Source organism: Typopeltis vanoorti, chromosome 17 (assembly GCF_054136105.1).
Source record: "Typopeltis vanoorti isolate ZY-2024b chromosome 17, IOZ_Tvanoo_1.0, whole genome shotgun sequence".
Classification (NCBI taxonomy): Eukaryota; Metazoa; Arthropoda; class Arachnida; order Uropygi; family Thelyphonidae; genus Typopeltis; species Typopeltis vanoorti.
Genome location: NC_143565.1, coordinates 45,853,323 through 45,925,411, shown reverse-complemented (window position 1 = coordinate 45,925,411; position 72,089 = coordinate 45,853,323). Strand labels below are relative to the sequence as shown.

Sequence of the window (72,089 nt, the reverse complement as noted above, 5' to 3'; positions counted from 1 at the left end):
CAACCATCGAATATTATTGTACATTAATAGACCATTGTGCACTGATTCAACTTCGCTTAAAAGTGAATTAAATTCTCGTTTGTTTAAAGTCCTGGCAGCAATAAAATTATTTACCTTTGTCACAATTCTCATCACATCATCCAAATCCTGTAAGCCTGATTTCGCACACAGTGTCTCCTGATGTATAATGAAATGGAAACAAACCAGGGGATGACCAACATATTCTGTAAATTCGGTTTGATAAAACCGACATTACGGCCAACCATATTAGGCGCGCCATCAATTGTAATCGAAAATATTTTCGATAAATCGATCTGTTTCTCACAGAACACAGTCGCATATGTTTATTTTGATGTAAATTTTCTAACTTTATCAATTCCTCGTGCATAAAATAACCGTGAACATACCTTGTAATAATAGCCAATCGAGCTGATGACGTAATATCTGTAGTTTCGTCGAGACAAATGGAAAAACAATGGATGAGTTCAAGTCTTGTTGTATTTGATTTTCTATACTAGTATTCATTGATATAACTCTGTCTTTAATAGTATTCCTACTTAATGGTAACTCTTTGCGCTTTACAATAGTTTCCTTATTATGAAAGTCCTCAAATAAAAATGGTTGACACTTTACGAAAGCTTCTTTAATATAATCGCCATCACTAAGTGGATTTCTATGTTCAGCAATAGTATGTGAAATACTGTAACTTGCGGCTACTAAATTTGAAGGTCGTGAAACAATTTTAATTAAAGTCCCTGATTGTGATTCTGCCAGTTTTAGATGTTGCGATATGTATTCTTCCATATTGTTCAGTCCAGCCATCTTGGAAATTTCTTCCACTTCCTTTCTGTGATAATTTTAGTTTTTTATTAGTGCTAGCTGCCATTGTAAAAGGACTCACAAATTAAAAAAAGAGCACACTTCTATACAGCGGTAATTAAGCAGTAATAATTAATAAGAACTAACGATTACTGGAAATGAATTGTACACCAGCGACTCAAATTACTTAAGTGGCAGACCATGCAAGACTACCACTACTTCTTTCAGCAGGGTTGCCAGATTTATTACTGGTACGTTCGTAGCAACCTTGTTACGTTTTACTCTCTATCATGCTACTAAAGAGCAGCTATTTAGTAGGTTTTGTTGCGACGTCATTTGCATTATTGAACAAAATTTACTGAATTTATTGCAACTATAAAAATGTTTTCATTATTCACTCAGATAAATTCAATATTTAATGCTGTGAATTATATTTTCTGTTTAAATATGTTTTGAACTTGTATTACTCGGTCGAGAGACTTATTTTTATAAGTCTCTCGACAGAGTAATACAAGTTTTATAAGATTTGCAAATTTATAATCTGCTTTCATATTTTCAAAATATTTGCTACAGCGTGCTTGGGGTGTCCGGTAAATTTTGCTCCAAGGTATCCCATAGAAATTTCGAAGCAGATATGAGATTTTTTTTTTTTTTTTTTTTATCACGGAGGTCACAAGACTTAGAAAGCCAGTGACAAACGTAGTCGGACAATTGTGGGATCGTTTAAGATACAAAAGATAGTTACGGCACACCACCATGAGTTATAATAAATCATTACCGGGAACAATGAATAGCGAAGCAGAGGTGGTTAAAAACTCATCTCCGTTATTAACATTAAAATATTCCAAACAAGTTTCATTAACTTTACAATGGATGTCACAAAGTGCTGGATTCGGAAAATCTAATTACTCTGCTCTCTCTCTCTCTCTATCGATGCCACCCCTGGGATTTCCAAGGACAGTTTGCTTGGCTCTTATCATGCATAAGTGGCCGCTAGCAAGAAGAGCCTTTTCTATATTTAAAAAAAAAAAAAAAAAAGGATTCTAACATTTACATTTCATTCTGCGCATGCTCGGAGCTATAGCGTGAAGCTATTAGCGATTGTCATATATCAAAGAGAGAAAGTAATTTTCCCGGTTGAAACTAAATCCAGTAGACAACCTTCGGTGAAAATAAGCGAGAAGTTAAAAAAAAAAAATAAAATAAAAAAATCGAGGTCAGGAATGCGTTGCTATCTCCATCTAGCGGAAAATCCCAAACCAACCTGGGCATCCTATTATAATGTCAGATCGTGGGAATCGTCCGTAGCTAGTGTGCCGATAAAGATCGCTAACGTAAGGAGTCAAAGGTCGTGGTGGATGTGGGTGTTCCTAACAGCCTGTCCGGCATCGTGAAAACCGAAACTTGAAATGATGATTAATCGCGAAAGAGATGTTGTCAATGGCTCCCCCTGGTGGATAAGAGTTAAGTGAACCAATTTGCTATCTGATGACCCAAACGAAAAGTCGCTGCGGAAAAGGGGAAGAATTGTGGTTACAAGGTCAAACGAAAAAGCTACTCTAAGCTAACAGGAGCTTAAATATGTACTGGACGTTGCGAATTTTGCATTCGGTTGCAGTTTGTGAGTACAATAAGTGCCGTATTATGAGGATCATCGAAAGGGATCGCATGGGCCAATTCCATCACTTTCGCCATTGACAGTTGGAGCGGCTCAACCCCGATAAATGACCCAAAGATGCAGATGAGACGCATTCCGCACTACTATTAAGGATTCCTTGTGGAGGGCCAGTCTTTGACAGTCCTTTGTGTCGCGAGGAATGGTGTCAAGGAGGAGGCCCTGCCCTAATGAACAGTGGCCAAGATTTATGACTCGCATGTGGCACACACACACACACGCCTGGATGATTTCTGTGCAGGGATGTGCTCTAGAAGAGGGTGGTCGTCGTCACGACGGCTGTGCACTTATTATTTTGTTACGTATCTGAAATTCGGTCATTCATGCAGCGCCGTCAAGAACTTTGATTAAGTGCGGAGCCCTCCCAGTTTCTCCAAGGATTAACACTTGGCGTAGGGAGGTTACTTGAAATTATTCCCTTCAACTCTCTCTCTCTCTCTCTCTCTCTCTCTCACACTCATTCACTTTATATATTAAGTTGTTCCAGTGTCCCTATTCTCCTCTTAGATATGCACACCCTCTGTCCAAAAAGAAACCGAACTTTTCGAAAATAGAAGAAACTGGTGGCGACACCTTTTTTATCTTTTTGTTGTCGAAAGCGGCAACCTTCATTAGTGTTGTATCAGCTGTTTATGACATTTGTTTCATTAGAAACCAAGTTATAGTGCCAAGAGTGACAGTGTGTTTTGACGAGCGGTCGATTTTCACGATATTCATGCCGTACGAGACGAATTATCGCTATCAATCGCTTCAAACCTTCGAGGTAAAACTCACCATTGACCGTTTGGCCAGCGGAACGAATTCTTTGTGGATAATGCCCTTGGAATCGTAGAAAAAAATCAGCATTGTCTTTACTTTTGACTTCTCCAAGCGACTTTTTTTTTTCGGATGCCCCTCTTCTGGTGGTCTCCACTCAGCACTCTGACGCTTTGTTTCGGGCTCGTACTCAAAACACCACGTTACGAGCAGTTTTAATGAGGTCCTTGCAGTGTTCAATTCGATACATTTTTTGGTCGTCGGTCAACTTGTGGGGAACAAATCGCGAATTCAATTTACGAAGGCCCAAACTCTCGATCCAAATGTTGTGCACAGTTGATTTTGGAATCCCCAATTCATCTTCAATCAATCTCACTGACTATTTCGGATTTTCTTTGATGAAATCACGCACTTTTTGGATGTTAACTCCGCTCAGTCCAGTTTTTGGACGGCTCGGCTTTTCGCCGTCCTCAAGCGTCTCACGACCACTTTGAAATCGCTTAAACCACTCGTAAACTTGAGTACGGGATGAGCATTCATCACCGTATGCTTTTTGAAGCATTTGATGCGTTTCGGTAAAACGTTTACCAAGTTTAACACAAAAGTCAATCGCAGCTCTCTGTTTGAAACTCATTTTCCGACCGTTCGTCAAAACACACTGTCACTCTTGGCGCTATAACTCGGCTTCTAATGAAACAAATGTCATAAACAGTCGACACAACACTAATGAAGGTTGCCGCCTTCGACAACAAAAAGATACAACAGGTGACGCTACTAGTTTCTTCTATTTTCGAAAAGTTCGGTTTATTTTTGGACAGCGGGTTTGTCTGAGCACGCACACACACAAAAGAGAGCGAATTTTTTTATATTTTTGTTGACGTCCTAGCCACAGAAATATCAACGTCCAAGGATTTGCCCTTTCATGAAATACCATGAGTGAAGAAGAGGAAGAAATCTCAGCATACTGTGGTTGAACCTGTAGAGGCAAAACAGTTCAGAAGGACCTCTAGCAAGAATTGGGAAACTAAGGTTGATGGATCGAGGCTTATAACAATTTAGGAAATTTATGCTGAGAATTGTATTTTTTGTTTAAATATTTACATTATTCTTATTATTTAATAGTCTATGTCAGTAACATATCCTCTTAGGGTTAGGTACCAAGAGATGGCAGCACTTGTTTGCCCATCTCTTCATCGGTGGCCGCCTATAATTAGTGATTTTCATTGGCCAGCTAGCTCTAATTGGCTACCAGTGGAAATTGAACTGCCCACTCAGTCTCCAAAAGCTAGTTTGAGTTTAAAAGGGCTCGCTTACTCCCTATAGGAGAATAAAAAGGCGTTAGCTTATTATTAATAGTCTAAATAATGCTAAATTTACTTAATCTTTTCATTTTTTCTTAGATTGTCCAAATTTTCTTCCTTTATGAGAATTGAAAGCAAAGTAAGATGTCCTACAAATTGGTTGCTGACCAAAGTGTAGTGAGTCCAGTGGTAGGCTGCTACATTTTAACCTCTTTACTGGCTTGTTGGAACCGCATTTCTTCAGTTCCTGATGTTATGGTTATTCCGCCAAAACTCGGACGTCAGACCCCCGTTTGTTAGAATCAAGACTGCACTACGCGGAGGTGGGGTTGACCTTTGATTAGGAGAGGCTATATCTTGCGCTATTACTAACCCATTAGCTAGTCCATTAGTTTAATACAATTATTGAACAAGTCAACTCTTTCAAATAAATACCTGGGCTATCACCTAACCTACAGAGGAAAAAAAAGAAATGAAAATTACAAAAATTTCATAAATCAGGTTTTTAAACGTTCGAAGGTACAAAAACATTCTCGGATTAGAGCTTATTAAACATTGGCAAGACTTATGGAAGTGAGACGTCAAGAAAGGGGATGAGAGAAGAATAACTGCAGCAGAAATGAGATTTGTGAGGAGAACCGCAGGGTACATCATAAAAGAAATGAATGAATACAACCAATAATAGAATATATCCACAACTATAAAAGAAAAGGAAACAGCACATTGGAAGAATGGATAATAGTATAGAATCACCGAACAAATTATCGAATACAAACCCGTGGGAAAGAGATCAGTTGGAAGAGAATAGAAAAGATGGAATGAGACTGTAACACACCCCGAGGCCTAATACAAGATAAGAAGATGATGATTGTTTCTTAGACATAAATAATGGATTGAATTGCAGAACACAATTCTGCATCCAGTTTTATCCTTCTCTACTCAACCTCAAGAATCAGTTGCCCATCTTTGCCACTAGAGTTCAGACATCGTAAATGAAAAGTTTCTAAGAGCGAATCACTTGGAAACAGATGAGAAGCAGTAAAGGATGCCCATCATTCAGCTCTAAGTTCACTGTGTGACACTGAGTGTTTCAGAGAAATTATCTTCACCAGATGTTGTGGTGTTACCATCTGTTGTATTGTAGTATGTTCAATCCCCAACCAAAAAATTTCTGTTTGGAGTTGTATTAAATCTATCCCGGTTTTTCATTTCCGTAAAATGAGCGAAAGACAAGAAAGAAGGGGGGGGGGGTTGTTGAGGTTTTGTGGCACAGTTGACCAGTCATAGGGGTGGATGGTATAGGGCAGTGGTGGCAAACCTATGGCACGCGTGCCAGAGGTGGCACGCCCGAGAATTTTGCTGGCACGTCAACGATTTACATATGATATCCTTTTATATGCTTATAAATTATTGCACCTTTTTTTTTTTAATTGTTACAATACGTACAAGTTAAATTTTGTTTTACAGGAGAGAGCAGCTATGAAGACATGAATTTGATTGGTGCAGTATTAACAAAAGATCACGCGACCCAAAGATAAATGGAACCGACAATTTTTGAGCTGAAATGCTAATTCTCTTCAACCGAATTCCATAACATCTGAAACTGTCATAACATCATTCGCTATATATTTCTTAGTTTTAAGACTTTCATGACGGGGGTGTCGTTTATCGTTCTGACAAAACCTTCTCATTACCGGCGGGCTCTACTCACACATTTCAACCCTTGCTTGATGTTTATTGCTGCTTGTTTGCGTTTGAGCTGGAAGGGGAACTCACACAAGCATTATATGGCATGTTTCAATTCGTGGTAGAATTTTATTTGAAGTTAGCCTTTGTGAACTGTCATAAGGACATCGAGAATTTCAAATGCAATCAAACAAACACTTATTTCATGTAATTGTAAAATTGGGCAATAGTTTTAGTTAGATACTGTGTTTCCGGTGCAACACATGGTTTTGCTTGCCTATACAGCGTAGTTTCTGTGAGAGGGGACAAGTGATTCATTAGTTAGCGCCGTTTTTATTTGTTGAGAAATATATTACACAGACTGCAAAAGCCTCTGTACCTTATTCAGGGATACAATAAAACTATTTTATTTTTCTTGCATCTACCGTATATAATGGCTGTTGGGGAGGGCGTGTTGTTTTTTGTGTGGGAAGTGTATATATGCAAAACCTTTTAATGTAAGTGTTTTTATGGTGAGTTACAATGCATAAATATTTTTTTCACTACCGTTTTTTTCTTCTTCAAACCAACATCATTAAAATCAATTTAATAATATAATAATCAATTTTATACTGAATAATATTATAAATTTTTGGTGATCAGAATGGGATATGTCAATAAAACTAACCAGAAGTTAATTTAATGATGTTGGCCTGAGGAAACTACAATATTTAGCATTAGGCCTGTGATTGATAACTAATTTAAATGCGTACTTTTATATTTGTCAACATGCTACACCGTATACATTAAATGTATTAATACTCTTTATGATTATGCCATTAATTATTAATACTTATTTACTAAAATAAATAGCCAAAAGACTTTTTATTTTAGTAAATATCGGCGATACAAAATTATATAAATTAAGTGGATATTAAATCCAACATTATTTCAAAGCCGACTACAGAAACTATAGACATTTCGTGCGAAATTTGACCAGAGATCTTACGGGAATACACTCGCCGCCATACTACGAGTTACCCTAGCCGCTAGAGCGGTGTTTCTCAACCTTCATACCCCACCTCAACGTCTCAAAGATTTTGATGCCCCCCTCTAGCATAATAGTCAGCCAAGTTCTGATAAAGTATAATATAAATAAGTACATGTACATCATTTTCTAATTGCCCGCCCCCCTGTGTGACGTACGCCCCACGTTGAGAAACACTGCGCTAGAGCAACTGGTAGTATGGCGGCGAGTGTATTCCCGTAAGTTCTCTGGTCAAATTTCCTACGAAAATTCTATAGTTACTGTAGTCGGCTTTGAAATCATGTTGGATTTAATATCCACTTGATTTACATAATATTAATACTTATGTTAGTTTAATGTATGAACTTTAAAAAAAATGGGAACGGTATTTACGAGTAAATTTGTTGGGACTGAGCCCTCTAATACAGTAAGAATAAATAAAAATACGGTCTTATAGAAAAAGAATTGAGAACGACTGATCCTTAGGATTCCCTGACTTTTCCCTTTTCTAATCGCACGTGCGTTCATTATGCATTTCGCATCGCGGATCCGCCAGTAGGCCGAAATAAGCAGCGGCAAGTGCATTATTGTTGCGTATGTGCACTGTTTTGTTTTTGCTATTGTAAATGGGAATTAAAGATAATTTAATTTAGGCATATAATAAAATGTTGATTTTTTTTGAAACTATAAAAAATGCATTTGATTTATGTTATGAATTGTTTTGTTACGGTTCTACCGAACATGGTTGGCGAAAATAAAAAACGAAAATTATCACAGTCAAGCAGCAGAGAGTTCCAAAGCTGGTGGACTGAAGAGTATGGCATGATTAGCAATGACAATAAAGCAATATGCGTTTTATGTTCCGGGACAGTTGTGTGCAGAACGTCGTCAGTTAAACGGGATTATGAGACAAATCATAAATCGCTCCTTGAGAAAAGCAAGGACGAACAGAAAGAATTTGTTGCTCGGGCAATTAAAAATAGGAATATCCAGTCAACAACCCTAATGAAATTTATCGGCAGTCGTTCAAATATAACTGCTGCTAGTTTTTTTGCCAGAAACGTAATTGCCAAACACGGGAATCCTTTCAGTGATGGGGAATATATAAAAGAAGCATGGTTAAAATGCGTACCAGTTTTCTTTGAAGATTTTGAAAACAAGGAAAAAATTATTCAAAGAATAAAAGATATGCCTTTGGTTAGAAACACGGTGAAAGATAGAATCATAGAAATGGCTAAAAATATAATTCATCAGCAAAAAACAGATATAAAATCTGGTTTAATTTCTCTTTGTCTTGATGAGAGTACCGACATAACTGGATCAGCTTGTTTAGCAATTTTTATTCGTTATTCTGTTGGGAATAACATCAAAGAAGAATTGATAAGTTTAACATCATTAGCAACAACAACAAAAGGAATAGATATTTGTAACGTTGTAAATGCACTTGCTGAAAGAGATATAGTTCCCTCCAAAATTGTATCAGTAACTTCTGATGGTGCTCGCAGTATGACTGGAGAGGAAAATGGGTTCTTCGGTTTATTTACCAAACGTATTGGACATTCAGTTCTGGGTTTTCATTGTATTATAGATCAGCAGGTTTTATGCGCAAAGCTAGTTTCAAGCCACTGGAAAATATTATGAGCATTGTAACAAAAGTGGTCAATTTTATATCGGCACGCGCTTTAAATAAACGAAAATTTGTAGAATTATTAAGTGAGGTAAACTCGGTGTACAATGGTTTACTTATGTACAACAACGTCCGATGTTTAAGTCGTGGGAAAGTTCTTCAAAGATTTGTTGAGTGTTTAGATGAAGTCAGACGTTTTTTTACATAATGAGAAAAATCATTGAAAAATACAATCAGTTAATGAACGTCGAATGGCTTTCGAAATTAATGTTTTTTACTGATTTGTGTTTACATTTAAATGAATTAAATGGTAAACTGCAAGGTTAAATCAAACAAGACAATTATTGTCACGTTTGATTTAATCCAAGCATTCGAAGCTAAATTACCAATTTTTAATCGTGACGTTATTTCCAATATTTTCCAAATACAAAAAAGTCTTTGTAGATCTAGAATCCCATGAAAAAACAGATCAAGTTAAATTGGCAAAAGAGTTTTCTACAGTTATTCAGTCGATAATGAACGAATTTTCTTCAAGATTTACGCAGTTCAGGCAATTTTAGAGACATCAAGATTTATTTTGTATCCAGACACAACATCAGCAGATAAACTCAATTTGGAGATTTTCGAGTGGCTGAATTTGGAAGCTATAGAAATGCAATCAATCGATTTTCGATCTAGTTCTATATGGAAACAAAAGTTTGTCGATTTGAGAAATGACTCGGAAATAATGGAAAATGATCGATTATTGGGCGCAATTAAAAAGAATGCAGAAGAGGAAATAATGAGAACTTGGAATGCCATTCCTGAAAACTTTTGTTGTTTAAAAAAAACTAGCGATGGCTATATGATCAATTTTCTCCTCTACGTATGCTTGTGAGTCATTATTTTCCGAAATGAATTTTATAAAACACAGTTTAAGAAATAGAATGAATGACTGATGAATCTAGTTCCGCTAAAAGTGACAAAATATGAACCTGATATAAAGCATTTGGCATCTAATGGACAACAGCAAAAATCTCATTAATAAATTGATATTGATAAATTAACAAATTGATAATAGGTTGATATTGATTTGTATACGACAATGTGTATGTCGAATTATGAGTTCATTTTTATGACATTCTATGTTAATTTTTAAACTTGTCTCAATAAGATTCTGCAATTAATTTTGTACTATTAATTAATGTTAATTAATTAATTAGTGTTGTATTAATTAGTTACTGACGTGCCGTGCACGTCAGCAACTTGATTTGTCAATTTTTGGCACGCGCCGGCATGTAAGCAACTCGATTTGTAAACTTTTGGCACGCGGACATAAAAAGGTTCGCCACCACTGGTATAGGGTAAAACATAGCGAACGGATACCCCTTTTTAGGTGAAGAAAGAGATTTGATAAGACGGGTTGCTTCAGCAACATCCTCTTCAGGGACAGGGAATCTTTTCTCACAAAGTGGTTCTTTCAACTCAGGGAACAGATAGAAGTCTCATATTACGAACTGTATCTTATGGGGGGGGGGATTGAGAAAGTACTTGCCATTCATAATTATCCAATACCACACATGAAACATAATATGGCCTCGCATTGACGCGTAAAAAGTGAGAGAGCCGACTTGAGAGTAAAATACTTCGTCCATTTTGAAGTCTTATTTGAGGAACAGAAAACAAGCACGGGACGGATTTACTCAGAGGCTGCCGTACAACTGACGTAATGCTGGAAACTGCTACGTCATTGCAATGATGCGCATGCGTGGTGCACAAAACTTTTGAAATGACATGTAAATAATGTACCCAATATTTTTTAAACACAAAGTTGAATTTCGAAGTTATAAAGCACTTTAACATACATATTATAAGACATTACTTTGTTTTTATGTTAATTTGCAATATGGAATTAATTAATAATTGAATGATACTGATAATGAAACAATAGAAATAAATGAACTGACTGACTAATTAAATTAATAATAAATCAAATAATTAAATATATATCGTTTTAATCATTAAAATTAATTAGTAGCTTGATAAAGTAGACCAAATAAATTTGATTCCCTCTAGGGAGAATCATCAGGAAATCTATTATGCAATCCTCCTTATAGTCCTTATAAGGACTGGCTTAAAGGGGCGAAGCAAGAATGCTTTTCATATTCCCCGTTATCTGTAGAGGACAGTGTAGGGATAAGGTGTTATTGAGCTATTAACGCTCTGATCATGGCAGGAGGGTAAAAGCAATATCCGAGCCTCAGTTAGAACTTCATTAGCTACAGCATTGCCATCCATTACCCTCCAAGGGTATTGGTTGAATGAATCAATCACCGACTATGTAAGTAAAGGTGAAATCTCAAAAATACGGACGATCTCTAGGCCACTCCATAGTGGGCGAAAGACCGTCCTAATCTCAGCGTTGGTTCCACTCAGTGACGGGCTCCCCGACCACTGAGCAGAACCGCTCAAATTCCGAGGAAAATAATTCACCGACAAAGCCCCTCAGCGGGCCGTGCCGGAGAACACTTTCCCCGGAGACTCAAAGTGCTCCCTTAAGGCAAAAACCTTAAGAGAGCGAACTCAAAAACTCGTTTCCCAAGGGGGTAACAGCAACAGCTGAACCTCAGTTAAACTTCACTGGTACAGCATCGCATTGCCATCCGTTACCCCCAAGGGCATTAATGAATCAATCACCGACTATGTAAGTAAAGGTGAAATCTCAAAAATACGGACGATCTCTAGGCCACTCCATAGTGGGCGAAAGACCGTCCTAATCTCAGCGTTGGTTCCACTCAGTGACGGGCTCCCCGACCACTGAGTAGAACCGCTCATATTCCGAGGAAAATAATTCACCGGCAAGTACCCCTCAGCGGGCCGTGCCGGAGAACACTTTCCCCGGAGACTCAAAGTGCTCCCTTAGGGCAAAACCTAAGAGAGCGAACTCATTAACCCAGGATAACAGTAACAGCCGAACCTCAGTTAAACTTCATTGGTTCAGCATTGCCATCCGTTACCCTATATATGGGCATCTCATATAAAATCAATCACCGTATGTGTAAGTAAAGGTGATATCTCAAAAATATATCTCAAAAATATCGGACGATCTCTAGGCCACTCATTCGTGGGCGAAAGACCGTCCAAATCTCAGCGTTGGTTCTACTCAGTGAAACTCGAGTACCGAGCCGAACCGCTCATTCCGAGGAAAATAATTCACCGGCAAGTACCCCTCAGCGGGCCGTGCCGGAGAACACTTTCCCCGGTAACTCAATTGCTCCCTTAGGGCAAAACCTAAGAGAGCGAACTCATTAACCCAGGATAACAGCAACAGCCGAACCTCAGTTAAACTTCATTGGTTCAGCATTGCCATCCGTTACCCTATATATGGGCATCTCATATATATGGGCATCTCATATAAAATCAATCACCGCATCGCACGGTCGATTGATTCGAGATCCGTACCTTCCTATGCAGTCCTCGGAGGGAAAAAGAAAGATAAAGCTAGACCGTCCTAAAACTACAAATAGGTGTGAATAGAAGATCGCACTTTATAGTAAAAATTTATTAAAATAAGCTATGATTAGAAAATAAAGTTTAGAATATTATAGATCCATTCATATTTTATAGTCAAATAAAGAAACACTTCTGTAAAATTCTTCAGAATTTACTAGAGAGGTTGTTAGATTATAATCTTAGGTAGTCGGCTTAGTTTGAATTACTTAGCACACACGCAATCTTCGTCTACGAAGCGGTATACTGGCCTTTTAAATTTTATTTTGTTATGAAATATGGATGAATCTATAATATCCTGTATTTTCTTTCAATTTTAAATGCATAATTCCAAAAATGCAATATCAAGAATGCATTTCGCTACAATGTCTTATTGACACCATAAAAAAACGAAACACTACTTAATAATTCCTCGAATAATCTAATGTCAAATCTTCAAGATTTTTTTTTCTCCCTAATGTAGAGAAGGAAAACTTTGCAGACAAGTCATGGTAACTGCAGGCAACGATATCATTTCTTGATTTCGTATTTCTTATCCGGAAGACTACCTACCTGACCTTGATACGGGAAACTCCACGCCCGCTATTACAACACGCGGCTTCCTAAATTTTTCGCGTGTGTCTGATACCATCCGAATCTGATCATTGTAGAAGTAGGTCAAGGCGAGTGGAGAAAGTGGACGCTTATACCGATGCGATGGGAGGGCGCGGTTATAACGGTTTGACTGACCGTGAAATGACACACGGTCTGGTCAGTGAAACGACTTCAGTTTATTAACGAGCGCCCGCAAGGATGCAACAATGGGCGGTGATCACCAGGATCTCTTCGCAAAGGGTCTTAAAAAAAAAAAAAAAAAAAAAAAAAAAAAAAAACATCTGATTACATCGCGAGCAACCGGTTGCTCGCGATCAACATATTGGAAATCAACAAGAGGAAGAAAGGATAATTTATGTTTAACTATTAATTAAATTTAATATTTTTATTATTTTAATATATTAGATTAAATTCAAAAAAAAATCTAAAAATTAAATTATTTCATTATTAATTTAAACTATTTGATAATAAATATTTTATCCTAAGAACTATTTAAGAACTTCTAAAAATGAAAAATTTACAACTTTGGGACTAAACTGAAGAAATACACAAGTCTCCACCTCAAAACGTATCTGCAATAAGATGCGTCCATCTATTGAAGATGACACTAAATTAGCAGTCCAAACAGGTCTGGAAACATTGAAAAGAATGAATCGCACAATTCACACTCCGAATAATTTACAGTCTAGTCGTAGGCGGAAAATGCCTTCAGCGGACGTCACCTCTGTCCTCTCGGAGCGGTGAAGCACCACATGGCCCTTTGTTTAGCGATGAGAACGCTCCTACAACTCTCTGATGTCAAGGTTTCTGCAACGAACATAGCTGGTAGTTTTCTTTTTCACCGCCAGGTGGTGTGAGTACCGTGAGAGTTTCGTTTTTCAGGTTTCTAAGGTGCAAGGACTTTTGCCACAAGCAAAAGAAAGAAAATGGTCATCACAGTAGGATTAATTCCTACTCGAGGTCACTTGCTTGAGGGGAGAGACAGATTAATTTACAGTATTCAGGTAAAATGAACACCACCAATTGAAATACTGTTTCCCCCCCCAAAAAAAAAAGAAAAAAAAGGGGGGGGGGGTAGAAAATGCAACCTTCAGATCCTACTGCGCTCTAAGTAAACATCTCAAGAATGGGATAGTAATAGTTTGGGGAAGATTATTTGATAGTCAACGTAACTAATTAGATGCTGTTTCCTTTTTATCTAAACTTTTTTTTTTTTGTTTAAAATCCCATTCCGTGTAATTTTTCCATAATAAGTCTGACAAATCAATAATCGAGCTGATGTGTTCGCCTTCAAATACCTTTTTCATGAATATTGCTACCGGTATATGAAATTCTATTTTTACCAACGTTTTACTCTGAATGGCTTCAACGGATTCAAAAGGAGATAATTTCGATGAGCTTTTCGGTAATGCGGCATTAAAAAATAAAATAATAAAAATAATAAAATAATAAAAACACATCAGAAAAATCTGGAATAGAAATGGCTCTTCTAACATCTTTCTTCAAGACAAATTTGTCACCAGAGGGCGCATTATTATGTTAAAAATTCTCCTTTTATGCAAACTATTTTATTATTAAATTATCATTAAACTATTTTTTTTTTTAAAAAACGGATGTTTGCATACAATGTGTGTGTGTGTGTGTGTGTGTGTGTGTGAATAAAATTACCCCTAGTACTTACGAATGAAGACAACAATATACATTGTTAGGTTAGAAAGAACAAGATGGCGCTAGTGGTCTACCTCACAACCCTTCCCAGATTATCTTGTATCATCTTGGTTGCCCATTGACAGATTTTCAAAAAGTTAATTGAAACGATCTCATCTACTCCCTCTGGTGAATAGAAGACGTAAGAGAATTTGTTTGCTTATATATTTATATTCATTTAGTTTGCATTTTAAAATAAATTAATAAATTTAAATAAATTGCGTACTCCTGTCCATTTTGTCTATTATGTGAGATTAAAAACCTTGCTACCTCCGTATGAAATCTGCTAACTCACCTTCAGTTGAAAAGTCCTTATAAAAGTTACTTACATTCTAGACGATATTCAAATCCAGTTCTTTACAACGAAGGAAACCGTCTAAACAGTGTGCCCCTGAACGTTAAGCCCCTGTCCACCAAATCAAAATACAACACCGTACACGTGGCATCATTAAACTGTGTCCAGTGTCCACTCTACCAATCTACTGACGTCATCCTAATGGGACACCACTGACTACTTTTTATTGCTCGTCCTAAATTTGCAACATTACCAAGTAACTCTGATCCTTCCCTTTAATCTAGTCATGATATTGTTGATATAAATGAAACAGGGGGGGGTGACCTAAGCAGTGAACACCGTCACACCTTTCTTGTCCCCCTTCATTCTTTACCCTGTTATTCACGCCACCAGCTTATCACCACTCCCAACTACACTAACTGACGTAATAAAATGCAATACTCCCTTTTACTGTTCTTTTTCTTTCCTTCTTTCTATGGAGATGACAATTCTGATGCCATCTCGTTAGAGTACACGAGATTACATTCTTTAAGTCCTTAATAATGGTTATTTAAATTCCACATTTTTCCAGGGGGTGTTTGCATCTGCTGTTTGTCTCCATTGTTTATAGCAGTCACCACACTGCGATGCCGACAGAATGCAGCAGCCTAGTGGCGCACCAAAGAATGGAATCTTACATTCAAATAATTATTTGCGTTTCTCTCTCTCTGTTTATTATGTTTTATTATTTTTATTTTTAAGAGAAGGCTTCTAAGCGACAGCTTTGGTGTGTGTGTGCTGCAATAGAATCATACTTTTTTTTAGCATATGATTCCCCCCCCCCACGAAAGGTTGTAAATCCATTGTATATTTAGTATGGGCTAAAAAGGCAAGTAAACCTACAGATTTCTATGTCGATCAGCATTTTTTTTTTTTTAATAAAAGCGATTAAAATCTGAGCTGTGGCTAAATCATAAAATTGGATTTCATTCACGCAAATTAATTTAGTATCAATTAATTTTATTTGTCAAGATTTTGTAATGGTTTAAAATAATTTTGCTTCTGTCGGTTTTTTCCTATTCAATGTAAGTAGTTTTAACAACAACGACATGAGTGACATCTGTAGGTGATTAATCACATTTTCGAATAGCAACTTGACTACAATATTAAATCACCAGTTCTTATATAAATCTTCTTTAGAAAATATAAAAATAAAATAGGCAAATTTATTGCGTCTACAAGTATATATTAAACCAAACCTTTTTTTAACATTTTAGAACTAATTTTTCCTAAAAGTTCAACATATATATAGAATGAAATAAAACACCATTTTGATTTTCATACAAGAATATTCATATATTTCATTTGAGTGCGCCAGACGTTGATCGGTATGATTAGATGTCAGGAAGAAGTTAATTGACCTTGAGATGCGGTGATTAAAACCCTTGGAGGGTAATGGATGGCAATACTGTAGCCAATGAAGTTCTAACCGAGGCTCGGCTATTGCTGTTACCCTCCTGCCATGATCAGAGCTTTAATAGCTCAATAACACCTTATCCATACACTGTCCTCTACAGATAACGGGGAAGATGAAAAGCATTCTTGCTTCGCCCCTTTAAGCCAGCCTTTATAAGGACAGACGTTGATCAAGTTATAAGCTATAGTTCGTTTACTGTGGGATAGCTGTTTTTGGTATTAAGAAAAATGTCAATGTATCAGAAAAATGTTTATTTATATTTATTTATAGGAAAAATGACGTTGTGATTTGAATTTCTGACAGATATGAAAAGATGTTTTATTATACTGTACAACCCTAGGGATTCAATAAACACCAATAGTAGACTGCATCGGTTGCCCTATGTATAACGTTTCTAAACAGTTGTCTACATTATCGGAAAATTTTGCTTATCATATCAAAATTTCTTTGGATTTTAAACCAAAAATTTGTAAGAGTCATGTAGAACCGTCAGATGCTATGATCAGTCTTGATGTATTTCTTTTCACGAACATTCCTTTAACAGATACTGCTAATTTACTTAAACATGATTTTCCTACGGACATTATCAAACTTTTTGACTTTATAATCCACTCTATTTATTTCAGTGTACAAGACAAACTATATCAACAGAAGGAAGGTATAACCATAAATAGTTCTCTGTCCTGCTCATTACTACATCGAATGTTACGTTTCGAAGATCGTCTTCTTCGAGATATTTCTCCTAAACCTGTAGTGCGGCGCAGGTACTTGTGGGGAATCTTTTTGCAATACAGAATGGTTTTCCATTAGTTCTAAAACTATTTGCTTCAGAAATAAAAATCAACTAGCCTTTTGACATTTATTAAATCTTCCTCAGCCGGATGGTGGTTTACAATTTTCAGTTTTTATAAATAAAAAAACAACACGTACGGATCGTTATTCGATGCTACTTCTCATCGTCCCAGTCAAAAAGTTGGAACCTTTAGGACCTTCTAATCTAGAGGTTCGTAAGGTATGTTTCACAGAAGAATTTCTATGGCAAGAGATAAATTAGATCACTTCTGCCTTTATGAAAAATAGTGTTCATGAGTGCTTTATCACGAAAGTTATAGCAGCATGAAAATCAGCAGTAAAAAAAAAAAAAAAAACATGAAACTAGGCAAGACATGAAAAACATTAATTGTTTCATGAAGAACTTGTAGAATAACTAAATATTTCAGCTATTTGGTCTTTTTTTTTAGTGAAGATGACAAATATCGTAACAGACTATCGAATAAGCAAACTTGGTATGCTGAGAAGCCAGAGGAATAATTTTTTTTATATAGAATTAAAGAGAGAGAGAGAGAGAGAGAGAGAGAGAATTTAGGCAAAACACTAAACTAGCTGAACAAAATAGTGTCCAAACCAGTTTTAACTTTGACTTTTTAATTTTCACCAATTTTAAGCATCTGAGAGGTGTGTTAGAAATAAAACACTTAGTCAAAGACTACCGAATAAGAATTCTGAGAAAAATTATATCAGTGATCATATGGCAGCATAATGTTAAAAATGAGGATATCAGAGAAAAAATTATACGGTTTAATTAAAAAAAAAAAAAAAACGGATTCTGTTTAAGTTGTATAGGAAATGAACTATTTCTTCTTAAATGTACTTCTTAGAATTGTATTTATAAAACAAATTCACATTTCAACCACTGTTATTGTACATACGGTAGCGAACAAGTTTCATTGAGTGCTACGTGTTTTAACTGTTTCTACGATGTTTATTGATATTGTTGAGCGTTTTTAATAGTGTAAACAAGTTGACATTCGTAGTGTTTTATTCATTTTGTAGAGCTATAAAATAGATACATCTCCAAGAAAGCGTTCGAAAATTTGTACTCTTTCTCAGCACACATCCATGACTCAAAGGTAAATGACAAATAAGTGTGGTATTGGTTTGGGTAATATTAATGCGATTTTAAATAGATTTGGGGAGACACGAATCTTCTCTCCTGACAGAAAAGGAAAATGTGGGCGAAAAAAAGAAACCCAAACTAACTCAGGATTTACCAGCTAGGAAAAGCAAAATGAATCCAAGATTGTCTGCTGTAGACTTAAATGGAGATTTGGCATCCAGGGAATTAATGTTTCTGACATGGCAGTCCGTCGAAAACTGTTAGAAGCAGGGAGGACAGCCCACAGACCAAAAAAAAAAAAAAGAAAGAAATGTTCACGAAGACTATGCAAAAATTGAGGCTCCAGTGGGCAAGAGTGTACAAAGATTGGACTGTTGAGAAGTGGAAGAAGGTCATATGAGAGTCATTTCTTTGTCCAAGGAGAGTGAGTACCCTATGTTCGCAAATCAGCGGCTGAGAAGACTTCTCCCACCTACCTTCAACAAGTTCCTAAACAACCAACTAAAAAGATGTTGGGAGTTGTTTTACACATGACGGTCCAGGGTCACTTGTTGATGGTATGATGAAAAGCGACCAATACATAAAAATATTGGGGGAAAAAGTGGTCCCACAGATCCAGAAAGACAAAGAACTCATCACAAAGACAAAGAAAATAGAAACTAGCTCCATGCTACATAAATTAAAAAAAAAAAGTGAAAGCATTCCTTCAAAATCACAACATCCAATTGCTTCAGTGGCCAGGTAACTTTCCTGACATTAACCCAATAGAAAATTTGCGGGCCATGGTGAAAAAGAGACTCGGAAAATTAAATCGTGATACAAAGAATAACTTAATACAATCCATTATAAAAGTATGGTTTCGAGATGCAAAAATAAGAAAAACGTGTTCTATGTTGGTGGAGTCCATGCCCAAGTGAATTACTGAACTTAGGTACAAATTACGAGCAGAGGAGCGCGTATAAATTATTAGGTAAAGTTGGAGTTTAATTTTTGTACTTATTTTCTTGCAAAATTATTATTTTTAAATGTGAGTGTTCGGTTTAATTTGTTCGCTACTGTAAATGGATATCGTATTTTTGCTATTAGCAATTCATTGTTTTTTATCCTTATCCATAAAGCATTAGAGTTAACTGTAAATTTTATTACCGTACAAGAGAGAGCGCGCTCTATATGTAATTTACCGTGTGCACGTGATGACAAGTGTCATTATTAAGTGAAATGTCAGTGAACAATGCTCGATGCTCTCGATGTGACATTTTCTTTATGACGTCAAAGCTCATCAGTGCGTGATAACTCAAAGCGCTTGCACGAGCAAGACTATTGTTACGTAGTCATATCAGCGCCTGATGTCCATTTTCTTAATCTCGTGACAAACATTTCCTTCAACCAATCTCTCTTTATATTTCTTTTTTTGCATTCTAACCCAATTACTCTACCGAATTGCTAATGGCAACTATGTTGGCACTCCTGGGGGATGTGCACAGCTTACGTAATTGAGTTTGAATGCCGTGAAAAGGGGAGAAAAGAAAAAAGAAAAGTCTTTTGCTTCTTTTTCGTATGCAGTCTTACAGAAGCGGATGTTCTCTCATTGACATCAGGATTAACATAAGGCAAAAATAGCTAACTATTTTGCTTTTTGTGAAAAGTACCTTTATAAAAAAAACTACTTTTTAAATTCTCTTTCTAATATTTAGCTATAAAACATGGATGGATCTATAATATTCTTCATTCTATTAACTTGATGCATCAAATTTCTTAATAAAAATAAAGAAAATGAACATTTTATTTAATAAGTTATTCAATAAAATCAAATGCAAATATGGATTATCAGCGAAATGCATTATTGCATAAAAAATTAATACTCATGGGTTTATTATTATTATTTTCAATAAAACTTGTGGACATTACTTATTATCGACACGTAGTTTGCGAGGGGGTGATATGTCAAGTATAGAGGAATCTAAAAATTCGGAATATTATCATTTCATCGTTTATTGATCAGTCCTCATGCACGACTAGTGTCACCAGCGACATCTGGTAGCTGAACTGAGTACAAGTCATTTCTAGCAATGTGGACAGTCTGGGAATCACTTTCGTGGTTTATATTATGGGAAACTCATTTAATAATAAATAAATAAATAAATTTTGAGATTCTCCAGCTCTGGATATCCGTACTAAATAGTTCTGCTTCCTCCTCCTCTTAGATTGCGTTCACGCTTCACATTATAAGTACTGGAAAGTCGTATTCTATAGCAGAAAATAATTTTTTTTTATTAGCGTGTTGAAACAATTGGAATTGTTTGCAATGGTTTCCACTAGAATAGCTACTTTTTTCAACAATGGAATTAGTTAACCAATAGAACGAACGATATTTAGGTGACGTCATCTGTTTGAAACAATGTATTGTACTTAGGAACAATTGCAATTTGCATTATAATCACACGGCTGGAAGTGATCTAGAAATTAAAGGATAAAATATATATATATTTATTTCTGCAGTATCTTGTTTATCTTTTTGTTGTTAACGAAGGGATAAAGAAAAGAAAGACCGAGAAAAAAAATGCCGTGACCAGGATTCGAACCTGGGTTATTGCGGCCACAACGCAATGTCCTAACCACTAGACGATCACGGCCAGCTGCCCATAGTTTGTTAACTGTGTCTGAAATTATGAGCTCACGTGACCTCTCCCGTTAAATGTAAGAATGGAATTTAGCATTGTGTGGATTAAAAACTTTAAAAAAAAATTGTTGTTTTCTTTGTTTATTTCAACACAGAACACTGTAAATAAACAGATTAAATTTCAAGCTATTTTAAAACAAAAAGAATACTTTTATATCTAAATAACTAACACGTGCAATTCTCTGAATTGCACGTGTTAGTCATTGATTAATTAGCTACTTAATTGATATTTTATTTCTCGAAATACGAAAAATATAAGAACAGCAACCATTATAATCAGTCAATTATATTAATTAAATCAATTATATTAATTAAATAAAAATAATTAAAACAAATCAGATGAAATAAGTGATTTAAAAAATAAATTAAGTAAAACATCTTTTGGCCCACTCAGTACTTTAGGTTGACAACCTTTCAGTTTGTCAATGGCTTTGTAAAGTTAACTTTGAACTCTTTTTGTTTCCTCAGTTTCTGACTTACTTCAGACGCGCTTCGGATAATTTTTAGCACTGATCAGGCGCATTTTGTCTCTCTGTTTGCAGAAATAAATAAATAATACTGATTTGGGTGGATAATGATTAATGAAACTGGAAATTAGGACGACTATTAAAAGTCGACGAGTTTTTTCATTTGGATCATTTTAATAGCAAAATTACATAACAGAGGTATGTGTACAGTCCACGATGCCAATAATGGTTCTTGGTTGTGATTGTTACGATAATGAATGACGTCATTACACAAGAATGCAATTACGAAATGAATTTTTTTATGATTGTCCACAATAATTTCTTGACTCGTATTTGACATATTTTTAGAGAAAAATTTCCAATGTCTACAGTTTGCATTGTTAATGAAATAAAAGAAATTAAAAAAAAAAAAATTGCCGTGACCAGGAATATTGCAGTCATAACACAATGTCCTAACCACCAGACGATTTTTTTTACTGACGAGTAGATGATACGCACACATACGAAGATATAATAGTGTGTTTTCCTTGGATCTAAGAAATGCCGATATTGTCATAAATTCTTATAACAAGAGCCCATCGAAATGTTTGAGGGAAGCCTCCGAATATATCAAAGACAATTATGGAAGTATGTCACGAATGAAATAAAAAATGAATTCACTGGACAAAAATTTTACTTCATTGAAGATTCGAAATTTAAACGTAGGTCCCTCAACGACTGCAAGACGTCAGTTTTATATTTGGCGAACAACTTTTAATTTTTACGAAAATTTGATGGCAGTTCTTTCCTTTGGATTTAAAACTTTTTTTTTTTTTTGAGTAATGAGAAAAAAAATTCGAAAAATGCTACTAAAAAAAAGATAAATATTTTGCAAATCAGCCACGCGAGTCCATGAACACACCCGTGAAATATTCGCTGTAGCACAGCAGAGGCAGCTGGTTTCCCAACCCTCTGCTATATCCAATATGCAAAAAGACAGATCCTCAAGGCGCCGTTTACAAACTAAAAATAGAATTTTTGTGAAGGTGCAGTTTTACAAGGTTGGCAGTCTTTGATGGTCATGTTTGTTTGTTTTATTTTATATATAGCATTAATTTATTTTTTACGACCTGCTAATGAGAGGTTCATCGTAAGCGAGTTCAATGGTCAAAAGCCGAAAGGTCATCGATGTGTCAAAGGCGGTCTTTGTCGACCTTACTTCAATTTAGCTTTATGGTGACCTTCCTTCAATGCATCGGATATGTGTACGTCTTATGGGAAAATATGGCCTTCGCGACTTCATTTAACATTCAACTTCTACAAGGTGATTGGAGGGAGCGGGGTTTTCTAGGAAACCACGCACGCCGTTAGCTACCCCAACACGATATTAATATTGGTGAGTAGTTGCTATTTCGTGAGTAGCAATTATTCACTAGCGTCGTAATTACTGTTGTCTAATTATTATCTTGCACGGTGTTTATCGTTAACAACAAAAGAAGTCTTTATTACATTGATGCTTCTAAAATAATCAATCAATACACAGCACAGTTGCATGCTTCCGCACTTAAATCAGTATTGTGTATTCAGTTTAAGTAGGAGTGATAAGTGCTTCCATCTACCGGCAATAATATACACTTTACTTTCTTGAGGAAAATAGTTAATTATAATTATAAGAATTATTAATAATATATAAGATAATATAAGAATAATTATTAATTAATACTAAGGAATTATAGTTATAGGATAAAATCTTTTAGTAATATATATAGATTTGTAATAATTAGTAGCAAAATTGTTTTGAAATTTTTAATTTCATTTTAATGTGCGCTACAGATTTGTAACTTTTCACAAAAGGGGGGTAGGGAGTCATTGATGTTCAAGTGTATTTGCAATAAAATATATCCCGATTGCAAATACAAAATATATATCCTATTTTGTATTCGTAGAGGATCGTTGGATCTTGTTAGCTACTATATGACGAACATAGTAACGTGGTGCCATCTGCTGTAAAATGGAAGAAACCTGTTTTGCAATTAAAACAAAACTTGTAAATTGAACTAATTTTTCTTTAACCTAAATGAACTATTAAATGTTATATATAAATATAACAACTAACATGTATTTATTTTCAAGCATAAAATGGCTTGATGAAACTGCAAGCATAAAATGGTTTGCAGTTTCATCTAATTGCTGATTTCATCTAATTTCATCTAATGCTGGTTGTGGGAGGACTAGGGGACATCCATGGAAACTGGGCAAAAGTGTGGTTAGTAAAGATGTTAGAGCTGGGTTCTTTACTTTTAGAGTAGTGAATGAGTGGAATGCGCTCCCTGAGTCTGTGGTGGATGCTGTGACAGTGAATGAGTTTAAGGCGAGGTATGATAGATACTGTATGAATGTCAAATAGTTGTGATGAATATGATTTGGGGCCTCCCTCGATGAGTCTAATGACTCCCTGGAGTTGCCCGTAATAATAATAATTAGTTTCAGATCAGGGCCGAATTTAAAGTTAATTTGTGACTTTCGTCCTCGAAAGGGTGTTCTACCTCTGGACAAACATCTTCGGCTGCTGCAATCATACGCGATTCAATGAACTCACCATCGGTAAACGGCTTTTCTTGGGGTCTTATTTCATTCCACTGTGAGTGTGAGCGACATCGCTGGAAACTCATGGCGATGGGAGAGCCACATGTGGTCAGTGACGCAACTACAAATGGAGCGCCAAAGCCGTCTTAGACAAAACAAAAGGACGCAGTTGAGACAAATCTCAACATTAACCTCTGGATACTGAAACGGCCATTTCATGATTGTCACGAAATTAATTTAAATATCCTTAGCGCGCAGGTCGTAAGAGGGTCGTCCATTGGCAGGCAAACTGCTGACAACGTCGTTGGCAGCAGTTTGCCTGATCCTGCTCTACGGCAAAGGTTCGCAAATTACTATTCCATACTTCACTAACGTAAGGTCTCCGTCTTATTCGTGGACGGACTTACCACAAAAATAAATAGTTCTCTTCGTCATATATATATATGACGAAGGTGTTAAGAACTTCCCAGTAATGCAGCGCCATCTATTCATCATAATTATTTATTCATATTTAATTTTACAGCGGGTTCGCAGATTATTATTTACTCTTCAATGTAATGATGTACTTGAAATTCACAAGGTCTACCTGACTGGGATTCTTATACATAAAAAAACTCGTATTAATAATATCATAGTCTAAATTATCGAGAACAATTTCTCAGTGATGTGGCGCCATCTACTGATCACAATAAACACCTAAAACGCTATATATAATTCATGTAATGAACGAATTTATGCTTTAAATGCACTAATATATATATATATACACACACACACACACAGGCATATCCGATCATATGACATGCTAGATTCCCGACAAATGTATGGTGAATGACTGTTTTTTTTTTTTTTCTTTCACTTGAAGACACCTGTAACGGCTTAATAACTTATAACGTTTTTACCACCGTACTAGTGTTTACATGAATACGAAGTGTTCATTGAAGTAAATATACTGTATTTGAATAGTACTGAATTAATTAGGACATGAATCTGATATTTTGATATATTTTATTCGTGTAGCCGTTAGGACAGCATCCATATTATATATATATACACTAAGCGGGCAGTTCAATCTCCACAGGTATAATACCCCAATGAGAGATAGCTAGCCTAAGGCTATCACTAATTAAGCGGCACGCAGTGAAGAGAGACAGCTCAACAAGTTCCGCCATCTCGTGGTTCCTAACACTCGTATTTAATGTTTGAAATCATGTGGGTTCTACGGTCGATTTTCTCGAGTTTACGAGACGAAAAACCCGAATTTCCGGTATAGGGCTAAAAATGGCCTCGCCTACTCCCTATATAAGAGAATAAAAAGGAGTTAGCTGAGATATATATTTATTGGGAAAAAGGATTAAAACCAAGTTTATAAAATTGCTTGGTATCTTTAACACACACATTTTTTTTCGAAATTCATTTTTACTCGGTTGGAATATTATAAAAAAAGGTTTAATGACTATTACCAAGAGAAAAGATGACAAGATATATTTAACAAGATACTACTAGTTTACTAGTTTCGTTAAATGAACATCCTCAGGTATCATAATCAAAGAAGTATATAAAAAATTAAAGAGACTTAAAATTGTACTAACAGAACAAGTATAAAAAACAGTAGCGTGTTCGAAAAAAATGCAAGAATGAGTTCCAAACAAACGAATACTACGCGGCTGTCGCGAGTGCGCCAGTACTGAACAGAAGCAACGTGTGCGTCCGAGAGATTGTAACTCAGTCTGTTGTTGATATGAGAGGAATCTAGAGAAATTTCCCTAGATTCAACAATCTTTCTTTCGAGTTCATCGTAGCACACATGGATGTTAGCAGTTTGAGTCCAGTTTACAATGTGCTGGCAGCCTTCGTCTGAGTTAGCTGAAAAGAGAACGTGGCTAGAGAGAGCGCTAGCTCTAGTCCTGTTATAGGAGATATCTCTACGGTGTTCATCCAAACGTAGAAGGATGGATTTAGCAGTCTGTCCATAGTATGGCTTTCCGCAATCACACAAAATCTTGTACACTCCTGGAAACTGAGTAGGAAGATGTTTCTGTTTATGTTTGCTAAGTAATGAACGAAGTTTTGGAAGCGTAGTGAAGCACGTTTTGAAGTTGAATTTCTTGAGAATCTTTGCCAGTTTTGGTGAAAGAGAGCTGATGTAAGGCAAGGAGATGAAGGCTCTTGGGGAAGAAGGATCTTCAGAAGTAGTTGAGTGCCTGGGGGAAAGAAATTTGTCAATTTTCTTTGGAGAGAAACCATTGTTAATAAACGTTTTTTTAAGAAAACTGAGTTCATTTTCAATTTCTGTTTCTTCTGTAAGTAATGATTTGGCTCGGTGGGCTAAAGTGGAAATAATACCACATTTTTGTGGGGGATAATGATGGGAGGAAGCATGAAGGTATCTGTCAGTATGAGTAGGCTTTCTAAAAATTGAGATTTTAATGCTCTCAGCAAATCTGGTAAGTTTGAGGTCTAAAAAGGGAAGGCAGTCATCCGATTCCAGTTCGAGGGTGAAAGAGATTTTTTCATGGCACTTGTTTAGGTGGTCTAAAAATAAATAGAGGTTATTAACGCCGTCTTCCCAGATGGGGAAAATATCATCAATATATAGCGGTACCAAAAATGTGGTATTATTTCCACTTTAGCCCACCGAGCCAAATCATTACTTACAGAAGAAACAGAAATTGAAAATGAACTCCGTTTTCTTAAAAAAACGTTTATTAACAATGGTTTCTCTCCAAAGAAAATTGACAAATTTCTTCCCCCCAGGCACTCAACTACTTCTGAAGATCCTTCTTCCCCAAGAGCCTTCATCTCCTTGCCTTACATCAGCTCTCTTTCACCAAAACTGGCAAAGATTCTCAAGAAATTCAACTTCAAAACGTGCTTCACTACGCTTCCAAAACTTCATTCATTACTTTGCAAACAGAAACATCTTCCTACTCAGTTTCCAGGAGTCTACAAGATTTTGTGTGATTGCGGAAAGCCATACTATGGACAGACTGCTAAATCCATCCTTCTACGTTTGGATGAACACCGTAGAGATATCTCCTATAACAGGACTAGAGCTAGCGCTCTCTCTAGCCACGTTCTCTTTTCAGCTAACTCAGACGAAGGCTGCCAGCACATTGTAAACTGGACTCAAACTGCTAACATCCATGTGTGCTACGATGAACTCGAAAGAAAGATTGTTGAATCTAGGGAAATTTCTCTAGATTCCTCTCATATCAACAACAGACTGAGTTACAATCTCTCTGACGCACACGTTGCTTCTGCTCAGTACTGGCGCACTCGCGACAGCCGCGTAGTATTCGTTTGTTTGGAACTCATTCTTGCATTTTTTTCGAACACGCTACTGTTTTTTATACTTGTTCTGTTAGTACAATTTTAAGTCTCTTTAATTTTTTATATACTTCTTTGATTATGATACCTGAGGATGTTCATGTAACGAAACTAGTAAAATCTTGTTAAATATATCTTGTCATCTTTTCTCTCGGTAATAGTCATTAAACCTTTTTTATTATATATATATATATATATGTACACACACACATACTATCTACCAATAATTGTCGGGACACCCCATGGTTTGAAGTTGTACAACATTCCAGGTTCATTAATAACATAAAAACCGGTGTACAGATAGTATGAAGCAGTTTCATCGTAGCAGTTGAGTAACAGGTGGTATGGAAACACGACGTGAACTCAATGACTTCGAAAGAGGTGTTGTTGTGGGCTGTCACATTTGTGGTATGTCCATACGTCCCATTGCTGTTCAAGTAGTTTCCAAAATTAATCGTTGGCGATGTGACCAACAAACGGAGAGGTTTTGGCATCACTAGTACGGGATAACACCTAAGGGGGTCGCCGGAAATGACTAAGAGGATGTTAAAAATGGTGTCACCAAAAAAAAAAAAAAAACGGCTACAATCTTCACTAACCGCCCGCTAAGTAACACCATGGTGAGCACTAATAATGTACAAAAAGAATTCCGTTTAGTGGATTTACACGGAAGAGCAGCAGCACACAACAACGAACAAGGCAGTTCGTCTGGCGTGGTGCAAAGAGCGTGCGAACTGGATAATTGATCAGTGGAAAACGGTACTCTGGAGGGATAAATTAAGGTTCAGCTGTTTCCAGGCTGGTGAACGCTTGTCACCACAGTGTGTTGTATCAACTGTAAAGTTTTGTGGTGGAGGAGACATGGTGTGGGACACATTCAGCTGGATTGGAGCAGGACCATTGATCAGTGTCCGTGGTTCCATGAAGGCATCTTAGTACCTTGATAATCAGGTGCTGTCTACACTGTGGGAATTTTATAGAACGCACCCGTGTTAATACCAAGACCACAATGCTCCATGCTACAAAGCTGCAGCTGTTATGGAATAGTATGAGGAGATGGGTGTAAAACTTGACCTACGCACAGTCCTGACCCAAACTCCATCGAACACCTGTGGGATAAATTGGAGCAGCGAATGAGGTCCAGAGTCGCACGTGCTTGATTTGTCGCTGAACTCAGTGGTGCTTTGGAGGAATATTCCACAAATGTCTGCCGCACATTGGTCGAAAGCCTTCTTCAAAGGCTGCAGGTGATCAAAGCCAAAGGAGGACATACTCATTAGGAACGCCTGCTATATGTAATGTAAAGACCAATTTCATGTGGCCTTAATGACAAGAAGAAACTAAAATAATAAACAGTTTATAATTCACAGCAAAACACAGTAATGTAGAAGTAACAACGTCATAAGCAGTTCACGAAAACAGCGTCTAGGTTGATATTCGACAGCGCCACGTCGCTAAACACAGTCGTATGAACGAACACACCTTGTCAATGGGTATTCATCATACCTGAAAAGCACCGTATAATCGGATCGTCATAAAGCTGGGCATTATTATATGTTATTGTGCATCATGCATTCATCAAACATTGATTACGGTGTGATGCAATGAAGATACATATGCTTGAGCTACAGTTTTAATTTTTTTTCTTATATAGTTTTTATCATAAGATGGAGAGTAATTTTTTACTTTTGATAAATTTTAACATAGTTATTGGCTTTTGTCTATTCTTTTTAGAGATTATATTCATGCAATCTCTACCTATCATAACGTGATAGGTTTGGACGATACAACTTCCAAACACGAAATATCTTATATGGGAAGCAAAAATGAATTTAGACTGATAATTAAAAAATTATTTGAATCTTAGCGGGAGATTTGCATTCTTCCTACTAACCCTAACAGCCGCAAAAATTATTACGACCAACGCAACCCTCATTTTAGTATTTGGTTCACTAGTTTTGCAGAGATATCGTTTATTTTATTAGGTAAATCAGTCGAGAAAAAATAGTGCTCCACCCTCCTCTTCCTCCATGTTTTCTCGTCACGTGTGTTGCCACAAAATAAGCGCAGATGCAAGTCTCATGTTATGTGACAACGCGTTTTATTAAGCTTTCTTCGAACAGGGCTCAGTGATCCGAATCCGAGCAGGTCTTTCCATTCCAAAGCAGCTTGAACACTACGCAGCTGATGCCCTTCGACTAATTATAATTTGGTTGTAATTAAAGTTCAGCGAGTCGCAGTCACTTGTAAACAAACGTACATCAGAATGCGTCCTTGATGTTCAAAAAGTTAGTAGGCTAACTCGATTTGGTGTGTTTTGCATTTCCCCGAAGCAATAAAGTGTATGGGGCTAGTGTATTGTGTGTAAATTGGGGAGGGGAGGGGGGGATGTTCTGGCAAGAATGTGAGCAACAAAAAGCCTAGCTAACTCTAAGACAGTTGGGGGTGAAAAAAGTTTAACTGAAATATGTAATTGAAAAAGTAAAAACCATAACTGAGAAAGCTGTCCAACTGAAATACAAATATTTTTGTGCTCGAAATATTTTATTAAATGAGCCTGAGTAAGAAAATTAACGCACGTATGCATGCATTGATTTTGAGGAAGAGATATATATTGAAGCTTTTCAGGAAAAAACTATTTCTGAAATTGTTGTTGCAGCATCTCTAATCTTCTAGGGGAAAAAAGACCCTGAAGGAAAAACACAAACAGTGCGAGAACATTTTCGCCTCACTTACGTGTTCAGTTCGGTTTTTATTCGTGTGTGGTAGGTGCCTGATTGATGAAAGGTTTATAGTACAGAATCTGTTCATCGTTGGGAACAGGTCCTTATGTCACCAGATGCAATGGGCATTGGAAGCAGTGCTTTGAAGAGTAAACCGATTAAGGTTTGTGAATTTAAGCAGGTATGTCACTATTGCTCAATGACCGGTAGCTTCTGGCATGTCACAGCAGCCTGTATGAGTCCATTGCTTCTTTTAGTTGTTCTTTCCTTTGTTTGAAATAACTCGAAAAAATATAGATGGCCATGTTTAACCTAAGCCCAATCATTCAAAGTGTCTTCACCTACATTAAATTAAACATTTTTTTTTTTTTTTTCGGACAGACAGTAATGACCATCTACTATTATATCTGCTGCAGCAGCAGGAGATCGAAAAATCAACTTCAACAGACGTTCTGGAATTCATCAAATGACTGCCTGCAGAGTACGGGATTCTTCTATTGCCCCCACTGTGCATCGTCCTCTGGATTTTTCTTGGCGCTACAAAAAGACGTGCGCCGACAGACTCGAAGGATAAACCTAAGTTCCGTCCCTTGTATTTCAAAAGTTTGATAAATGAAGGCGGCATTCGTACTCCGTACTTAAGACGACACCTAACATACAGCAGCTGTTTTGAGGAATTCTTGTTAGATGGGTTTGTATTTCGAGAGAGAGAATCCTAACTCTCCCCCCTACCATATACTAACTCACTTTCCACTGTTAAAACGTCTTAAAAGGATCCTCTTGTATCAGGCAAGGAAGTCCACACTGATCATCCCTAGGTTCGATTTGCAAACTGCAGAAAATCGAATAAATGTTTTAATTAAATAATTTTGAAAGCCCTCTACAAGTGGCCGTTGTCTCCATAGCGCTAGGCAACCCGAAGAAAGCTATTCTTTGCTCGAATCTAGTTAAGTCGAGAAACTTTTTCTAAGCCTTTCTTCGACTGGTTCCGAATTAGTTGATCGCGGGAATGTTTTTTTTTTTTTTTTATATTTTCTCGGAACGAAATTTTTGTCCGGAAACTTCAGAAAATCGACCATAAAATGCACACCATTTCAGATATATAGTGTGTTAGGGATCGTGAGATGGAGACATTTGTCTCCCACTCTTATAATTAGCAATAGCCTTGGGTGAGCTATTTGATTGGCTACGGTGAATATTGAATTCCCCCCCTCGTTTTCCTCGAGTTAAATAGGGCTAAAACGACCTCACCTACTCCGTAGAGAATCAAAGGCATTTGCAGATTTTTCTTTCATGTTTGCTTCAAATGCATTTTAAGTTTATTGCTTTTGATTTTCAATCTTTTGCTTTTTGAGAAATTTCAGAGGTCTCTGGAAGTGTTCTCTGAAACTTATGAAAGTAATCGTCTGTTCGACCTAAGGGGGAGAAAAGTGACGAGAATATTGTTTTATCGGACTGGTAGATTGCTCATGAAATTACTGATATGAAATTCTCAATTTTTTTTTTTTTTTTGCATGCCGATTCGTTTAGAGATAAAAAAAAAAAAGGTTGAAGTTTAAAAGAAGTCCAAAATGTTTTCTGCCACTTTATCCGGCAATGGAACAAGAATTTTTATTGCTGAGAAGGATCGAACAATTCAGTTAGATTTTTGGCATTAAATTCCACTAAAACTGTAGAATTCAAACATTAATGTAAAATTTGTCTAAAAATAGGAAGGAAATATTCTTTTCATCTGAAAGAAATGCTCCAAAGCGTAGAACTTCAAGAAAAGAGCATTTCTCTTGTAAGTTCTAGAATAAACAAATGAATGTTTTCTACAAAAAGTTTCGATCAGGACACGGTTTTTTTTTATTTAAAATTAAAAAATAAACGATTTTTTTTTTTTTTTTTTTTTTTTTTAGCATCAGACACACAACACAAATGCGTTCAACTGAGTTAAGATCGAGGCGAGTTTGGTTTCATTGGTGTATGGAGAGTAAAGACTTACACATCGCTATTGAAAAGACCACAGCAGTACACAGGATAAGAATAACATCTTACATATACAAGAATTTTGAAAAGTTAAGCGAGTTTCATCTACATAAGTTACATGTATGATCAAATGCCTTTTTGTGTAAGATTAATTCTTTCTTAAAAGTCAAAGTTCTCGAAATTTGTCCGAGTCTAATAAGATATCTCTGTGTGTATATAGTTTAGCTACTGTAGTATTAAAAAAAAAATCCATGCCTTTCTCGAGCGAAGTGCTTGTTCCCCACCAAAATGCGATAACACTATTATTTCCAGGTAGGTGGGCATCAATCCTCAATAGATAAGATTGTAAGGTCAGTGATTTTATATATTCTTATCTACGATAAGAATGTAAGATGACTGACCTATGTGGAGGCTAGCAGGAACAACTTCCTTTGGAGTGTTTGTATATAGATTAAGCCTAAAATGGCAGTCTAATCGCATGCAATTTGTCGGTGCATCGTGCCAGGATGACTCCCACTGATTTACAAACTTGGCTCATTATATATAATTACGGACACACAATCTCTCCATAATTATCCTAACATTTTAGAAATTTACAATTGATACCAGCATGCAAACCCTAATATTGAGTATGTCCACCTTTGTCTTTGATCACCTCCTGCACCCTTTGAAGGAGGCTTTCCACCAATGTGCGAGAGATATCACGTGGAATTTGTCTCCATTCCCCATCAACGTAGCACTGAGTTCAGCTCCAGATTAGGACGTCCTCGATCTGTCGCACCTCCTGGCCTGCGCAGAGAACTCGATCCCTGCTCAGGCCAGTCGATTAACCCCCATCTCTTCATACCATTCCATAACAGCTGCAGCTTTGTGGCATGGAACATTGTCGTCTTGATAGTAACGCGGGTCCGTTCCTAATTCCTAAGGTGCTGCCCACACTGTAATAAAAATACAGTGTAGGCAGCACCTGATTATCCAGAATATCAAATTTCCGAGCTGCCTTCATGGAACCATGGACACTGATCAGTGGTCCCACTCCAAACAAACTGAATGCACCCCACGCCATTACTCCTCCAAACTTTACTGTGGATATAACACGCTGTGTTAACAACCATTCACCAGGCTGCCTCGACATCATGCTATCAGACTGGAAACAGGTGAACCTTGATTTATCGCTGAACAGTAGTTATCTACTGATCATTTGTCTACTTCACATGCTCTTTGCACCAGGCCGGATGAGCGGCGTTGTTCATTGTTGTGATGTCCAGCTTGTATGCCGCTGCTCTTTCGTGGAAACCCAGTAATGGAGTTCTTTTCGTACAGTATTAGTGCTCACCATGGCATTACAGGCACTCAAGGATGGTCTGTGCAGATTGTAGCCGGTTTTTGCGTGCTGCCCGTTATACCACCCTCCTCTCCCTATCAATCATTTTCGGCGTCTGCCTTTGGTGTTTTCCTGCACTAGAGATGCCAGAAAGTCTCCGTTTGCTGATCACATCGCCACCCATTGATTCTGGATGCTCCAGTTAAGCAATGGCGCATATGTACATGCCACCAATGTGACAGCCCACGATGGACTTCTCGACGTCATTGAGTTCACGTCGTGCTACCATACGCCCTGTATATTCAACTTCATCGATGATATACTGCTTCTTACTATCTGTGAACAGGTTTTGATGTTCAACCTGGTAGGTTCCATAACCTCAAATAACAGGGATGTTTTGACAATTGATAGATAATACATACATATACTAGGGACTGAGTGCAAACTGACCGAACCATTGCTTCTCATTTGAGTCGAATGTAGCTGAGAATCCTATACAACCAAACATGAAAATTGTCATTTTATGCAATAATTTTAGAACATTCAAGTATTCTACGGGTTGTACACAGGATACAGCTTGTGAACAACATATATAAACCATACTTTTTTTTGTAGCAGTTTTATAAGTTCATTTGTTGCTGTTTAACCATCCCATCTTCATTAATGAGGTACTCTTATTTGAGTAACTGCATTGGCATTAAGTTATTCTAAATGTGGAAAAACATTCTTAATCAGTTTGATTCCGGTAAGGAATTGCAAAGCACAAGAAAAGGATCGCTTCCATATATTCGAACATCCCACGTGAACAGTTTAAGAATGGCAGTGGAGGAGATTGTAAGATTATTGCAAAATTTTTAGCGAGTAAGTACATGGAAGAACGCATTATGTCTGTAAGAGTTGAGTCTTAGGCATACACTCGACAGTCTAGCCTTGTCCAATCATGTTGGCACTACCCTACAGAATATTGTCCATTAAAGTCCCCGTTGTAAATAGTTTTAAAAAAATAGTAATACATCAGAATTATTTCTTGTTCAAATTATACTCAGTGGTTACACAAATATCCATTTTTCCATAGCGGTATTTTGGTAGTTTAAGCGATGCTCTTACCACGCTTTTCTAGAGGAGTGGATGTGTGAAATAGGATATTTATATTTTCCTGTGCAAACCCAGAAATTATACGTGTCATGATGCACTTTATGCTTGTCCCTTAATTCTTAAGACCTGGACGTCTCATCTGTAACATCAAAGAGATCATGTTCGTTATATCGAAGCGTAGTTTTAGGTGACTTTATGGTTATTTGTATTTCCCAGTTCATACTTGTAGTAGTTTGAGTTATGTTTCAATAAGAACGCAGTTTAGCTGTTTTAGGAGATCTAGCAAATCCTGAACTCTTTGAATAAAGCTAGGCAAAATATTTTCTCTTAGATTTTCACTCGTTGCATGCGTGATGAGACTAGTGTGTATTTGATTCTCATCTGTTATGAGAATGCATCTATTAGTATCTGATAGATACTAATAGATCCATTCTCATAACAGAATGCATCTATTAGTATCTGATGCTTGACTTGGGGGAAGACATTTCAGGGCTCTGAAATGAGGATGGATTCATGTTGAAATAGTTTTTTTGTTTAGCGCTCAAGATCCCCCAACCACTACAAAACCACACCATCTAAAAAGTAATAAATGCACTAGGTAGGGAGAGCAATGCCAAGGTTATCCTAATACGCAAGCCTTCGATCCCGTTCAGATCATGGAGATGAGGAAACACCACTGACCCGTGGAGAAAAGCCCACTAGCATGTTAGTCCTTGCCAGCACTGACTTGCTGAAGTATTGCAAAATTATGATGGTCCAGTTATTAAAAAAAAAAAAAGAGAATACGGGATGAAATTACAGAAAAGAGGAACGAAAAATGCACATCACTAGAAGGTCCCCTCCACTACAGGTGACCCACAGGAAGCAAAGAAATGGTGCATCAAACTACGAATATATTCGAAGAAGGATTCGAATAACCTTCGAGTATCGTCCTACTTACATTGAAGTAATGGTCGGCAGTCCTTGAGACGTTAGTCTGAAGCAGAAACTTGTAGTAAAAGATGTTCTAGTTTTTCTAGCACTCTACAACAAAAGGATTTTTGTACAATAATTACATGAAGTTTTCTTTTTTAATGCAGATGATTGCTTTTTCTATAGCTAAAAAAATAGAACAGGAGTTCATTAATCCCAAGGACGCACCTTCAACTTCCATACTCAGTCGCTTTCGCCCAATCAGAAAATCCCCGAGTTTAATATAAAATTTAGTGATGGACCATCTCACAGCACGACGTCAGAACTAGGCTTAAGGAGCATGGCTCCTTTGTCAATATATTTTAGGTCCACTTGGTCCTATCAATTGACTTCATTAATCGAAATTGCTGATCGAGCATTTGGCTATTTAATTGTTGCTCCGTATCAGTAGCATGCGTACGCGCGCGCGCACACCGAGTGGCCACTTCATTAGGAACACCTAATATTCTTAAACGGAGAGGTGTTCCTAGTAAAGTGATGACTCCGCATATACAATAAGTGCTTTGATCATTTTTCGTTGTCGAATAGATGAGGGATTTGCAAATCTAATCGACTGAAATTATGGGGGAAGGGCAGTATAATAGTGGAACTATGGTCGGGAGGGATTTGCAAAATTTCAGTTGCGTTATAAGAATTTCGTTATAAGAATCAGTTTATATTTCATTTGTTGGATGGCTTTCACATTCAGTTGAAGGACATTCGAGTTAAAAGAATTTACAAGACTAACTATTCGATATCTAAATCGAATAATTTTCAGGTTTCTCAAAAAAAAAAAAGTATCAAAAACATGGCCAAGTCCGAATGTATTTCGTTCTAGTTTTACGTTTTTCTTATTGCATTTTCATTTGGAGGTTACTATAGCAACTTTTCCAGAATCCCATAGATCGATAACCTCGTCCATGTTTTCTTTATTGGTAGGATAAAGCCAAATCGAAGGAACACAAACTAAAAATGGAGTTTGAGTATCAGACGTAAATGTTAGTGTAAGTGAGTAGTAAATAAAATCAAGACAAAAATACACTTTATTAAATCGAGTTTTTGCAGATATTAAAAAATAGAATTAGAACAGTTGCAACATGGAGACTGCCTTTCTTACACAGAGCACAATCGAATAAACACCGCTCATAATCCACATAAGATTTAAAATTCATTTTACTATGGTGTGCCACGTGACTGCTTCATGGCAATCGATTCCTAGCCTTACAGGTGTGGCTGCACGATGTTTACACAGCTCTTCAAATATTCCATAGAAAGGAATCTAAATCACGTGACAATACACACGCTTTACGATGTTAAGTGGCAATGCTATTAAAATCTCACTACTGGCCGGCTGTATTTCTCTCTAGCAAATAAGGTTGAGTACTAAATATTTAAACTAATCTTCCCAAATTTGTGCTCTTTAACTTCAAAAATCGAATTTATTCGACTAAATACAAACCGAGGGAGATTACTCACATTTGAATTCAAAATAACTGATAGCATAATCAAAGTTCGCACTAGTGGCTCCATCTATCGATGAGTATTGTACAAAAATATTTATGGGTAGAAAAATATTTGGCATCTTAGAGCTACGATAATATTAAACTATAAAAATAACGCGAATCGCTTTTTTACACTTCAATATGCAAATTAAGCGAAACGATGGACGGAATACCTTCAGGGCTGATTTGAATTCATTACAAAAGCCATACCCCCTCCCTTACCACATGTTAAAGTTCATTACATACTATTTAAAATATAGGGTTAGAAAAAAAATAATGAACTATATACAAAGACTGGGTTTTCGACAAACTCGGACGCAATTACAAGGACGGACGAACTAGAGAAAAATTAATTACAAGCTTTTAAAAAAATTAGGGGTCAAATTCTCTCTCATACCCCTTAAGTACCTTTCTCATCGCAATTTTTGCCTCACTTTTTTGGCTTTTCTATCCATCTTAATAACTGTAGGGTCCATATTGAGACCCATGAGGGTAGTAGGGACCAGGATAAGCATATCCATACCCGTAGGGCTGCCTTTTGTCAGGATAAACGGGCATCAAGTATTGCATGTTTTTCGCCTGTTCAACTTTCTTCTCGTGGACTACACAGCAAGCTGCAGTGAGGAAGAATATGGCGGTCAGTAAGCACATACCCACACCGATCCAAGCCAGAATGTACGACCATCCATAATAAAATTGAGTAATACCAGCATTCCTTAGAATCTGAAAAATAAAAAAAGATTGAATTATTTAAATATCTTAAAAAGCGAGCAGCAAGTTGTTGATTTCAAGTATCACGCACGTTCAAGAGTGCGCATGATATTTGAAATGAACAATTGATTGTTGAAAAGCAAGTATGAAATTAAGACTGTAGATGGCGCTGGTTTAATGCATGAAGTTTGGATACGAAAGACTGGCTTATTTAGTACTCACCTCGGGCCAATTAGCATAAGATGAATCGTCGGTCAGTTTCTGATAATCATAGTATTGCACCCCATGCCATAATCCCATAGCACCAGCATCCACCAAGGCTGAAAATTAAAAAAAGAAATGCAACTTATTTCTGTTACATATTCGGAAAAGTTTGCAAAATGAAAAGTTTATTATTCAGATAATTTGAATTGATATCGAAGTAAAAGGTAAAATGATTTATAGATAAATCAAAAAAGGACTTGTTAGATTTCGTCCATCTTTTGTTTATTGTAAAGGACAAGACTGCTTATAACGAAGCGGTGCACGGCCTCAAATTCACGTCACATCTAACCTCATTGTTTGGTTCCGCCCACGCAAACTTCAAACGGCGTAAAAAGAGACAAATCCATTTCCGGGACTTAAGTAGCATAATGCTGACGTTAGTTTTTTTTTTTTTTTTATTCGATTCTATTGAAGTGTTTAACTAGGGCAATTTAAAAAAAATAAATTAACAGGAGAAAATGCTGCGCCATTCTTACCCGATAAGAGCTGCAGTAATCCTGTTGCAAGAATATTTCCTCTTGATCGCTTCCAACAACCAGCGACTCCAGTAAAGAACGATAAAAATATGAAAAAGAATCCAACGATGTACATGCCAATAACTGAACGAGCCATGTCTGGAAGAAAAAAAAAAAAAAAAAGGATTAAATCATTAAAAATAAACAGCTTATGCAAAACTGAGCAATGTAAAATAAATTAAGTATATGTAGTTTTCCTTCGAAATTACAAAAAAAAAAAAGCATGAAACGAACTAGATTAAAAAGTCAGCGTTTTAACTTTCATTTCGTTACGTCACAATAGCCGGATATGCCTGCACGTTTTCAGAGGAAATTAATACGTACATTTCGACACGTGAGCATGCGCATTAGATATCCATTACACTAGAATGGTATAACAATTAATGTACTTACAAAATTGTTTTTATTTAAACAGACTCAGCTCTGCTACTGATATCATTTTTTCCCCTCCTTTTCTTTTGTGTTCTTGTTTCCATTATTCTCCAACCATAATCCACCAGAAAATTCCGTTCGTGCCTGGAATTCCCATTACAACTAAAGACAAATTTTGACAGACTAAGTGAGTTCCGCAAGACTGGACAAATATCGCTATCGCTTTAATTACAATTAACTCAATCATCGCAGCCAATTGGATCGAACACGTACGAGAAATCAAGCAGTAGGTTCTCCCCCCCTCCTTATCTGCACGAGCGATTTAGTCGGCAAATTGTCTTAGCAATTCAGTTACAAGATAACACAGCGCGCTACATTTCCTGGTATGGAATGCGAGTGCACCCTCCCACACAACACGCGTGCTTTTTAGGACATGAAGTATTTAGACACGAGTCTGTTTATTTTTCCTCATTCTGTCTATCAGTCTTACCTCGGTAATTGGCTACGTTTCTATACTACAATGAATAAGAAAGTTAATTTAATTTTGTTTAAAAATGGACTGAAAAGCGAGAAAAATATTTAGTCCAAACCCCCACTACCCCATTTCGCAGTTGTGTGCAAACTTGTTTTTGTTTTTCTAAAAATTAGGAAGTCAGTCGACATTCCAAATGCATCAATTTTGTACGTTAACCCCTGTTATTTTCCCTGGCGTTCTTTTCATTCTTCTCCCCCTCTTGCCCAACCCTGTATGTTAGATTACAAGTGTCATCAACCTCTATTGTGCAGTGGCTCCTGTAATGTGTGCGATGCGTTCAGCTCAATCTCTGGGCTTACAGTTCACTCTAGCGAAAAATGGTCCATCTGGTGTTTTACCTCAAGCCGAACCAAAGAAGGCATTTTAAACATCTTTATGTAGTTTGGAATCGTGGAAAAGGAAAGTGATTATATCTAAAAGATAAACTGATTGCAAGAAAAAAAAAAAAGGAAAAATTGCCATTTAAAATTGTAGGAGAAAGTGTGCTCAAGCTTATAAATATCGAGATTGCTCTGGACTTCCAAATTAGTTCTAAAAAATCCAATACTTCCTCATCTTAGAAAAATTCTAAAAAACAGATTTGAATTACAAATATAGGTAGAAGTTATTGGAGTCTTGGTACTGCCGAGTCATTATTTCGTATGAAATGAGATTATAATGACCGCAGGCCGATGGAAGCCCCACTGGCAAGCAACCCGCTGCCTGTTATGAGCGAGGTATTTATGCAAGACCAGGTTCGAAATCAGCACAGATCATAGCAGCCGACAAAGCGCGTCATTCTTAGATGGGTGCAACAACCCTCTGAGGTTATGCAAGACTTTCAACACATCTCACCCCCCCCGCAGTAGTACTGAGGGGGAAAAAATCGGATTGTTGTAGTGATGATCTTTCAATGTTTATGCACTTGAGATGAATGAAGTATTCCTAAGATTCAGAAAAAACGTCGACCTGCTCCACCCCTATTCAAGGTGGTTCTTTCACTTTTGCATTTAAAAAAAAAATTGTTTTTAGGCTTAAAAATGCCAAAATGAAAGCGAGGAACTCGTACGATAATCTCAGATGTCATCAAGAAAGTTATCCTTTTCTAGAGTAACGCTAGCATTGTACTGGAAACTCGTCTATGAAAAAGAGTGCGAAGAAAAAAAAAAAAATGAGGACGTCATTACGACCAACTGTACCGAGGAGGTGATGGAGCGATTGTAATTTACTGTAGTGAGAGCAGTTTGTGTTTTTAAAACTGACACACTTAGCCCTGATTATCAAACCAGCTTAAGATGGTGAGCTAATCTTCAGATTTCTTAAAACATTGGGAGACATCCACTATTCCTGCCTACAAGATCAATTTCTTATCTCCTGAAATCAATGGCGACAAACATCCCGATGCCACGCTATCAATGTTTTCCTCTTTCGCAACTTCATGGTCGACGGAATTTATGGATGGGATATTCGTTCAAGTGCGACAAGGTCGTTGATCTGTCGGGGAGAAAAAAAATCAAACAGAAGTGGAATTATACTTACGTATCCTTTCCCATCTTTGGCTACTGAACGCCTTTGTATCTTCGTTCTCTGAATTCTGAGGAATGTAATAGTCGATGTTCATGCATTCTGTCTGCACTGGAGACATGTACAGTAGTGCTGGAAGAAAAAGGAAAAGATCTTCAGAAATTATATAAATCGTTATGAATCATTTGCTTTACATCCCTGAAAAATGTCATTATACTACGGAGACTTTCGAAAGTACAGTAAAATATTTAATACGGCTAGCAAGGCTACATAGAATGTTTTGTTATGAAAGAATATGAACGGGAGTGGATTAAGTTTTCATGGTGCAATTTTTTTTTTTTTTTTTTCAGATTCTCAAATACAGAAGTTTACGTTATACACAGTAGTTAATAAAATTAACTTCTACCAGCAGTATCACGCCTTCGGAAGATGCACTAAAATAAACACGCCGAAATCAAACAATAACAAATCACTCAGCTAATATAGCGTTGGATCACCTTTCACGCTGATGTCTCCTCTCTGGTCGTCTGAAGGATTCTGTGACCATGATGTCTGCAAAGCAGCCCAGTATCCATGAATAAACGGGAGGTTCAGTTGCACTTCAAGTTACAGAAGATAAGCCAGGAAGGTCAATTTTTAAAGAGATTGATGAATTAGCGAAGTATTTAAAAAAGTGGACGATGTCTGCTCCGTATAATATTCGCACCAGGTCGTTGCAATGTACCGTACATTCCTCGTCTATCCCCAGATAAGCACATTTTCTTCCTAAAATGTGCATTTATCTGGACGCTGGTCAGCATGGCAGGGTACACATGGGCTATCGCGGATAAGTGAAGGCCCATGGTCAGTATACAATATTGGAGTTAAATCTGAACGGAGATTGCCCATCCACCAGGGTGGAAGATGGAAATAACACGGAAAAGGTCGTTTATCCGTAATCTTTTGTGTTTCCGACAACTCATTCGTGGGAAAATGTTTGTCTTATCCACTAGTACGAGACGCCTCGCTCTTCTCATCCCTTTCTATGCTCGTTTAGTTTCTCCGCAGTGGATTCCGTTTTAAGACATTCTTAATGCAACTAAAGAACGCACGTCGTGTCCGAGATGGTCATCTAACGCTCCAGTTACGATTCGACGTTAAGCGAAACTAGTGGAGGCACAACTAAATTCTCATTCCGAGAGAGATCGTGTATTGCATTATGTGCAATGCATATTTCATGCTAGATTAGATTTAAATATTTAAGAAAGATCGAATATTTACGCTACAAAATTAATCTCTGGAATTATGCAAAAGCTACGAGAGAAGTACATTATTTATTAACGATATGGTTTTGCACGATGACAAATCGAATTTCCAGCAAAATCATTGTTGAAATTACGTATAATTGCCACCTGTAAGGGAGAAAAGACCTGAAAGATAGAGTTAAATTTTATGGGTAGCCATAAATGCCTTTAGATTTAACTCAGTCCTGTTTATGAATGCCTTCTAATCTTAGTTACGGTATACTAAACTTAGAAAGATGATCATTTGTATTCCTACAAATTGTAAGAAGTGTGTATTAATGCATAAATTGCGTTTAAAGATAAAGATTAATGTGAAAATTACTCGAAATATGGATTGTATTAAATACATTAATTGGGTCCAGCATATGTCGCTAATTGTGCGTGTTCCCTGGTTGATTTCTCGGTTTTCGGGGCGAAAAACTTAGTCTTGCAACATCAGAGAATTTAACAGGCGAACTATTTTAATGATACGGAGCGAATTTTTTTTTTATTATTATTTATTGTTTTGGAAAAAAAAGTAGAGTAGTCCGTATTGAAATAATTTAACTTAACATTTCAGTTGGTTTTCGCGTAGTCTCTCAAATATACATTCATAAGTTAGCTGCACTCAGCGAATTCCTAAGTACAAAATTATTTTAGTAAAGCTTAAGTTAAAAACTTAAAGAATTTCCATTCCCATTAACAAGCAAAGGAGGTATCAAATTAAACTTAAAGGCTGAAATACGCTTTTGCTATTTCTTGTAGTACAGATATTTAAGACCATCCCACCATCTTCGCCTTGGTCTTCCTCTGCTTTGGTATCCAGTTCTTTACATCATCTGTTACCTACAATTCCTTTTTTTTTTTCTTTCTTTTTTTTTTTTTTTGGATGGGAATCATTTATTAACTATATCTTACAGCTTTCTAATACGTTTCCATGTTTCATTTATTTGTAAAAAAATTCTGAAGTTCCTTCAAGTATATTTACTGCATGTCAACGCTAGTTAACAATCTTTGTCAATTCTTTTGTTTCCATTCTTATACTTCATTTTGTGATGCCACAGTTATTGTTTAATTATCTTCCACTGGATTTCTAATTTAGATGGGTTCTCTAGCAATTGGCTTCCGTTGATATCTTCATACTTTAAATATAGAAATAAATAAGTCTTGTATTCTAACGATTCCATTTGTTTAATGCAGCATTGCCATCTAATGTTTGCTATTTTTCTCAGCCCTTGTTTGCTTATCTAATTCAAATTAGTGTTACGCAAAGCAAATGCATTTATTCCTCCGCAGTTTTCTGGATTTGTCCAATCTTTAGAAAATTAGACTTGTTACTCTTTCTCCACTTTAATTTTTCTTCTTTTAAATACAGTCTTAAGAATATCAATTCTTTTGCTCGTTGTTTCCTCTCCATAGTTTAAGTTCATTCTTCGTTGAAATTCCAGTCAATTTTCTTTTTTTTTTCTTTTTTTTTTTTTAAAAAAAAACCTCAATGAATCAGTTGTCTTTGTTTATAATGGGGGGGGGGATAATGACGAAAACAGCATAGTTCGAAAGCTCACTTTATAATTTTTTTTTTTTTTACTAATAAAATTTTTTCGTACGTCTTAGGGTATGCCACACTTATTCAAAAATGAATATTTAAATGTCTTAAACTGATAATGTTACGTTCGCTTTATGTATACGCTAACACGAGTCGGTAAATTACGTGAACCACCTGCAGAATAGGCGGAACGGTAAAAAAGCACTGAGGGGAGGGGAACCTCAACAGCTGTTGAATGCAGTTTCGCCTTCTGTAGGTATAAAGTTCGAACGAACGACTGAGCACGCACGCATAAAGACACCTGGAAACAAACGAAGGAGAAAGAAGGAAAAAAATGAGGGTTGCGTTGCATCCAGCTTGCTGTTTACATGAAGGGCGAATCAAGGTTACTCCTACCTTATACTGAGTCAGCCCGTCTGCCCTCCCAAAGTTATGTCCACTGACCTTCGAGTAAAGGCTCACTTTATAAGTCACCCGTACAAGAGGTGAGTGACATGCTCCAGAATAGGTCACAAAAATTTAAGAATCCAAATGAGGCGATTTAAATTAATTGATACGACACCTGGAGCGACCATTCTTCGTATATAATGACGTTTGCAACATCGAATTGTAAACAGAAAGACGTCAGACACAAGCTGTTACACATGAAAGCTATCAGCAATTTAGAGGATCCATTAAAGTTTCCATCCGTCTGTTGGGCATCAAAAAAAACTTTCACAACACCTTAACTACTCTGTTCCTCCACCCCTTTCCGCTGCATTCCCGCCTAATTCCTTCATTAGAAGAATCTGTGACTGCAAGTGCTTACAGTGAAACCCAACACTTAATTGTATGTCTCCGTACTTTGAACTTCCCCAGACAGTTCTGCAAACTAACATGTTGCACAAGCTACGTAAAAAATGCTTCGGTTATGTAAAGTTAAAAAAAGGGACTGGTTCGAGAGTTCATTTATGTATTAAACACGTACTAATTAAACTATAAACGCCATAATAAAATTATTTTTGTTAATATTTTAAGACTAATTTAGTCAAACGATACGCTATGGATTTATGAAATTCAACGGCAATTGTTAATACACTAGTCCTAATGGAAAAACATACGAGAGTTGAGTTGGTACTGGTACAACAGACCAGTTGGTCTCTCTCTGAAGTAGTTAAGGTATTGGAGGCCACTGACGAACCTCATCCAGATGGTTAGACAAGGCTTTTTATTGAAGCTGATCTTTTTATAGAAGCTGAACGTGGCTTGGTAGGTTGTTTTACCAATTACTCATACCATCTGCACGAGATGGATGAAAGAATGGATATATTGAGAGTTTTAGGTGCGTTGTCAAGGCACGAATGGAAGAATGAAGAGAGCCACCGGGACTATGATTCTGTCACGTGGGCTCCACGGATGAGCTAAGTCGAAAAAGGTCTAATATCAACTGAACTAGTCATATCTGGCTTGAACTTTGCATATGAAGAGACTGAAGTGCAATCTAGTCTAATGTTTGGGTTAAAAAAATAAAAATAAAAAATCCAAGAGTCAGCAAAAGTTTTTCTTTTACTAGCTTGCATATTTTCTAACTCCTTGCAGGTGTCTACATAATGAAATCCATTATATAGGATTGTCACTTTTTAATAAACACGTATTTAAGATTAGATTAAGAGATATTCAAAAAATATATCCAGTGATGTACTTTTCATTGCAACATCTAAATTAGGGTCTAATTTAGAAAAACAAAAATAATTTTTTAAAAAATTCATTCGAACAGAGATGTTCGAGTACAGATTTAGAACGGAGAACTATATTACCAGCAAATGAGGTCAAACAGCGAAACAGATTTTGTATGACCGTTCCGGAAAATAGTTCACTTTTGGAAAAGGTTCATCAGATCTACTTGGGTCAGGGCGATGTGACCATGGCCCGTTTCCTTCTCAACTAGGAGTCAGTTTCTAATTTTTTCCAAAAAAATCATGAAAGTTAATGGGGGGGGGGGGATTGGAAAACAAGCAGAAGTGAAAAATGTCCATTTGTTAGTTCCGAGTCGTTTCTTTGCCGTTGAAAATGATGTCCAGAGAGGTCCGGACACCATTTTCAAACAATGAGTTTGAAAATGGGTCAAACAAGGTGTTTCAATCTACGCTGGTTTTTCTTCTGGGGTTGATTCGAGTTACTGTGAAACCAATGATGTGCGACTAGTTTAAAATATGCGTCATCTGTTTGTGGATTTAAACGTTTTCAGGGGAACCCTTTCGTGAGACATCAGTTAATCTTTATTGTACAATGAAACCTGTGGAGAATTCACGACTAAACAAAATACACGCAATAACCACAGTAATAAGTTTTCTGCACGCATATTGGGATTCCATTGTAAGCATGCACCCTAACTGTATGTTATTCCTAGTATTGTTTGAATTAACTGTACAAACGATGTCCTAAGATACTTAGGATGAAATATTTACTTATTAAAACTTATTACTGTGGTTATTACGTGTGTTTATTTAGTCAGTTAAACTGCTTCGGATGAAAGCTTTTACACAGAATCGAAGGAAGACTGAGTGCAGTCTTACAAGATCCATAGGAATAGGTTAGTTTCATGACTACGTCTTGACCATCGGAGTGGATGGCGAGAGTCAAAAACAGTGTATGGATCTTTTCAAAGGGGAAAGAGGTTCACAGTTGGGAGGATAACCGAAGGAGTTCCTCCCAGTTTGAGGGCAAGTACTTTTATCCCTCGTGAAAGTGATTAATGAAATCACTGTATCTGCACTTTCTTCTACTAATCTTTAAATATTTCCTGGTCATTATCAGATAGTTTCTGGTGTCGAGGTTTGTAAAAGCGAATCCTGTTGTTTAAGTTTCCCAACTGACTCGACCACAGCGCCCTCTCAGCGAGACCGATTAACCGACACAATTCACCTTTTCAAATCAAGGGGACAGGGGAAGAAAGACAAAAAGGCCCTGACCCCTCTGGAAGTAAATAGATTCAGGGACTATTTACTCCCAGTTTTAATTCAAATCAGACGTACACTAGCTGAAGCAGGTTATTCGCTCAATGCATCCGAAGAATAGGAACTTCGTAAGCATATAATGAGGTCAGGCGATACAATCGAGTGCTCTGATACAACACTAAAACCTAGACTATGCTCGGCCGAATTCGAGACACCATTCACGGGTTCTGTAAATGTTATGCGGACAAAAGAAATCGCCTCGCCACAGGCCTTCAAACGAAAGAGAGAGCTGGAATGACAAGGTACCTCCCCCTTAAAGTTCCTCCAACCTGAGTTTTGAATTATCATTTATTATCTCGATGCAAGGAGACAGCTTCGTCAATAAATAAAAGGATATTTGGCTTTAGTTCGTCTACTAACAACTCCCTTAGGGGAGTTGTAGTCTTGTTCCATGGAAAAGATTTCCTTGCCATTCAACTCGCATCTCTAATTAATGCGCGTGTAAACAGGTTTGATGAAATCTAATAACACCGTCGGTATGGAGGTCGGGTTGTTTGCCCTTCAACATCGAATCACACGTGCGGCGAAGTGTTCATTGGCTTTCCTATCTCACGACCATCTCGAGACAAGAGGTGGGCATTAAATCAGATGAAACGACACCATCGAGTGTCCAAATATTTAAGAAGATGCGATTTTTGCATTTGAGTCAAGGCCTTCCTAGTTCATTCCAATTTCATGCTCGATTTGTCAACGATAAATTTGCACCATTTATTTCAAAATAAAATGTATAAAATGAAAGTGAACGAGTAGTTCTTGCATAACTTAGTTTATTCGAACACATTTTGAAATCCTTAAGTCGAGCAGGGATTATTCATCAATCTACAAGTATTAACCAGCCATTGTTAATGTTGGATTTACAGCAGAATCGACCCAAGCTTTGAGGCCAGTGGATTGTCTTAATTGCGTATGTTCTTATGACCGATTGGTCTGTTTTGCGAAATGAATTCTGCAGTAGGAGACTTAGTAGTATCAAGAACTACAGATCTGAAGGGATCGAATTCGATATGCGAATGATTGCACTGAGTAGGACATGTCGAGTGGAGTGTCCTTTCAGTTGAGAAGGGCGTAACGAGTTAGGAAGCAAACATGACAGTGCAGCGATTCTCCAAGTTCCTCAAAAGCTTTCTCTTACTAGTTATGAACTCTATATAAAAGTGGATACTAACAAGATACTTACCCAAAGCATAATTTTCGATCACATGCCTAACAATTATTCATTAAGTGTAAAACTTAGTTTTAAACTCCTGGCGTCCACTGGACCATAGGACACTCCTGGAATGAAGAGTAACCAACCTATTCCATAGGATTTCAGTTGCAAACGGCTGCACAGAAAAGTGCAAGTCCAGGCGTGAGCGTAAATCAGGATGAATACTGTATACTTTTCGTATTATGCATGTGAGGTCAGTATGATTATGAGGGTTTTATAAAATTATGTCATCTGCAATAACATCGAAAACTCAGGGACACATACCCTTGGAGAGAAGCACAGCCCCTTAGTATACTCCCGTTTTATGTTTGCAACAAATTTTGAACACGTTGCCGAACGTGTAATTTTCTTAAGGTAGAAAATTCATTCCACCAAAAGTGCGAGTCAACATTTGTTTAGTTTGTAAAGATTCGATTTTTTAAGATAAGGCAGTTGTGAAAATCTGGACATAAATGCCCATTCTAGGGGGGAATGATCAGCGTTAAAGCATGCTCTCGTAAACTAAAATTAGAACTAAATATTCTAATTGAATCTGTTTCTATTATATAAACAGACATTATGAAAAGCCGAAACTAAAAACAAATGTGTTGGATCAGGATCTCCTATTAGGATCCTATAAAATGTTACAGCGTACTGTGTGGATATCGATATCTACAATCCCGTTGGGGTAAATATTCGAAACTAAGTGGTCGCCCATTGCGATTATTGGAGACAATGAAGCACTACTTCCATGTTTGACTGTGTTTTGTCGGAGTAGTTGACCGAGTGGTTAGCCTACCTGCTTTCTAACCAAACGGACTCGGGTAGAATCCCGTGACTATGTATTTTTGTGCTTGTCTAAATGCGAGATAAATTTCATCACCCGATGGAAGACTGAGATTTCAAAGTTTCATGTTTAGTTCTAGAATAGTTTCTAATTAAAAAAAAAAAGCTCGACCCATTTCTATTAAATGTACTAATTAGATTTAGCAGCTTTTCATGAATGACAGAACAATGACGTATTAGGAAGTTTGTTCTAATTGTTTAATTGACAAGCTGCGAAGCATTTTTGATAGGAATGCGCAAGTCCCATTTCTGATCGTAATAAAATTTGAAATCTTGCAACTCCACATAACTTGCTAACATTTATCGATTAGAAATGTGCAGGAAGTAAAGCCTCATTTAATAATTATTGTTGGAATGCAAGTTATTTAATGAATTTTAAAAATCCTTTAAGTACTACTGTAAACAATCAACTACCATAGTATTAGGTGCAACTTCAATTTTAAGTGAGAATTCAGAAATAAGTCTTATTTACAAGAAACTGATCCAAGCATATTCGAAAACCAATCAACAGGACACTCGAATGCATGTTCAAGAGGGATTCCACCTGGGGAACTTTTTTTTTTTTTGTACATGTAAAAATCCCACGTGGTTCATTTATTAAAATAGTATTAATTGCGACACGAGCCATTTTCAATCGGCTCCTATTCTCTACATTTCTTGATGCCGTTGAGAAAATGGAAAGATGATCCAGAGAAGCTGCGTTTGGAGTTGGTCCATAGATTATCAAGATGGTGCGCCTGTTACATTGAGAAAACTTACGGATGTCATTTCCGTCGATAAGCTTTTGTGGAAGTACGTAAAAAAAAAAGGCATACTGCTGAAGCAAACCGCGTGACAGCATAAAGAGCGAGAATGATTTAATTAAACTGAATTCGATTCCGGAAGGATCGAGTCGAGAATGTTGAAAAAGGACTGGTAAAAACAACAGTAACTTTCGTTGCTTGCTAAATGAGCGGAAGAGGATGCAGGTTTAATATTATTAGAGAAAGCAATGTTCATGATAGAGTGGGATTGGCTATTGGGATCTGGATGTAATTTTAAATTTGAGCAATGTCGGGATATTAGTATAATGTGTTTGCCGCGTCACTAGAGCTTCAAATGTTAATAGAGCATACATATATATACACATACACTTGCTGTTCGGAGGAAAGCCACGAATACGATGCGCAATAGAGACGAAATCTGTCTATAGGAAAGAAGGAGGAGTAAAGTCCGGGAAATCTTGGCATTAGCAGAGCTAAAGAGTCATCACCATGACGCATTGTGAAAGACAAAGTTCACCATGTAACAGAATAAAGACTATACGACGATGGAATTTGAAAAACTGCACTGAAAAGTGATGGAAGAATTTTTAAAAAAAATCGGATTATTGATATTATCAATTGCTGGTATGAATTCCACAACATGGCTTTTCATTAGTTAGGAGCGAAGTGAATCGCAAGACAACTCTTCTTTAGAGAAAGTAGAATGTGAATCAACTTCCACAGTGTATTCCACATTTTATAATAATAATGAAAAAAAAAGTTAGTCCTATCAAGTAGGTTTAGGGGGTCTGGATTTCAGATAAGGTACTTTAAGTTTATTATTATCCTTGAAGATGCTACCAAATAGATGGCGAAACACCTCTGTAGTCAAGCATTTGTGGATTACGGCGATGTCCTGCAGAATTTATCTCGAATAATAGTGGAAGTATGTTCGGATTTGTGCTAAAGTACTCTTGGTGTTTCGGATACTTGTTTGTGGGATGAAACTACCTCTTGTTAAGAACTTTTTCTAACATCATCCAGGTCGTATTACTCAGTGACAGTTACTGCTGTTTTATGTCAGGTGATTTGAAAAACGAGCCAAGTACTAAGAAAGTAGGGTCGGTTACAATTTACTTTTCAATTTCAGTTAATTCTTCAATAGCATAGCGCTGCTTTCTATGCCTCGAGCATAGATAGAAACGCTATCGGCAAGACTTTTTCTAAGTTGGTACACCTTTCATAAGCATCCATGTGAAATTGCAAGTCATTCTATCAAGTAGTTTGTTTTGTACAGCTGTCTTAAGCAAAAGTGTCGTCTGTATTCCTTGAAATGGATAAAACTGAGTATCGTGCAGTTATAAAATTCTTTGTAAAAGAAGGTTTAACGCCAAAGGAATTCATCCGAAGTTCATAAAAGTTAATGGGCACTCTTCTCCTTCGTGTTCGACAACTAAGAAATGGGCTCCAAGTTTAAACGTGGCAGTACCACCCTTGAAGATGAACCACGTGAAGAACGTCCAAAAAGTGTAACACCAGAAACCATTCATCAAGTGCACGATATGGTATTGGATGACCAGCGAGTTAAAGTGCGTGAAATTGCTGAGAGTATAGGCATTTCAAAAGAACGTGTAGGATATATTTTAAATGAAGAATTGCAAATGAAAAAACTTTGCGCAAGATGGGTGCTGTGCTTGCTCGGCAGATCAAAAACGCACTTGCATGAAAATCTCTGAACAGTACTTGGAGCGTTTAAACAAGAATAAAACTGATTTTGTGCGTCGATTTATTACTATGGATGAGACTTGGATTTACACACCAGAAACCAAACAGTAGACAGAAGCCGGTTGTCCGGTGCCAAAGAAGAATGCCAAAGTCTGTTCCATCAGCAGGAAAGGTTATGGCATCGGTATTTTGGATGATAAACGCATTTTGTTTATTAATTATCTTGAAAATGTAAAACAATAACCGGGGAATATTATTCCGATCTTTTAATCAAACTCGAGGGAAAAAATTCGTGAGAAAAGATCCGGTTTACAAAAGAAAAAAATCATCTTTCATCAGGACAATGCACCTGTCGACAAAGGTGTTTTGGCAATGGGAAAATTAAGGGATCTGCACTATGAATTGCTGGAACATCCACCCAGTTCCCCAGATTTGGCTCACTATCTCTTCCCAGACTAAATAAAACTCTTCCTCTCTGGTCGAAGTTTTTCTTCAAATCAAGAGGTGATTGTAGAGGGGTATTTGCAGATCTTACTGAGAACCACTACAGGGATGAGATAATGACGCTGGAGCATCGCTTAAATAAACGTATTAAGGGAGATTATGTTGAAAAATAATTTTCAAATTATAAATTCGTTTTTTCATTGTTAGGCCGAGAACTTTTCAGACTACCCTGTACGTTGCTGACATCTAGGCTGATTCCTTGTTTTGCCCCGTTCTTTTATTTCGCTTGAAACACACACCGGACTAAAAGATCTTAATTCCTTTAATGTTTCCTGGAAAAACAAAGTTATTGTACAAATACTATTTTGGCCATTTTCAGAAATAGTGGTTATTGTAGTTCTGGGTTTTTCTTGCGACTCTTTTTTTTTTTATTTTTATAAACCCGTAGTACAGCAGGTGGTCGAGGAATTGATATTAATTTTACACTTTTATTTCAAAGTTTGTTCATTTCTTTGTTGAATTCGGACAGTCAAATTAGCGAAGAGGAGTATTAGAAACCAGAAGATTACAAAATTTATTCACCAAATCCAGTACTCCTGGATTTGAATAGGGATGAATAAAAGGACAAATTTAACAGCTAGTCGGGGTAAGAATTATACGGAAACACAGTACATTGTAAGCATGCGATTAAACGAGACACTGATACAACATAACTGAATACACAAACAGCAGCTGAATATCTCAGGGTGACCCGGGCTACGCATAGTCCTCTATTCATTTATATACCGAAGATCAGGAGCATATTCGACGCATGCGCATTCGAATAACAGTTAAACTGACTTTTGGTCCCCGTGAGTGCTCACGACAGGTCCGCGCGTTTGTACAGAGGGAGGAAAAGAGGGGACAATGAACCCTTTCGTGCCACCTTGCATGGAGTATTACGGGGAAATCGGAAGTGGGAGGAAAGATATTGTATAAAAGGAGGGATTTCGCATAAATGCAAGATGACCTGATAATTTCTTCATGGGGGACTGGTCCGGTGACCTAATTAGATAAATAACTGAAAATGTAATGGTGGTAGTGACGTCAGCGTCGTTCCAGTTCAACTGAGGACAGCTAGAGGATCATGGGAGGTTAGTCAAGTCTTCCTTGTAGTGATAGGAAGGTTCAAGGGGAAGGCCAAGCCACGTACGTTAATTCGAGCTAGCTAAGTCAGCAAACCATGAGGAAAGTGCCAGGAAGACGCCCTCTGGTGACCGCTACCGGAAACCGATAAATCGCCATTATCATTCCACACTCCCTCTGCATTCCTAGCGTATCTGGGGAGGTGTGGCAGCCAGTTTCCGCTTGACGATGCCTCAATCTTAATTTTATCGGTAGCACATCGAAGTGATATTTTTCTTATACTAAAGAGAGGAGCAAATCAGACCGGAAATAGCAAAATATGATCGGCTTCAGTAAATGCAATCTTGGAGTTTAATTCACCTGTCTCGTTTCAATGGTAAACGGAGGAATTACACTTCTGTCTTGTCAAGAATCAGTCCTAAGTAGACGGACAGGTCAGATTTAAGTTAAGCCACCACTTCAGAGAAGCTAAGTTTATTTTGCAGCGAAAACCTGACAGACCGGAAACACGTTGACAAAACAAGTCCGTTTCCTGTTTACACATCTTAAATTTTGTTCAAGAATGAAGTATGAAGACATTGAGGAATTAGGGTGTAAAATGCTATAGCTCGGAATCTCTTTACTGAAGAGTATTGCTTTGACGTGAACTGTTGGGCGATATAGGCTGAATATGACGTCAGTAAGCACGTGAAAAATTCGAAACAATGGACAGGATTCAAGCCTATCGATTAAAAAAAAAAGGAAAAATAGTTCAATTACTTTGTTCATAACTTAACTATTTTCATACACATAGAATCTGCAATTTTTAGTTATAGGCTTGAAACATTTTAATCACTTAAGCCAACAAAGCCCCACGTGTAAGTTTGCCAAGAATTAACGTCCTAATTCCAGTTCTAATTAACGTCACCTACAAATACGAGGTGTGAAAGACATTGAGTAAAGTGTGCCTCTACCATTATGTTTGTTCGGCCAACAGACCATGAACGGAATGAAAACAAAAAACATTAATCGAACTGCGTTAGCTACTCCCAATTTATAATTAAAAACGCTGATAATTTAAAAACTGTTCAATATCCGAACTGAAAATTAAACGTAGGAGTATTGACAAATCTCTGAAAAATATTCTCATTTACATACGAAAAATTTTTCCATCTCTCCAAACCTGCATTCTTTCTTGCATCTACCACCATAACGATTGACCTGCTCCCTTCCCCCACCCCAAACCAACTACTTCCTCCTCTTCTGAACTATTTCAGAGGTCATTTCCCTCCTAGAAGCGACTAAAAAAGAACCGAAACATCTGACAAGGCTGTTGAGCAAGCTGCCTCAAGCAACATCGATACAGAATCAGAAACGTGAATTTGTTTTTAAAGTTATTGATAGGTGAAGGACAAACTAAAAAGTTTGCCGACTACAAAACAAGTTCGAGAGATAGAAAAGCAGCACTTGACCCATAGCGTTGGGCTGCGAGCATTTTATTTTAGTAAGAGGAATTTGACAAGAGCGGGGAAAGATAACTGGAAAACCTAATCCCAACAGTGATTGTAAAAACTGCCACAAAGCAGTAGCGGGTTGAACATGCAAGGTCAAAAGGACAACCGATTATTAAATGCTCTCTCTCTCTCTCTCTCCCCCCCAAACGGGGTTCAAGACCGAAGAAGTGAAACTCGGATGATACTCCACTTTGTTTCATCCTTTCCGGTTCATTTAATATCCCTGAACTTCACTTCTTTGAATGGTTACAATTCTTGGCCTTGCAACCAACATACTTTCAACATCTTAATTTCTTTCAAACACCATTTTCTGGGCAGGGGAAGGTTATAATTTGAAACCTTTGTTAAGCCTCCTGCGATTTACTACGAGATCCAAATTGACTAGTTATGCTCTAGATTCGAGGATTCCGGAACTAGAGGGAACTATTACGAATGATTCTGCACTGTTTTTCATTTTATGGGGGGGGGCTTCACTTCCTGAATGCTTTTGGTCACTTATTACCAATATGAATTCCCTAATGACTCCAGATTTGTCATAAGAAAAGTTCGTCAAGATTAAGCTATCACCAGCTGAGGCTAAGACCTCTTCCAAAACAAAGCCTGGCTATTTTGTACAATTTCAAAAAACTCCGCATTTGCTAAAATAAAGAATCAAAAAGGCTTTAAGCAAGCCACTGTTCAGAGAAGCCAAGTTTATTTTGCAGCGAAAACCCGACAGACCGAAAACACGTTGACAAAACAAGTCCGTTTCCTTTTTTTTTTTTTTTTTTTTTTTTTAAACACATCTTAAATTTCGTTCAAGAATGAGGTATGAAGACACTTCAGAATTAGGATGTAAAATGCTATACCTTAGGATCTTTACTAAAGCTTTGACATGAATTGTTGGGCGATATGGATTGAACATGACGTCAGTAAGCACGTGACAAGTTCGAAACAATCGACAGAATTCTCTCCGCATTTTTAATTCTACAATTTTTCTTAAAGCTCCATTTCGTTCAGAGAAGTTCGCTCATCAACGAACTATCCTTTGATTTGTCACTATTCTTCAGGGACTGCTAAGCATACTGGTCAGTTTAATATCTTAAACAGTCCCTTTTTCTAATCTTGTAGAAACACGAATTAGTAATCATGCAATAATATTAAAACTACAATTTTTTTCCACACCAAGTTTTTTTTCCTTATGTATATTCAGACCAGTCGAAGGTGCTTTAACAGTGGTTATGGTGCAGTTCCTTGTAAGACTACCACAGAGTAGTAATTATTCATTTGAATGCCATATATTATCGATTTAGAAGGAAAATAAAATTAGTAGTATTGTACAACTAGATAAGTAATCAAAACATAATACAGTTTATTTATTGTAAAACAGTGGCTTAGTTTAGGATTTGTGAGGGAATTTCAGACTTTTATTTTTTTGATTCTTTGATATTCAAATTGTTTTCAAAAGTGCTTCAGTACCTCAAGCGTATCCTAAATTAAACAGCGAGCAGCTTCGAACGCTTAATACATTCCTAATTACATCGATGAGAATCACACCGACAGATTGACACCTGTTCTCATTCCATGGAGTACGCCCTCACACTGGCTGGATGTGATTAAGTATCTCTGCATGAAAGAAAACATGGCTCTTTGAAAAACCCAAGGATTACTATTTGAGATCAGAACTGCATAGGCACTGTTCACAAAGACTAGACTTAATGAGCAAATGACTAACAATCGTGTACAGTACAATAACTTATTTTAATCTGTGATGGAAACTCAGTAGTCAGGTGTAAGCTAACATGTTACGTTTATACTTGACAGGAAAGGAGAAATCCTTAGCATCTCTGCACTCCCTGGGACTTACGAGAGGTCATTCCACTCTAGTCCGCCAGACTTCTTTCCACCCATCAAATATGTTGTCTGAACGACGTGTTTTGGGTCTGTTCGACAAGAATGACGTTGCAACGTTCATGTCAGCGAACAGTTCACTTGAAAAGGTGGTGCTAGTGGCCCTATGCGGAAAAAAGTATTCTGTATCCCTTCAGTATCTTCTAGGGTTTGCTAACCTGAGGGAGGGACATATTCGAAGAGTACGATGGAAAAAAAAAAAAAAAATTCTTTTCAATTAAAAACAAAAACTTGTGAATATCGGGATGCTGTTTGTTCACATGAATAAATTTATAGTAAAAAAACTCATTTCGAATCATTTTAATGTTTTGCGCATCAGGAAATAAAATCCTGCATATCCGCATTTCTAATTTTATTTCATAATAAAAGCTAATATAATCCGACAAGAAATTAAAGAAACCGGAAGGTGGCGCAGCAGTGCGATGAAGTGAAATGACACATCAAATGGTACAAACCGCTTTCTGCCTAATTACCGTTCATTTCGTTATCTAGCAACAGACTATTGTTAGAATTGCAGATCAACGAAGCCTGCAGTTAATCACAATTATTCTTTACTGCTACAAAGCAATCAGTAAAAGTTGCATTTGCTGTTTCGTAAAGCGTAGTTTATCCTTAAAAAAATTAATTAAACATGATATCACAGGTGGCTACCCTCGGATGAATTCGCATTGACTACTTCCTGTTGAATGAATTCAAAATTCAGACCGCATGCGATGAGTATACACTTCGTGCTGGGATAGAAATGAATCTCGAATTTGCATATTTTCCTAATTTTTTAAATATGGATTAGTTTGGTTGTTTAGTTTTGGGGGATTTCTTAGGAGGGGACGCAAATCACAGCAAGACATCGATGGAGTTGAACCCGTCTCAACAAACTTCCTACATTAACTTACGTGGTATGTAGAGGTCATGTAGTATTTGAGCGTAATCAACTTGCATAAAAAGCTTCGCATCCAAAAAGGATTTTTGGATGAAAAAAAAGGCCGAAAAAGGATTTCTGGCTACTCAAGTACAGACTCATACATCAGGTTGAAGATTCAAATCGCATTCCACTAGAGCCAGCAGAATACTCTAAATGGAAGTGATGCTTCTCCCCTCATGCTCCACTGAAGTGATATACAAAACAGAAAATGTAAGAAATGCAGGGTGTGTGTGTTCGGGGGGGGGGGGAATAGATCATTATTTGAGACATTGCAAAAAAAAAAGGACAGGCAGCGTGGCATTCCCCCCCCCCCCTTCTGAGCTGCCAAAAGCAGGGGGAAAAAAAGTTTTGTATACGGAAAGATTTAGCAAAATTGTATAAATTAAAATGGAAATCTGAATGGGTAGTATGTAAAAAGACCAAGTTTATTTTAAGAACGAAAACTTCTGAACAGGATCAATTTATTATCACTAAATGCCCACAGGACATGTACAATATCGAAAGCAAAGTTTTAAGCACGTCGTACTAAACTTTTTACAGGGTCATCTGTTAGCAGTCTTGTTTGTCCTTCTAGGGACAAAAATAGCCCTTCTTCATAAAGTTCAAAAGAAGAAACTACGCGTGGGTTGGAGGTAACGAAGAGAAAACAATAGAATTAAGTTTTAATACTCAAAGTGGCTATCACTAAGTGTGGATTAAGCGTTCAATCTGTTAAAAGTTCAGCAGATTTGCTAGCGATGGTTTGACAGATTCATTTCGGATGATTAGTGATAGTTAAATTTAGATAAGTGACAATTTTGATGGAAAACACTGGAAATTTGTAGTAAGTGTAGACAATTTCTGCTGCCATCTTATTCCCTATAAAATAATTCTTTTCAAAAATTGAAAGTTAATGCAAATTAAACACATTTGGCAAATTGAAGACAAAAATTGTGCAGAGTGAAGGTAATTAAACAACCCCCATTAGCCTAGATACAGTCCCTCCCCCCCAAGGTGATTGTTATAAAGTCAAATTCACAACAATGAAACCCTGGGTTCGAATCCGTTACAGTAGAAGACCCTTCAGTTGAAAAGTATTTTATATAGACTTTTCAGTTGAAGGTGGGTTCGCAGGTCTCATATGGTGGCGAAATAATTTCTCCCAGACTCTCTCCCCACCTCATGATTATCCCAGAAACCGACTTTTCAGAACACACAGACCATACACTAGTCTCAGAAGTACGGCCGAAGCAACAAGACCAAAAGCCAGTCCTCCAACTACGTGCCTATATAAAGACAGACGCATTGCAAATCAGATGCCTTATTTTGGCCATTGACATTAGCATTAGTCTGAGGGTTTTTCAATTGCGAAAACTCCCAATATTTCCCTTTACGAAGTTGGGAAATGTCTGCTGTCACACCCGTTGTATAATGACGGGCATTGACTGCGACATACTTACAAAGGGGGGAGGGGGAGAAAAGAAATACAAAACGTTTCTTTTGATGTTTAAGATTATTGAAACCTCTGAAGCGTGAACGTCATTGTTCCCGATTCCTAGTTCGAATACGGTTTAACCATGAAGAATATACTTCTAATTTGCGTGGAGTTCTTTTGTTAGGAAAATTCGCGACGAAACAAAAGAAAGTCGAATTGAGAATACGAATGCAAACAAGTGGAAAAGCTTTTGTTTTTCTAGGGTGGTAAGTCGCGACTGTGACTCATTGACAGACGTCTCCTCCTGTTAGCCGAATAACACAGCCTAGAAGGGTGTTCGATGAGCGACGCCAAACTGTCGGGTTCTTGCACTGGTAATTGAAAAGCCACCCTTGACCTACCACCTCTGCACTCTTCTAGCGAGTTGTCGATGTACAAAAGAGGCGTTTGGGTGTGAAAAATTCGCCACCTTCGACTGAGATTTCATTCCTGAACCCCCCCCCCCCATAAAAAAAACCCAATGTTTTCCTTTTTCGTTGCTATGACAACAGCCAATCTTTTTCTGTGTACCGCAATTGAATTCTTGCTTTTCTTCCAGCTGACAAAAATCACCTTCAGGATCAAACAGCCACAATCATCCATTTCCGCTGCACCTGGCCTTCTGATGACGCTATCAGCAGAGCTAGTAACATTTCGCAAGCGGGAAATCTTTCCAAGAAACGACTGTTTGCTTTGCCTTCCGAGGAGATTTACTGTAAATGAAGTGGAGAGGAATAAATTAGATTTGATGTGTAGTCACGAATTCATCGCTTGCGCCATGACATTTCTTATTGGGGCTATTGTTAACGTCCACTAGGTGGCGACATCTGAGAGATGTCTTCCGGTAAACACCAGGTGGACAGAAGTGTGCAATCCAAGATACTATGCAGCCCATCCCTATAGCAATGTTGCTATTTTTAATGGTTTATTTCGAAAGTGAATCTTAAATCGCTTACAATTTAGATAATTAAAATTGTAAAGCAGCACAAGTTCGATATTGAATTTGGATGTGTCAATTACCTAAATAGCAAAATTAAATTGAAAACTAAGCACGTTTTTTTTTTTTCGCGATAAGGTAAAAATGTTAACAATTATAATAGTAGTAATCACGGATTTAAAAAAAAAAATAAATAAAAACTCATTGGAGAATACCACTGACAGCCCAGATATTTACATTCTTAAATTCTTGTCTAAGAGAAGATCACAAACAATCTCAGTACTTAACTGATCCAAGTTTGACATTACAGAATTTAAACTAACAGATTCACAGTATTTTTGGGCATTTCGCCATTCGTTTTTTTTTTTTTTTTTTTTTTTTTTTTAAAATATTGCTATGTTACTGTTTGCCAACAGATAACGCTTCAGTGGCAATTTTGCCAATGGTTTAGATACTCCGCATCGAAATGTTACAGAATTAAATAATTTTATGTCGTTCACACCCACGAACGGTTTTCTTGGAAACCTATAACACATTGCTACCGTGGGTAGGCTAAGAATTTTTTTTTTCATTTTGTTATTTTTTACTCAATCTGGAAACCCTGCTTTAGAGACCAGCCATGGAACTTTTTCAAGCCACTTCAGACCTCCAATAAGTAAGCAGTTAGTTTCATCTTCCACCTAAAGACATCCGTGTCCCAGCAGGATACGAACGCGCTGTCTGTTAGTTGGGGAATGATACGTTTACTGCTTCGCCGGAAATGTAATTGAATGCAATTTGAGAAGTCGCCCCCCCCCCCAAAAAAAAGGGAGGAGAAACTCAGGCAAGACCTTTTATAATATCGAATAATATTGCAAAATTGTCTTGGCTGAATTCTTCATTGTATCATAGATTGCCTGATGGAGGAAGTCGAAGTCGTACAAATCCCGAATCTTAGAAGTGTAGGCTGCAAACTTTCTTTGCAGCCTACATTTCTGTTTGGAGGAGCGATACGTGTTTTAAGAAGTCCATCCCAAGGTGTTGAAAACAAAAGTATGCGATTGTGTTTGACTCGGTACAATGAAGTAATGAGTCTACTCCGAATGATGACACCTCTTACGTTCATTATCAGTCTTGGTTGAGAGCGATGCTTAGTATGGTTCGTACACAGAAACATGCAAACTCCTTCTGGATGCAGGTCTCAGAAGGTCGTAATATTGCACACGTGGAGACCCAATCGATATTCCCAGCAAGGGATGCGTTCAAATAAAACCCCCTTAACTTCCATCAGAAGTTCAGGGAGAAGCTAAAGCAAAAGTTCAAAACCAACAATTGTGAAAAAATGAAAAGGCTACTTCCGAAGCAGTGACAAAGTCTCAATGCCCAAGATGGAGCTAAAATTAGCAATTAAGGAAAATTAAAAATTTGTCTGAATCCTCGCGAATATGGAATTCTAAACATTACGAAAAATAAAGCTCACTGGGAAGCACAAGAGCATCTCCAATCTCCCGAATTGGAGAGATTTACGATTTTTATTGATCTAGGTGGCAGCAGATTCATGTATTCGATTTAAGGCGCAGATGTGGTTATTGGCAATTACAGTGGCGATGTTAGTTGAGTGGATAACCACTAACCTCTAGATACAGAGCTAGAATTTCACCATGGATAACTGAATGCTTTTCGATTAGATGCGATTTCGTCATCCATTATATCGCTTTCCGTTTAAGGTTTAAATTGATTTGAAACCAAGTTCGACACCATATTTAGAGCAGAGCATCCGGATTATCTTTGCCTTAGCCTACTCATCTTTTTAAGTGCTACAGGTTTCCAACCTGGGTGGGTATGACAAAAATTCTGCACATAATCTTAAAACATAATGTATTTAAAAAAGATTAAGAGCCGCCTTCCCCACACTTTTTTTGCTGGCACATCCTTGATAGCAACTTTTAAAAGCTTAAAGGGTGCATTCAAGTTTAGGAAAACGGATGGCTTAGAGCAGGGTATGTAAATTCCGCTGGAACAAGTGCAGTTTCGCAATGACCTGTCACCTGGCCCGGTCGATAGTCATACTATGAGACTCCACGCAAGATTTGACAAGAAAAGTTGACGAAGCATGGGCTAAATTTTTATTTTGGAAACACACCTTTGTTTTTCTAGAGAACACTGCAATGCGAAGTGTTCGCAAAGAACGATAAATTCTTCATCACTAGTACTTAAGGTCTTGACAGTCTACGACCAGTTTCCTTGGCTTTCCCAAGCCTAAATTTATTAAGATTCAGTATGCATAAGATTAGTTTAGTGCGTACTGAATTCACTATATTTCGTCTGTAAATTACTTGTTCGGATAGCAGATTTGTATTGTTAGCGGGATGGAAATTTCCGGGAGAAATCCTGTGGTTATTATGCGAGACAGACTACCTCATGTTTAGTTCAAAATATTCCTTAAAAGATTCTTCGCGTTCTAGACGGAACTGGAACCGTCGTCGATATAGACTGAACCAGGTAGGCTTCGATCAATGAAGTGTCAGAAAAATATATATTTGTTAAAAAAATGTGGGGTAGGGGAATCTAAAGTTTCAGGTAAATCGATGTCAGTCATTTGAAACCCGTAGTATGAAGTTCCCTCAACAGGACGAAGGGATTATTAGGCAAGTATTCTAAAATCCTGTTGATTTGAAGGGAGCGCATCCTAAAAGCGTTATTTAAAAAAGGAATGTTTTTTAGTTTTAAAAGAATTAATTTATTTTAAAACTGAAAATTCAAAAACTTAATTCACCTCAGTCTTGTACAGAGAATGATCAGAAAGCAGGACAATATTAGTCTCTGGAACCGAGTCGAATTAGAAGCTGCTACCTATAGTTGAATATTTGTGGAAGCAGCAGTTATACCAAGTAGAGTGTGGGGTAGTCAGCATTATTGTAAAGATATCTTCAAATATTGCGTTACGTTTCTAATACCTTTATTTTCTTCTGATGCTTATTCCGAAACATTTAAGATATTTTAAAAAAGGTGCAAGTCCCTTGAATTCGACTATTCCCGGGATCCAGAAACCACCATCGTTTCTCATAGACGGCAATTTCAAACCCAATCCTATAATCTTGCATAAAGCGTATAGTCCAGCTTTCTGGCAGAAAGAAGGACCATACACCTCGAGATGAGATTTTAAAGGTGGGCACCCTCGTCCCTGATTTTAGGGCAGTAGCTGCCCTCGCTGTCGTAAACTCAGACCCATTTCTCCTCCCAAACCACATTTTCGATTTTTTATTTTTATTTTACTGCAGCTTTCACAGAGTAGCCAATAAACATTTAATTTCCGACAAACTGGACGCCTTAAGCTAATATTTTCGTTAACATTACACATCCAGGGATACTCCAACTTATTAGCTGTATCCAATTAACAGGATCTGGATCAGCACTTCACTTTTCGCTCTATTTGTTGACCGCAATCAAAGTTCTCGATTCAAACGGTTACGTTAAGTCACTCAAATCTTTCCGGTCTGAAGAGTAAGAAGATATTAGCTGTATAAACTGATGACGTGGTACTAACTATACAGGAAACTCCCCGATTAGCTATTAAAATGGAGAAGCAAACATCTGCTGGAAAAAAAAAAAAAACTCGCCAATCGACTCTTAAGGCCAACACTTTCTCTTGGGAAGACAACCTTGACTGTGGACACAGCGTAGCGTTTATTCAAAAAGCAGTTTGAACTGAATACAGCTCCATCTTTTCATTCAAATCGACGTGGGTTTCGTCATGTTCGCAGATGGGTCTTAAAATTCAACGAAGACCCCAAACAGTACAGCCCTAATTCATTGTACAGAAACCTTAAGGTAGTCTAGTTACCAATTAATAGTAAACTTGCATTTAGGGAATTTTCACCCCCTCTTCATAGTAGGGGGAAGTATTTCTATTCATCTTCCAACAGCCGAGAACTGGTTTAGATAGTGGGACACAAGGACAGCCTCCACCCACAGGCGTTCTTTTGCCCACGATCCCCGTTGGTTAAATGAACCTTGACAGCATTCTAATAAAATGCTAGATGAAGTCATTTGTTCATGTTAAGAAACAGACGTATCCAGTTACAGGAATATTTGGGGAGGGGAGGGAATGGCACTAGTTGGCGCTGTTAATCGTATATATTTGGAATAGTTGAAATTCTATTCTTGGGTTGGACAGCTTGAATAATGGTTTTAATAATTAGTTCGGTTTTATAAAATTATCACAGCTGGTTTTCGATGGTATTGTATTCACGAGGAAATAAGTCAAGATAAGAATTTTAGACGTTGGTAATTTGGTTTTATTAAAGAATGACATCCAAAAATTGATGTTCAGAATCATTCAAGATATTCAGATTTTTTTTCTTTTATGGACTTCCCGTGTTTGAGGTTACGGGTGAATAAAAATGGGACACTTGTCCAAAGTTGTTTGACTATTTTTCTAGTTCATTTCATTTAAAAATTAAATTAACTAGAATCAGGTGTAATTTCTACTGAGAACTTGGCACAAATAACATTGCACACGTGCATCAATTTTTTTTTTTTTTTTTTTTGCATTCGCTTTGTTCTGTTTACAAAAAAACTGAATAATGCGCGACTATAAAATATTTCTCACGCGCTATCCAAGTCTAGTTTCTTTCAGTTCACTAAAAAAAAAAAAAAAAAAAAAAAAAAAAAAAAAAAAAAAAACAATGAGCACGCGCCAAAGAATGTCTTTCTCGTACCCACTCTGCACGTTTATTAGTTGAAACAGTGAAAATATTTCTTTCACGATCGTTATTAATGACTCCAAATTTTGTAGCCCATTCTTACTCTAAGAAGATAACTTCCGTTCCCATCTAAAAACGAACTTCCGATCGGCGGTGAATTTCTTTTCACTCCCTTCTTACAACACACCTATAGCTCAAGGGATTATTGTTCTCTCCCCTTATGTTAGCTTCCCTCTTTTCTTTGTTCATTCTCGAGGCTTTGATCGTTTAAAAACCAGCTGCATACTTAACTCAAGGTCTTGTAAAAGTCGCGCCAGGAACAAACAGGGACTTTTGTGGGTACCCATTGGAAAGAACGAATACAAAAATAAAGCTCACGACCTTAAAGCATTGTAAAAAAGAAACAATGTCAAAAGGGACGGTTTAGAATCGATTTCCTGCTAATTCAAATAGTTCATCGGGGATTACAGCAATTGTTTTACTTCAAAATAGGATTGATTAGAAAGATTCCATCCATTTTTTTTCTTGTTCCGATTTATAATTGGATTTTTTTTTTTCGCGTGTTTGCAGTAGGTTCGAAATGTAGGAGGAAAACGTCGTAGGCTGTCACAATGATCGGCGTGGCCTTGACGTACTAAAGCACCATCTCCCAAACACTTTCTTATTTGTCCTTCAAACCTAATTGGGCTTTTGCTAAAAGTCCATTCTAATCCCATATTACGTTGCGTAGGAAAAATCTGCGAACCTCCATAAGCTTATTGTTGGTAGCAAACAATCAAGTCGATTTGAATAATTAAATATTAACTTTTATAGAAAACATGCAAACCGCGACCACTGGCGAAGCGTGGAGTTTGTCTAGAAATATTTGAATAAAGGTATTGAAATTAACTGAGCGGAAATTTGACGTCATAAGTTCAGGTTAAAGATCAGCAACGTCATATCCTATAATCATTCGATTTTTTCCTGATAATAACGAGTTTGATTAACCTTCTCGCACCTGCAAATAAGTAATAATAACACGTACGACCTTTTACCACTATCATACTTGGAACTTTCCCTTGTGTGTATCACGGCCAGAAATATTCACAACTTGTATTTACCAGACATCCGTAAATAGGGTTGCATAATATTTAACCTTGGATTTTTATGTCGCAATTAATCTAGCGATAGTTATATTACAGTTCAAATAAATTCCCGGAAGCTTATCCCATTTAGAAGTTTCTCATTTGTGTGCGTGTTGATCCAATTATTTTCAACTGAATGCTAGGAACATGCTTATTACGAGGCCAAAGTAAGATTCAATCTACAAGTGGCAAATGCTGCTAGTTTAAGACGGTATTTTTAATCTTTTGATCATGCTGTCGACGACTTAAATTGCATATTAATTTCACTATCATAATTGGATGTAGAGGTTTGGGGGGGGGGGAACGATAGGTAGAAGTGTACGTCTTCCTTATGGCTTGATTTTGTAGCGTCCAGTATTGTTTCACTTACTGAGAACAGTATGGGTTCGTTTTTTTTTTTTTTTTTTTTAATAGAGGGGTGGAGAAAAGAGGCGCTGGAAAATGGCATTGACAGGTGGGAGAGAAGTTTAGAACAAAATTTCACGTCGTAAAGCGAATATTTAAAGCCGATTTCCAGCTCTATATGTTCGAAGTATCATAAATATATGAATGTTAAAAATCAATAAATACATTTTTTCAGGTAGATATGAAAACTACCTGAAATCAACATGCAGGGAATTAAAGTTAATTACAAACCACGCAAAAGCAGACGATACATACTTAGGCTTAGTTGAAATCAACAATGTATTTGTATCGTCTGACAATTACTAACACTGATTGGAGTTTTATCACAAAGAAACTGGGGGGGGGGGGAATAAAATAGCATATGCTTACCTTTCTTGGGTTTATCATCCGGGAAACAAATCCTAAAGAGACCTACATCACGACTGAAGTAGCGATAATCGTCATCAAATCCGTCTTCACCTTCAATGGTGGTCCTGTTGACTCTAATTTCATACCAGTTGTCCGTTCCGAATGCAATGGCTAAACAAGCAACTGCCACAACCGCTGCGATTGTAGCAAAAGACAAAGTAACTGCCGAACAAGCCATCTTGGTTACTGTTGGCGCTTTTTTCTTCTTCGCTACCTTTTCTCCTCAACACCGCACACGAGCACACACACAAACGAACTCTTGTCGGTTATTTCCGTTGATGGGACCTTCCTCTTAGCGGAGTTTTGGCGATGAACAAAAAAAACCCCGTTTCAAACTTCTGACGGCGATTGCAATCACATCCCAAATGTTTAACTTGAAGAAAAAATCACGGAATGTTAGAACAAGTCCGGCCAATCTTAACTTACGGATAAGAACAAACGCCGATCACATTGGGTCGAGCATTCTGTACTACCTCAGTGTCTGTCGCCACCTGAAACTCGCCTGTGTTCTGAATATGACACTTCACCTCACCTGACTGCTTGCTTGCTAACGTATGGAAGAGCTCCGTCAAGGGATACGTCACAAACTTGCTTCCGACAAAATCTGGCTGGGAGTGTGGACTATCAGAGAGGTGGGCAGCAGGCGTTGTGGGTATAAGGAGGCGATATGAAATTATACTTTTTTTAGGTAGTTGGGGGGGGGGGGTTATAGACCTACGATGTAACCCCTTCTATCAATCAATAGTTCGTCTAGGGTCTAATTTCCCACCATCGTAAATTATCAACACATCTCGATAACCCTAAAGTTGTTTCCACACCTCAACAGGTGCTCGCCTTTAACAGACGCTGGAATGTACGTCACGTGACCTAAAACAGGGTTTGCCAATGGCTCACTCGAAGAATGTAGATGGCAGTAACTTTGAAGTTTTCCTGAAACCTGTTTTATGCGCCTCTCTTTTTGCTCGACTTCGCTAAACTTAGGGAGCCCGTAGGCACGCTCTGGAGTTTGGTATTGCGACGTTCTGACGAATTCCGATGAAGTTGTACGGGAAATTACCTCCCCCTCACTTTCAGAATGCAGTTGTGGTTGGGGAATTCAAAGTTGATGAAATGCTATGGTTTCATTAGGAAGTTTTTTTTTTTTTTTTGATAAAAAAAATCCATGCAAGGAATTCAACTAACAATTATTTGAATAACAATATTTAGGAGTTTATAAGCTTCCCAACTCCATCTTTTGTAGTGTTACTGGTTTTTTTTAAAAAATATAATTTAACAACTGGATTGGTATCGTGAAGGTTTCCATTGATTAATTTTTTTTTTTTTTTTTACAAAATTTGGTATTTAAAATTTGTTGAGCGGTTCTTACTTTTAATTCCATCGAACTATTTTCATGGGTAGAAAACGTATCGATGTTATACAAAGAAATAATTTTATTCCATTTATATGTCCATTTGTTTTCAGTTGTTATAATCAATTTTTTTTTTTTTTTTTTTTTTTTTTTTTTTTTTTTTTTTTCGTGAATCCCCAAGAAAGTTTGGAAACCTATTTTGCGTTAAAGGTAGATTAAGGATTACAGTATCCGGAACCCTGCTCTGGAGAACAAAGGTGGAACTTTTTTTTTTCAAGACACTACGCACTGCGATGGTCTCGCACCAGGCGATAAAATTCATCTAAATTCGGTCATTAGAATTTAATTAATTTTTGTATTTAGGTCGTTAATAAAATGTATGGAGTTGTTTCAGCTAAACTATTTTAATAGCAAAAGTCATAAAAAGAAAATTGCGTACAATACACGTGCCCAGATTCAATTGTTGAAACAATCAATGACGTCACAATAGAATAATGCAATTACAAAAGACAATTTTATGATTGTTGAGAGTCATTTCCTTACTGGTTGGCTAATATATTGTACTTTTTTTTTTTTCCTTGATTCCTTTTGCCACTGCAAATACAGGGATTCAAATAAAAATTGAATTCCTCCTTCCCCCCTCCAATATTTCATTAAAGTCTATTTAGCTAGTACGGCGTTATTAATATCATTCCGAATAATTTTGCCAATCAAAAAGATCCGATTGAAACCAAAATTAAAACACATGGACATATTCTAGTGTTTGATTCTAAGCACTGGATGTTAGTAAATTTACCCATTTGGAACGAAATTACCTCACTTCATAATTTCGCAATGTTTTGTTCCTCTGTGTCCCCGCAAATGGTCCGACTGAAACGAAAATTGTAATGACTCAAATTTTAAAAATTCCAAATCCCCGAGTTCAATGAAGTCAGTAGAGCCAGAGTTATGGAATAAATGCCTTAAAAAGATGTATTTCGTATTCTTATTCTTCATAGTGATCCCTATTCATTTTCGGCTTTTTTTTTTTTTAATTTTATTTAGTTACATCGACCTCACACGTGAGAGGCAGAACCACCCATAGCACATCCGTGTGGGGGGGGGGGGGAGGGACGAGAGTGCAACTGAGGATTGGGAAAGAATTTTGACATTTTCCTTGAAGAGGAGGTTGTAGATGTTGGGCAACTTCATAAGGAAGGCTGTTCCAGAGAACAGAGGTAATTGGAAATGAAGACGGGGGCAGGTTCGATGTGTTTGCAGCTGCACTGAAAAGGGAGTTAGGAAGCCCCAACTCTTGTTTAAACAGATCCAACAGAAAGCGAAGGTGGAGGCCTGAAATAGTCTTTCAATTTTAGGAATACCACAGTATCGATGAAGATGTCATGGACCAGGGTTGAACAATCTTAACCAGTGATATTATGAGATATATTCTGTCTGTGAAGTGTGTTCTTCGGCCGGTTTGCAGGATGAAAGGCTTTTTTAATTATTCTTCCCCACTCCTTCAGTTGGAGATCTTTTATGAAGGCTTCTGACAGTTTAGACGAAATTTGAACCCGGATATTTTACCCGCTGTCATTCTTCCGATTAAGGAAATAGCAAAGGCTTTCTTTTACAAATTTCAGTTTTTTTTCTTCTTCTAAAACAGACGAGCAAAAAGCTGAAATCAAACATAACACACTGAAGCTTCATGATCTTAAACGACTTGGAGCTAATTCCAAATACAAAATAATAATCGATTGGCGATTCTCACCATCAAGAGGTCTTCTTAACTAGATAATATATATAGTCGTCTCAGAACGACTATATATATATATATATATATATATATATTTTTTTTTTTTTTTTCAAAATAGCAAAAGAAATAATATATCAAATACCATAATAATGATCGTCTTTTTCATGAAAATTTGACGCTCGTGGTCCATTTTCTTATTTTTGATAAGTTCAATCAAAAACTTGTTGGATCCTCCATAAACATCGCGGTTCTTACTTTCATTCAACAGTCAAAATATTATTTTTTTTTATAATTTAAAATAGCATTTTTATGACCGGCTAAGCTTCACATAAACCCAGATGTATTTTAACCTCCATTTTTAAGTTTTTTTTTTTTTTAGTTCAACTAACACACGAAAAGAGTGTTATTATCAGTCCAGAGCTCTCCTGTTTGTCCCACTGATGCTACTTTAATAGTTCCACAGTTTGGTGCAAGAAAACTACAAAGGAGTTGAAAAGTAGTGAATAGACCCCCGATCTCTAGGAGAACCTGAACACTAGCCTAGAGGAGCGAAGTCCCCGTCACATCTAGTCCCGCCAGACGGGCGCCACACCTCAAGCACAGAAGTGTTCCTTCCTATGAATGAAAAATGCAAATTCATCCTGTCTACACAAAGAAAAAAAGTTTTTTTTTTTCCTTGATTATCCGTGTGTCCTTTCAAAAGATCAAGGATGTCCAAAACACTGTAAATGCGAGATTTAAAAAAAAAAAAAAAATGTAAATAACTGTATTTCGTGTATATGGCAGCCGAATAAAATTTGGAAAGGGTACGTGATTACGTTGTCGACGCTTTTATTGCATTACACGAAAGGGGGGGGGGGGGGTAGAAAAGAAGAAAGAGATTGTACACCTGGAGAAAAACAGCTGGTTCGTGATCAACGCTGCCCTTCCACCTGCACACACGTGGAGTAATTAGCGTGGTCAATCAAAAAACGTTATGTGACTCCACAGGAAGGAATAAAATAAACGGTCGAAGGCAGACATACAACTCAGTCAATTAATAAGCAATAGAAAACTTGTATATTTCAAATAATAACTTGAGTAACCATGCCAAATAGACTTTTTAAGGAATCAGCAGAAATCTTAAGAATCACTTTTTCTTCTCTCTCCTCTCTTCTCCAATGAAGTGTAGAACGAAAATGAACAGAGAATAAATACACACACACACACACACACATATATATATATATATATATATATATATATATATATAGGATATATATATATATATATATATATAGGATATATATATATATATATATATATAGGATATATATATATATATATATATATATATATATATATATATATATATATATATATATATATATATATAGGATATATATATATATAGGTGTTCATAAGTTTTGTTCCCTTGCTGCCTGACACACCTCTCATTGTTTACACATTGTTGCAAATTTTTATGGTGATTTGAAATCTTTAAACTGTCTGTTTATCAACAGTCACATCCAAAATTTTGTAAACTTGATTTTAACAGATGTGGTATTCAGAAGTTAAAGATTTATGTAAAAAAAAACAAAAAAACTTTTTTTTTTTCATTGGTCGTGTTTCATTTCATAATAGAAGAAATCAGAAACGTCGTATTTTTGAATAGTAAGCATTCTCCCTCCTTGCATATACGTCCCCTGTATATGTAATAAAATGCAGAGAGAAGCGTGGGAAAGATGCAGCCATGTGATGCGTGTTTTTAAATTTCACGTAAAGGTACGTACTTGTTCCGTGCACCGAGTGTAATCAGTAATAATAACAGCGGCACGCAGACTTCAATTCATCACGGAAGATATGCATACAGTTCTCGATGGCTTCCGTGTTCACGACATTCATCAGGATGACGTGCTAGTAACATGCGCTATCAACAGTGTTTATGCCAGTGACAAGCCAAACTCTCATCACATTTTTATCAAATAATAATTTTACTATTTATTTTGATTACAATTCACGAAATGACTCAGCTCGAATTGCCATCTCATCATATCCATTTCAATTATTCCAAAAGTACAGCGATATAAAGTTCATTTGGAGTGTTGGGGGTGGAGGGAAAATTCGAATAAAATATGTTCCGTTACTATATGTAATCGAAAGTATTATGTACGTTTTTGTTATGGAAACTCTAAGCCAGTGTGGGTAAACTTTGTAATTTCTAATTTACTTTTGTGTAAATAAAAAGAATCTAATAATAATAACAAATATCATCATCATCATGAAAAGTGCATATTCCACGTTGTATTGTAATGGAAGCTAGTGATTTTTATTGCTATGGCAACCTGAAGCAATTGTATATTTCCTTTGTTGCCTTTTTTGTATATTTTTTGTTATCATGGGAAACCTCTAATAAAAAAAAGAGTTTCCATGACAACAAAAAATATACAAAAAAAAAGGCAACAAAGGAAATATACAATAGCTTCAGGTTGCCATAGCAACAAAAATGCTTGTTTGGTTGAAATACTGCATTTATTACACTGTACAGAAAAGTGCCCGGATCTTACAACAAATGCGGTACTTTTTTTTTTGTTTTTTGTATTTGTTTTTCTTTTGTTTATTATCACGGCCAATGTTATTAGTTTTTTTATTTATTATTATTTTTGTATCGGTATTAGAGAGAGCATAAAACTCTTAAAATACCGCAATGTCAACAGGGAACTCATCCTTTCCTCTATCGTAATGATGGTACGAAACTAGTCGTTATTCAGCACGGAGACAATGGATAATGTTTCTCTTCTATCGTCTTGCTATTGTGATTTATGATGAACCAGCCCTACTGTACTCTGTGTTATACACACAGTAACATCCCCCCGCTCCTACCCAAGCTAGACTGATGACCTGATTCCCATGATTAGGGAGATTTTTTTTTTTCCTCTTTGATCATTATAGAATGGGTAATGGAAAAAGACGCAGATGATGGGGTGACCAAGAGGAAAGAAACGAATGAAAATACAAAGA

General features: G+C 36.9%; 1 protein-coding gene and 1 non-coding gene across 2 annotated transcripts; both read right to left on the bottom strand.

Moving 5' to 3' along the window:
* Window positions 1-20,869: 20,869 nt before the first annotated feature.
* Window positions 20,870-20,941, bottom strand: TRNAH-GUG (transfer RNA histidin (anticodon GUG)). Its single transcript has one exon. It is a non-coding gene; the product is annotated as a tRNA-His (tRNA).
* A 15,498-nt stretch (window positions 20,942-36,439) lies between these two features.
* On the bottom strand, window positions 36,440-66,532 carry LOC150097354 (uncharacterized). The gene is made up of 5 exons (XM_090407690.1): window positions 65,968-66,532; window positions 40,832-40,948; window positions 38,368-38,505; window positions 37,850-37,947; window positions 36,440-37,639 (listed from the first exon to the last, which is right to left on the bottom strand). Exons 1-5 carry the CDS (start codon window positions 66,182-66,184, stop codon window positions 37,373-37,375), a joined length of 837 nt encoding a protein of 278 aa, XP_090263816.1. The 5' UTR covers window positions 66,185-66,532; the 3' UTR covers window positions 36,440-37,372.
* Between the last annotated feature and the right edge of the window lie 5,557 nt (window positions 66,533-72,089).

Bases quoted from the DNA above. Each gene is read 5' to 3' on its own strand.
- LOC150097354 (XM_090407690.1), bottom strand. From the start codon at position 66,184: ATGGCTTGTTCGGCAGTTACTTTGTCTTTTGCTACAATCGCAGCGGTT. The intron at 40,949-65,967 runs GTAAGCATATGC...TTTTTCTTCCAG, and splicing joins GGATGATAAACCCAAGAAAG to CACTACTGTACATGTCTCCA. The intron at 37,948-38,367 runs GTAAGAATGGCG...TTTAATTTTCAG, and splicing joins ATTACTGCAGCTCTTATCGG to CCTTGGTGGATGCTGGTGCT.